Source organism: Ochlerotatus camptorhynchus, unplaced genomic scaffold, assembly GCF_037179485.1.
Source record: "Ochlerotatus camptorhynchus isolate MF236.1 unplaced genomic scaffold, CSIRO-AGI_Acam_v1.1 ptg000639l, whole genome shotgun sequence".
Lineage (NCBI taxonomy): Eukaryota > Metazoa > Arthropoda > Insecta > Diptera > Culicidae > Ochlerotatus > Ochlerotatus camptorhynchus.
Genome location: NW_027041118.1, coordinates 2,085,970 through 2,151,580, shown reverse-complemented (window position 1 = coordinate 2,151,580; position 65,611 = coordinate 2,085,970). Strand labels below are relative to the sequence as shown.

At 38.9% G+C, this 65,611-nt stretch overlaps 9 protein-coding genes across 9 annotated transcripts in view; 6 read left to right on the top strand and 3 right to left on the bottom strand.

Moving 5' to 3' along the window:
- Positions 1-2,075: 2,075 nt before the first annotated feature.
- On the top strand, positions 2,076-2,558 carry LOC135714296 (uncharacterized). Its single transcript, XM_065237632.1, has 2 exons — positions 2,076-2,106; positions 2,175-2,558. Exons 1-2 carry the CDS (start codon positions 2,095-2,097, stop codon positions 2,442-2,444), a joined length of 282 nt encoding a protein of 93 aa, XP_065093704.1. The 5' UTR covers positions 2,076-2,094; the 3' UTR covers positions 2,445-2,558.
- Positions 2,559-14,705: 12,147 nt separating this feature from the next.
- Positions 14,706-15,205, bottom strand: LOC135714299 (cuticle protein 38-like). Its single transcript, XM_065237637.1, has 2 exons — positions 15,191-15,205; positions 14,706-15,127 (listed from the first exon to the last, which is right to left on the bottom strand). Exons 1-2 carry the CDS (start codon positions 15,203-15,205, stop codon positions 14,714-14,716), a joined length of 429 nt encoding a protein of 142 aa, XP_065093709.1. The 3' UTR covers positions 14,706-14,713.
- A 797-nt stretch (positions 15,206-16,002) lies between these two features.
- Positions 16,003-16,453, top strand: LOC135714294 (cuticle protein 16.5-like). The gene is made up of 2 exons (XM_065237630.1): positions 16,003-16,055; positions 16,122-16,453. The coding sequence occupies exons 1-2, from the start codon at positions 16,041-16,043 to the stop codon at positions 16,443-16,445; spliced, it is 339 nt and encodes a 112-aa protein (XP_065093702.1). The 5' UTR covers positions 16,003-16,040; the 3' UTR covers positions 16,446-16,453.
- Positions 16,454-31,319: 14,866 nt separating this feature from the next.
- On the bottom strand, positions 31,320-31,771 carry LOC135714304 (cuticle protein 16.5-like). The gene is made up of 2 exons (XM_065237641.1): positions 31,757-31,771; positions 31,320-31,693 (listed from the first exon to the last, which is right to left on the bottom strand). Exons 1-2 carry the CDS (start codon positions 31,769-31,771, stop codon positions 31,328-31,330), a joined length of 381 nt encoding a protein of 126 aa, XP_065093713.1. The 3' UTR covers positions 31,320-31,327.
- Positions 31,772-32,807: 1,036 nt separating this feature from the next.
- LOC135714367 (cuticle protein 38-like) lies at positions 32,808-33,243 on the top strand. Its single transcript, XM_065237718.1, has 2 exons — positions 32,808-32,822; positions 32,888-33,243. The coding sequence occupies exons 1-2, from the start codon at positions 32,808-32,810 to the stop codon at positions 33,233-33,235; spliced, it is 363 nt and encodes a 120-aa protein (XP_065093790.1). The 3' UTR covers positions 33,236-33,243.
- Positions 33,244-42,931: 9,688 nt separating this feature from the next.
- Positions 42,932-43,386, top strand: LOC135714366 (cuticle protein 38-like). Its single transcript, XM_065237717.1, has 2 exons — positions 42,932-42,979; positions 43,045-43,386. The coding sequence occupies exons 1-2, from the start codon at positions 42,965-42,967 to the stop codon at positions 43,384-43,386; spliced, it is 357 nt and encodes a 118-aa protein (XP_065093789.1). The 5' UTR covers positions 42,932-42,964.
- Positions 43,387-49,088: 5,702 nt separating this feature from the next.
- On the bottom strand, positions 49,089-49,683 carry LOC135714364 (larval cuticle protein F1-like). Its single transcript, XM_065237715.1, has 2 exons — positions 49,660-49,683; positions 49,089-49,594 (listed from the first exon to the last, which is right to left on the bottom strand). The coding sequence occupies exons 1-2, from the start codon at positions 49,672-49,674 to the stop codon at positions 49,205-49,207; spliced, it is 405 nt and encodes a 134-aa protein (XP_065093787.1). The 5' UTR covers positions 49,675-49,683; the 3' UTR covers positions 49,089-49,204.
- A 4,411-nt stretch (positions 49,684-54,094) lies between these two features.
- Positions 54,095-54,848, top strand: LOC135714363 (cuticle protein 16.5-like). The gene is made up of 2 exons (XM_065237714.1): positions 54,095-54,189; positions 54,267-54,848. The coding sequence occupies exons 1-2, from the start codon at positions 54,175-54,177 to the stop codon at positions 54,681-54,683; spliced, it is 432 nt and encodes a 143-aa protein (XP_065093786.1). The 5' UTR covers positions 54,095-54,174; the 3' UTR covers positions 54,684-54,848.
- An 8,661-nt stretch (positions 54,849-63,509) lies between these two features.
- The window catches only part of LOC135714310 (cuticle protein 16.5-like), an 8,402-nt gene continuing 6,300 nt past the window's right edge, over positions 63,510-65,611 (top strand). Inside the window, exons 1-2 of the mRNA XM_065237646.1 lie at positions 63,510-63,598; positions 63,658-64,074. Coding sequence (XP_065093718.1) covers positions 63,584-63,598; positions 63,658-64,074 — 432 coding nt within the window. The 5' untranslated portion in view covers positions 63,510-63,583. The remainder of the gene's footprint in view (positions 63,599-63,657; positions 64,075-65,611) is intronic.

The following is a 65,611-nucleotide window of genomic DNA, read 5'->3' as shown; positions in this document are numbered from 1 at the left end:
CAAGGATTATCTGCAATCTGAGTTCCAAAAGCTTATTTCTGTTTTCTGGAGCATCAAATTGACTTGCAGCTTTCAACAAATTTGTTTATATTATATTTATATTTGTTAGTATATCATATTTTAACTTCATGCAAATCGGTTCATTAAGAAAAAAAAGTTAGAATGATTTTGGTGGGTCATCATTTTCTCCCATACTAATTTGACGAAAATCCCTAACAAAATTGAAATCGTTGGCGCGACCTCTTAACGTTGATCAATTTTGCTGATTCTTTGCATAGATGTTTGTTTTTGTATTATGAACTGAACTAAGGGGTGGCCTATCAAAAATATCACGTTAATTCTGTGTAAATCGTGCAGCGTAATATTGCACAACAAGCGGAATTACTAATCTACTGTTTGTGCGTAATATTCAAAAAAAAATTTCTGTTTTCGTCAGATTAGTATGTGGTACAGTAATGACCCGATGTTGCCGGCCCCTCCGCGCATCATACTTTTATCATTAAATAATTTCATAAAATCGTAATTCCGAATCATTCTCATGCATCTTCAATAAGACCACTGAAAAAGTGCATGGGTTTCGCAGAGCTTTAGAAAATATTTTCTACGGGCTGACAAAATCGGGTCATTACTGTATATGTCTCCAGTGGGATATCTCCTTATCATTTTCAAGAGCTAAAATTTACTAAATTAACCTGAAAAAAGAATTTGCGTCACTGATAAGTTCAAAATATAGTAGCTTGCTTAACGCTTCAGTGGCGCCACCATGACAAATGCGAGCACATTCCCAACTTAATCCATATATGCGAAAAATGACTGTTATGTCTGTTTGTCTGTTTAATTTTCAATTTTTGGTATTAAATTGGTTAATGTAAAACCAATTGGAAAAGTAACAAATAAGTTGTTAAAGTAGAAACCTGTAGGGCCCAGAAATCACAATGAATTCTTATGTTTAATCACAGACAAACAGAAATATCTTTTCCGTGTTTTTCATCTAACGCATTCAATGGTCAATTCAAATTTTTCTTAGTTGAAAGTGCTATCGGCTGTGTTGCGCATAGTTAATTCCCTTTCGTTTGTCATTTACAGACTACCGTTTGGTTTATTAGTAATATATTTTACGTGATATCCGGGATAATCCGAAAACTTCAACTAAAAATTTCGGGAAAAATTAACAACGATTTCAATTTCTTTTCAGTTGAATTAAATTTTTTAAATAAAATTGAAACCAATTATTAAAATTAATATTTAATCGCAAATTTTCGATTTTTTTCAATAAATAAAATAAAATAAAATAAAATAAAATAAATAAAATATATATGAATACACATTAAATTAATAAAAATTAAATAAATATATATTTTTTAAGATCAACCCGAATTTTTATGAAATTTTCTTCCGTTTACATAATCTTCAACTCTACCTTTGTTCATAAAATTCTGAGATCCTTCGGCAAATTTTGTCCAATAATCTCCAGGTGCAATGTTCCATTTTCCAATAGGATCGAAAGAAGCAGAAGCAGAAGATATAATTCCAAACGTTCAACTAGCTTCTCCGTCTACGACAACTACAGTTATTCAGGTAATAAATCCTAATCAGCTCTTAAAACAAAACATAATCACACGAAACGCTTAGCTTCCAGTTGAAAAATCAATTACGAATTTTACGTCCACCACCGATCGCTTTGTTTTACGGTCCGTGTCTTCATATCGATTTACATGTTCGTCGCAATCAATGTCATCATCGGTCGCATGTTTCGGTGCATTCGCAGTAAAACTATCTACGATGAATTCTTTATGAGCCACCACCGCCCAACACTGCCGGCGAATGTGTCCTTTGCGAAAAATCACGTTCCACTGGTCGTCGTTGTGTGAATGACATGATGCGTTTGAATATGTCCTCGAACATTCTACCTCCCTCGTCGGTTGGCGTTTTGGGAAGAAAATGTCAGCAAACAGAAGAAGTGTCAAGAATTTTGCTGGTTGGATCACAACTGGTATAAAAACGACCTAATACCAACCAGACGGCATCAGTTCCATTTGCTTGCATCTTCCAATCACTTCTGTGTAGAAAAAAAACCAAACAACCACTCCCAAAATGTTCAAGATTGTAAGTCTCGATTTCAAAAATCGTCTCAAACAAATTCTAATAAAATTCATTCCATTTTTGTGTTTCAGGTCTGCCTGTTCGCCGTCATTGCCGTCGCTTTGGTTTCGGCCGAACCCAAGCCCAATTTAGTTGCCTACAGCGCTCCCCTGGTAGCCGCGGCTCCAGCAGCCTTCGTTTCGCAAGGATCGGCCGTCTATGAGCGCACCTTCCACGGAAACACTGCTCCATTTGCCCCGGTTGCTGCCTACGCCTCTGCTCCCTATGTCGCTGCTCCTCTGGCTTATTCGGCCTATCCGGCTCCTTACTACACCGCCGGTGCTCCAGTCTTCGTCAAGTGAGCTGCTGATGGATTCCAAACGATGTGAAGCATGTTCCTGATTTTCTGAGCGAAACCCCTTGCTAGTCCGTTCTGATTGTTGTGTTCAAGATTCTAGTAAAACAAAATGAAAAAAAAAAAAAACAATACAAGAATTACTAAACTATATTGATTGAAGTTGTTAATATGTGCATCCGAAAATGGTTTATGTTTATTCTGACCACAGTTAGAAAATGGGTACAACCATTCATGAGGCCTCCCTTAGCTCAGTCGATAAAGGCGCAGCTACAAAGCAAGACCATGCTGGAGGTGGCTGGGTTCAATTCCCGGTCTGGTCTAGGAATTTTTCGGGTTGGAAAATTTCTCGACTTCCCTGAGCAATAATAGAGTATGATTGTACTTGCCACACAATTATACTAATGCAGAAATGGTACAGGCATCGAAAGCTCTCAATTAATAACTGTGGAAGTGCATCTAGAACACCAAGTTGAGAGCACCCAATAAGCTAATATGCGATATGCAATAAGCTTGAAATGCAAAGAAGAAGTAGAAGAAGACAACCATTCAACAAAGGTCCCTTAGCCGTAATGAGCAGGTCCAGGCCAATTGGAAAAAACAGAATTTTTGACTTGACCTTCTCCAATTTGCATGAAACTTTGCATAATTGTTAGTTATGGGTAATCATTCACATTTGTGCTGAAATTTCATTTGGTTTCTAGATCTTTTTTTTTACAAAATTGCGTTTTCGATATTTTTCAATAATTTCAATAATTTTTTTACAATTTAGTAATTTTATGAAAATAATCCTAAAAAATGTTAAACTAACCCAAAAAAATAAAAGTGTGTTCAATATTTTACATTACTTTTTAACGAAGGTTACACAAAATAAAACTTTTTGATAAATTGACCATCTTGGATACTTGAAAAAACAAAAACGTTGAACAACTTTTCGTAAAATTTTTTAACAATTTGTCAGAATGCTTTTTTGTACGATTTTTGTGCAAAAATTACAAAGAAAAATGTACGAAAATTTAACCAAAATGTGTTATTCTACGATTGTAATTTTTAAAGTGTCCAAGGTTTTAAATATGATAATTGTTTTCATTTATTGGAAGCATTTAAAAAAAAATCATATTTTTTTGTAATTTCAATTTTTTTCTTGTCTTAGACGTCATGTCGATTTGTAGTTATTTTTCCATGCTTTTTTTTTATTGAAAATGTCGAAAATACTGTTGAAAAAAAAATGCAATTTTCAAAATGTCAGAATTTTAGCATAAATGAGCACTTCTACCCCAAATGACGCATCCATCAGACTCGACCTTCTCCAATTTGCATAAAACTTTGCATAGTTGTTTGTTATGGCCAATGATTTGCATATCTATTAAAATTAGGCCATTTATGATTATTCAATAGTTTTTAATACACCGTAGCACAAAAACGTACATTCTAATCCAATTGACGTTTGAGACAAAGTTGTAGAAAAAAATATAGTCATCTAGGAAAAGTATATAAATATATAGGCTGATGCAAATTTTATTGTTCTATGTCACCACCCACAAAAATAACATAACATTAAAGGGCATAAAGTTAGCCTCATTCAAAATCGCCTTTCGATCTGCGCTTTATCCTGAAACAAGACAATTTTTTATGTTACTAATTTATTATGTTCTAGTTCAATGACTTGATACGTTAACTTTCTTCCCCTCACTCCATTGACCTTTTTGAGTGACGTGCATCATCGATCACCGATGACCGATAATCGTTCGATGGGATTTGCCCCCGCAACCGACGTTCGGGGACTCAGTCGATCTCTACCGCTCATCAGCTCCGGTGTCGTTTTGAACAATATATGCTTTGTATTAAACGTCGATAAATGTCAATAGTTTAAGTGCAAATATAGAAATTAAGCTCAATAAATTAGTGGAATTTAAGTTAACCCATAATAAAGTGCTCGTGTAGTGTTCATTCAATCAATTGGAGTGCTTGTTATTGAAAGAATTGAAGGGGAAAGAACCGGCAACCCATCGTCCATTCAACTCGGCTCCTTCCAACTGCAAGGCACAGGTAACCTTCGACCGACCTACACATTCACCCCATCACTTTGGTCCTTCGAACCGGATAGTTGAAGGTACCATCCCAAGGGACGGACGACACGGAGAGGTCACGAAAGGTCATCCCTCCATACTGTGTGGTGACAATTGCTATTGTCGCGAGGTCACAATTGCCATTGTCGAGAGGACACGCGACACAGAAGACATCGTGGTATTGTCTGGATTGGACAATAAAACCCAAGGCGATAAAGGAAACAGCCGCCATCTCAAATGCAATTCTTCGATTAGATTTCATGGCGCAATGCTGTAGTTCTCGGTGTAATTAAATTACAAGGCTCGAATTTATCGGGAATATGTGAGTATCATTCCATTTTCCCTAATCTGTGCGAACGGTGTGACCCTTTGGTGCTCTCCTTTTAATTTTCCGGTGAGAAAGCGCAATTCTTGTAAGGAGATCGACAGGACAGTTTCGAGATTATTCAAGGCCCGATTCAGTCGGGAGCAGCTGGACTTATTTGAGCCTAGAGACAGCTCTAGCCATCCCAATCATCCAACCCTCGGACCGCAGGTACCGGTCAGGCTGCACCATTCTTCCATTCCCAACGGAAGTGATTGGATCGACCAGGAGAGTCGGCCATTCGTTTGCACGCGATTCGGAGGAGTCGCTTGGTGGTTATTCGACCTTTTACATCCCATTGCTTGGAGGAGACGCACGGTAGTTTTCCTGTAGTCGCAGCTCTTACCAATAAATTCAAGGCAAGAATTTATTGGGAGCAGGTTAGTACCTCTCCAAAAAATATTCCTCGATCCCAAGGGTGCTCCTTGTGTGTTGTTTTCTGTTTCTCCCTGGTGTAGCCATCGAACGTCATCATTACTACAGCCAAGATGTCAAGGCTGCGCACAAAGCAGATTCGTCTAAAGAACCTGATGACGTCATTCGAGGGAATTTACGCATTCAAGGAGCAGTACGACGAGACTACTCGATCCAGCGAGCTAGCTTCGCGGTTGGAGAAGTTGGAGCCACTGTGGGATCAGATAAATGAGCTTATGACGGAGGCGGAGCTGGCGGATAGTGAGGAGGAATCTATTGGGGAGAGGTATGTTAAGATTCGAATGGAATTTCAGAATAAATTCTTTGCCATAAAGGGATTTCTACAGTCTAAGCTTCGGGACCATCCCGATCAAAACGCAGCCCTGCATAATACTATGGTAAATGAGTCCGCCGCTAACCCCCCTTCGCACCCCCACGTTAAGTTGCCGTTAATTAGTTTGCCGAAGTTTTCTGGTAATGTTGAAGAATGGTTGTCCTTTCGAGATCTTTATCTGTCGTTGATCCACTGTTCTGCTGAATTACCGGAGATTGAAAAGTTCCATTACCTACGGAGTCAATTGGAAGGAGAAGCTTTAGCTGTAATTTCGTCACTTTCACTCACTCAAGCAAACTATGTGGTGGCATGGGAATTGCTGATGAAGCGGTACTCCAACAGCAAGATTTTGAAGAAAAAACAAATTCAAAACTTGTTCAACCTTTCGTCAGTGAAAAGAGAGTCATACGCCGAATTACATAAATTGATGGAAGGATTCGAGAAGGCAACCAAGGTTCTGGATCAGATGGTGGAATCAGCGGAATTTAAGGATCTTCTCCTGATTCATTTGCTGAGTTCGCGGCTGGACGATAAAACACGACGCAGTTGGGAGGAACATTCTTCCACTCTTGAGGAGGAAAAATTCAGCGATATTTTGGAGTTTTTGAACAGGTGCATTCAAGTTCTGGAGGCACTTCCGAGTAAATTGGTATTAATTGGCTGTAAATTGGGAGTAAAAATCCACCCATCAACAAAAAGGTTTTCCCATCCAAGGTTGTTAATCATGGTTCACTTCCCGGCAATTCTTATCCAAATAGGTGTGAGTCTTGTTCTGAAAACCACCCACTTTTCACATGTCCTGCTTTCGGAAGGCTTCGAGTTGAAGACAGGGAGAAATTACTTCGTCAAAATAACTTGTGCAGAAATTGCTTCAGGAAAGGGCATCAAGCTCGGGACTGTTCTTCCAAATTTTCGTGCCGTCGTTGTCAGGAGCGCCATCATACACTGGTCTGCTACAAACCGGAAGAAAAGTTTCAATTAACGTCGCAGCCAAGCGTACGAACAGAGGAGTCTACTGAAGGAGAAGGTTCGGATTCTGAAACATCAACGGCTGTTGCGGTATCTGAAAGGCCTACAGTTAGCAGCAACATTGGGAGATTGGCGCGCAGAGTTCTTCTGGCGACAGCAGTGGTTTTGTTAGAAGATGATTGTGGAAATAAGGTCCCCGCAAGAGCTTTATTGGATTCTGGTTCCGAGTGCAACATTATGTCTACACGCCTCTCCCAGAAATTGCGTGTTTCGAGGAAACGAGCAGATGTAAACATTTCCGGTGTCGGTCAGGCTCCCACTCAATCGAAGGAGAAGGTTCAAGCTACAGTTCAGTCTAAGCTGACAAAATACTCGCAATTTATGGAATGTTACGTGCTACCAAAGGTTACTGAAGATCTACTCGGCTTTCGTTGCAAATCGTGTATCCTTCATCCAAAATCATACCCAGAACTGTCATTGGAATCATGTTCCAGGCGTAAAAAAACCCATCCGACCAATTGTCACGTGGATTGGACCCAGAACAAATCATGGAAAACCCCAGTTGGTGGCACGGTCTAGCATGGCTTACAGAGAAGGAGGAACATTGGATCAATCACATTACAATCAGAACGGAGTTCACGCTCAACGATGCAGAAGATGTTGAATTGGAGAGGAGAAGAACTGTGGCTGTTGCTTTACAATCCCCGCAAGAAGTATTCAATATTTGGTTTTTTGGTAACTTCACTAATTATTTCACTCTTCAGCGAGTTACTGCTTACTGCAGGCGATTCATTTACAACCTACGAACTCCTTCCATAGAACGAAAACGCTCGTTCCTTACAACCACGGAGCTACGTGATGCTGAAATCTGTCTCGTGAAACTGGTTCAGCAAGAAACTTTCCAACGGGAGATCCAAGCATTATCCAGAAATGAACACGTTCATCGGTCGTCCAAACTTCGTTGGTTCTACCCTAAACTCACCGAAGAAGGAATCATTCGTGTTGGAGGTCGACTGGAGAACTCGAACAGATCGGCAGAAGCAAAACATCCGATGATCATTCCAGGAAATCATCATTTCTCCAGGCTACTTGCAACGTCCTACCATCTTCGGTTATTACACGCAGGGGCACAATTAATGCTCAGCACAATCCGACTCCGATTTTGGCCATTGGGAGGTCGGAATCTATGTCGCCTTACAACGCATCGCTGTCTAACCTGCTTTCGAGCGAAACCACAACACCAGCAGCAATTCATGGCACAACTACCGGCTTCACGAATACCTGCAGCGCGTCCATTCACTACCACTGGCGTTGACTATTTTGGTCCAGTGTACATACGGCAGGGGTACCGAAGGGGGCCGGTGAAAGCGTATGTAGCTGTATTTGTCTGCTTTACAACGAAGGCTGTACACTTAGAGCTGGTGTCGGACCTATCCACTGCAAGGTTCATCCAGGCTTTACGACGATTTACAGCTCGGAGAGGCAAATGTTCTGATCTCTACTCAGACAATGGGACTAATTTTGTTGGCGCACGCAACGAATTGAAGGATCTTCTATGCAACTTGAAGAGTAGCAACTATCACAGTGAAATCCAACAAGAATGCAGCAAGGACGGCATGAATTGGCACTTTATACCCCCCGGTGCCCCTCACTTTGGCGGCTTATGGGAGGCAGCAGTACGATCCGCCAAAAAGCATCTAGTTCGAATGATAGGCAATTCCTCCGTCTCCCACGAAGATTTCCTAACGCTTTTGACTCAAGTCGAAGGTTGTTTAAATTCCCGTCCGCTCACTCCACTCTCCGATGATCCCACGGATCTCCAACCGCTCACTCCAGCTCACTTTCTCGTCGGATCGTCCCTCCAAGCGCTCCCAGATCGTGAATACAGCTCCGTCCCAAGCAATCGGCTATCTCATTGGCAAGCGGTCCAACAACAGCTCCAACAGTTCTGGCGTCGATGGCACACCGAATATTTGACGCAATTGCAAGCTCGTGTCAAAAACTGGCAGCCTCCGATAAAGATTGCACCAGGGAGACTTGTCATCATAGTAGATGAAAATCAACCATCGATGAAGTGGAAAATGGCCCGTATACACCAAATACACCCCGGCACCGATGGCGTAGTTCGAGTAGTTACTCTACGCACTGCTACCGGCTATATCAAGCGGCCTATTACCAAAATCCGCATTCTCCCAATCCAGTCAACGAACGGTGGCGAAGAAGACGGCGACCAAGAAGATTAGCTGAAATACGGTGATTTCAAGGGAGGTCGGGATGTTCATATGTACGACGACTTACCCTATAGTGGAGCACGTTATCGGCTGAGATGCTGGCAGTCCATCTCATCTCACATCTCACTACCATAGTAATCGTGATTCCTCCTTTTTTTAAATAAATCCCAAAAAGTGTTAAAACATTAAATAATAAAAAATATTCTTGATTCACGTTTATTTAATTTTTTTTTCAAAAAGGAAAATACAAATTGGAAATTATAGGAGTATTGAAAACCACTTAATATTTTTTTTCAAAAATCGATTAATAATTAGTTTTGGTCATATATTTTTTTAGTTCGCTACGATGTGACCATCTTAATCGATTTTTCTGCAAAAAATACAAAACTATTTCACAAAAAAAGGTTAAAACTCTTTTCCAAAATATTTGTCCTACAATTTTTGTCAATTTTTAAGTGTCTAATGTTTTAAGTATTCCAAAAGTTTACCTTTTTCCTTAGCCTTATTTAAAAAAAAAATCAAAAATATTGTATTGAGACATTTTGTGTTGTGTGTAATTTTCTAGAAAACTGTATTTTTCGCTACTACTAAGTCTCAGACGTCATTTCGATAAGAAATGACGTTTTCGTGCTACAATTTATCGAAAAATATCGAGAACATTTTTTTTAAATTCCAAAGTTAAAATGGCCGAGCTTTAGTGGAAATGTGAACGATTGTCTATAACTAACAATTATGTAAAGTTTCATGCAAACCGTAGAAAGTCGAGACTGATCAATTCGTCATTTGGCGTGAAACTGCTCAATAAGGAAATGAAAAATATGTGTGTCTAATCCAGTATTTTGGATAAATAGGGTCTTGGGGGAAGTTTTTTTTTTATTTCTATTCGCTAATATTTTGATGAGAATTAAATTGGGGTGGCACAAAAACTATTATATTTGTTTCAGGCTGTGGAGTTGGATTCGGATGCATTTATGAGCATGAGGAGTTGGAGTCGGAGCCGACTAAAACTTTAATGAAATTTAATGTTGAACTAGACTTATGCCAGGATGATTCTTGGCATCATAAAAAAAAATAATTATCTTTATTCCCTTAAAGGTAATTACATTTAACTTTTAACACTAAATCTGACCAACAACTCTTCTCAACTAGAACCTAACAAAAACTACACTCGCTCCTGCCTCTGCAACTGGTTTTGTTTGTTGTTCCTGCTGTCTCAGCAAAACTCCTCTGGGTGGTAACCGATCGTCAACTGCTATGTTGACAATTGCTGGTCATCGAATTCTTCGGTGTCCAAAGTGCATTGTCGAGTAAGCGTTGGCCTGTTTCCATCCATGTGGTGTGATATGCTGATTCTTGTCGCCAGGTGCCTCGTGCATGGAGTCGAATACGGGGATGTTGTTGAGTCAGCGTCTAGGCCACGGTCGGTTGGTTGGTAGACGTGGGTAGAGCATCGGTATGTCCATAACTCTAGATCGCTCAAAAGGTTGGTCCATGAGCAAATTTTTTGGCTCATAAGGCATTCCAAATCCTCTACAATATACAAGGAAAGGATGCTGGGTTATTTTTTAAATTAGATCAGTGAATTCATTTACGTGAGTGATGATCGATGATGTACACGAGTACTGCAGACTTCATCAGTGCCAAGTACTGTTTGAAGTGGTGTTGAGTACTTGGCACTAATGAAGTCTGCAAGTAGTAGACGAAATATGCGTATCTTTTGACATAAGCAATTATAACGGATTTTAAAGGAAATAAACCAACACACTCAAAGCTCTTCAAAAAAGGATTTTTATTGGTATTGCTTTTTACGGATCCCTTGATACTTGGGCTTCGGTAATGTGAATACGATGTGCGATCAGCATCCTTATTATTGGAGCTCAGGTGTCACGGTATCCAGAAAAAGAAGTAGCTGCAAAATCTCCATCCATAAATAAGCATTCGTGACTGCAGGTAGTACTTGTTCATGCAGATATGAATTTTCACAATAATAATGTCTGGTATGATACGAATGTGGAATGCAGGATCAAACTTTTTCCTTGATACAGCACAACTATCGCCCTATCCGTGATTTTGGAAGAAGAATGACCGTCATAACCGTTTATGCTCGAAATGAGATGACGGTCAATTTACATGTATGTTTATTTTTCCTCGGTGATATGATGGTACCACATGACAGATATCAGTGATATTGCGAATGAGTGAGACAAGCAAAATGACAATATCTCACGGTTGTTGTGTCAAACTGGTGAGAAGGGTTCTCAGTTGCTTTGATTGTTAACCGTAGGATTCTCTTTTATCAATCTAAAGGCTGTCAGTACCGTGATGCAACTCAGCACTGGATTTAGCTATCACTTTTCCGCAACGCGTCTGATCCGGATCTAATGTGCGTGGGTCTTTACTCGATAAAACTGCGGCTTGCGTTGCCGATGACGATCAAAGCTTTACTTACTGCTTTCATGTTCGTTGTCGCCGAGCTTAGGCATCATGTAATTTTACATCTACTTGGACATAACAATCTGTCAAGAATTTGCTTTTCGGTCACGTTTTTTGACATCTAATTTTAAAAGCATGTCATACTTTTCAGAAGTTGATGTGGTATTCAATTGTAAGACGCTATTTCACATCTAGATGTGTTTATAATTAAATTTCAACCATTATTGTTTTGAAGTGCTTCTATGTGCACATAAAATTAAGTCGTTTATCGAATTACATGACAAAAAAATTAGATTGATTGGCCGATATGTAGTTGACACGGATAGAATCCTCTGGAAAACACTGAAAGGGAGCATGCATCAATGCATCAACACCCCTCCCACTTTTCGTGACGTTTATTCCATATATAATGTATTGCTTGTTACACATTTGAATCCCACATTTGAGATTTGGATGTGTCACACCCCCAGCTTCAATCAAATATTATAATCAAACGGATCGCTTCAATTGGGATTATGTCCCTCTCTGGTATAACGTCTGGAGCTGCCTATAAGCATGGTAAAGTTTTTTGGCAAATTTTGACGTAAATTAGACCGATGGAAATTTTAAAAATAATCCAACTCTGCTAGCAAACTTATTTCTGACAGATGAGGAATCAATTTTGGCAATCACCTTCTCAAAAATCGGTTGATCAATTTAAAGTGAAAACTCGTCAAATGGAATACAGTCTAAACACATTTTGGTCACTTTTTTTTTACACTACCCTATCCAGTACCGTCTCCGAATTTGGCCAATTTGGTTCTTAGGCTGTGAGCCAAATGCCAAGGTAAATTTAACTCGTGGTTAATAGTGACAGGTGCAAAGTTAAAGATTTACAATGCTCTCCGAGCGTGCTTATTTCTGAGAAGTTAGATTTTGACAATCGTGGCTAAGTTCTGCTGAAAAACCGGTCGATCGATAATAGAGGGATTATCGAAAATAACTTTCGAACATTCAAAACAGTCGAAAATGGAAAATTACTTCCGTGTCACTTTTAATCACGAGTTAGAATTTACTCAGCAATTGGTTCCAGCGTGACCGGAAACTGATCAAAGAAATTTTTTTGGTGGCCTTTCTCAAGGCCATCCAGAAATGTGTCCAATTTTTGATAGATGTCGCACTACACTGGATTCCCCAACAAACGATTCAAAGTCACAAATAAGCAAACACATTGAATAAATGCTGTATAATAGTGTACAATGTTGAATAAAACAGGATGTCGAATTATGTGCTGAAAAAAGCTCATTGAGATCGATAGATCCGCCTTTATTCCACCGTTTGCTCTGACATAATTAATTTCCTTATTAAAAGCTTTATAAACGTTGACTGTCTTCCTGATTCAGAACCAGAAGTTTGGTCTAATAACAAACTGAATAAGTGCTATGTTCACATACATTGTCGCTTTAATTCGACTGTTTTCAATTGATTTAATAAAATGCTTTATTAAACGTCTTATAAATGTTTTCTACCTCCATTATTAGATTTCATTACATTGCTTTACAATATTGCTGTATAGAGGTGAATACAGTCAGCAAAATAGTTCTTATACCACCCAACAAACACTTCAGAGTCACAAATAAGCATATATATTGAATAAATGCTGTATATGTACAATGCTGAATAAAAAGAGTTATGTGCTGAAATAGCACATTGAGATCGATAGATGCACATTTATTCCACTGTTTCCTCTGATCTGATTAATTTACTTATTAAAAGCTGTAAAAGTGTCAAATGTCTTTCCAATTCAACGCCAGAAGTTTGATCTAATAACAAACTGAATAAGTGCAATTTGTACATACATTGACACTTTAATTCGACTGTTTTCAATTGATTTAACAAGATGCTTTCATTACATTACTTTACAATATTGCTGAATAAAGGTGAATACATTCAGCATAATAGCTCTTATACCACTATGCGTCCATGTTGTAATCACATGATTTGTAAATGCTTTATAAACGACGTATTAGATTCATTATTCGACAACACTGATTCAGTCTAACAACACGACGGAATCAGTAGAGTAGTGGTTACCGTTTCCGCTTTACAATTAGAAGGTCGTGAGTTCAATCCCAAGCTCAACCATTCACAAGTTCTACGTCTAATTGATTTAAATAGCAATCATCGACATGACTCACGACAATGAATGCATTGATTTAGTTTAAAATATGACCAAGCATAATTTCTTTCGACTAACATTGTAACATTGGTCTAATTTAAACAACGATGAATGAATTAATCATTCCCACAGGGCCTTGAAGGAGCTAGAGTTGCGATCGGGAGTGCTGGTAGGTATTTACTTTCAAGCGAGCTTTTATTGATTATTGAATTGCCCATATGATGAATTCTAGGATAGCTCAGATGACAAGGCAAGCGGTTGGTGATCGGAAGGTACATGGTTCGAATCCCATGCAACAACATGTATAAGTATTTAATAAATTTTCTTATATCTGTGTGGTGCGAGCCACGTCAGAAATAATGAAATACAATACACTTAAGAAACACACCCTTCCCCGTCTCTCTTATTTGGTTAATTTTCCCACAGTTGAATAATCGTTTAATAAATGTATAATAATGTCTAAATAAACGTTACTTCACATGAGAGTCAAGCGTTATACAGAGCATCACTGTTTTAAGGAAGTCTAATAAACGCTGTATAATCAAAAATTTTATCGTATAAACTCTGTTACAACTCATATGAGTCGAATAAAAGCTTATCGACATACCATATACAACACCAAGTAGTTCAATGTTGTGATTGAATAAATTCTCCAGATTTGTGTGAACAAAGCCTGAACAGTAGTTATTATTAAAAATAGTACAAGTACTATTAAGCTTTCAGTTGAATAAAATGACCAAGAAGTCGTTTCTTCAATAGACGATTGTTTGTTGGGTTTCCACCGGAATGGTTTGGAAGCTGTTTGGGGTCATCTGGAGAAGCCGACTATCAAGATTATTTTTTCTCCCCAAAAATACTTAACAAACCGTTGTCGTGTTAAAATTTCGGAAAAGATGGTGTGATTCCAAACAGGGGTTCCTTCTGCCTTTAATACATAAAAACGATATGGATCAATGGTGTGGTATTAAACATTTTGAACTAAAAACAGGTTATCGTACCATTTTTTCCGCAAAGAGTCATCCAAGATGAGTTTAGTATTATACAGTGACGTTGTAGACTCATATTGGGTTTATCAGCTTGACAAGCAAAATTGTATCTACAAATCCTAGGACGTCATAAAATCACAGGTTCCTGTTCTAAATGCATTCAAGTCGTTCTATGGAAGATTATGAGATTGAAATTCAAGTGTCTAATTTTGATCTGTATTTGACTACACAATTGTTACAAAATACTGCAACATCACAACACTCAAATTGTATACAACATGTTTTGCCAATCTATTTCTTAGTGAAGGATTCAACCATTTACAGCACGTACGGGCTGTAACGATAGGCAGCATATGGAGACGCGAATGGAGCGGCATAAGGAGCAGTGGAGTAGGCAGCATATGGAGATGCGAACGGAGCGGCATATGGAGCTGCGGAGTAGGCAGCCGCGTAGGGAGAAGCGATGGCACGAGCGAATGGAGTAACAGCAGCAGCACTGTAGGCCAGAGGAGTGGCAGCAGCCACGGCTGGGGCAGAGTATGCCAATGGAGCAGCAACGGTTGCGCCGTAGGCCAGAGGAGCAATTCCTGCGTAACTGCGGCCGACGACCTGGGCACTCTGGGTGGTCAGGACACCTTGAGCTGGAGCCGCCACCAGTGGGGCAGAGTAGGCAACGGGAGCATATCCTGGCGCAGCACAAACGCACGAAATGGCCAGGGTGGCAATGCAGATCTAAAATTGGAATAGGTCAAATTATTGAACTTGATGATGAAAGTAATTCTGAGTCAATTGTACCAATTTGGTGAACATCTTGAAAATTGGTTTGTGGATAGCTGTGTACTGTTTGAAGAGTGTATTTGAACTATGATCCTACTGCATCGGAGGTATGATTTTTATATTGTAACGGTTTTTCTAAATGACCACACTTGCTTTACCCCCTCTCAGTGGATTTTTTTTCGGATTCGTGCTCTAATTTGGGCGATTTTGCTTTCGGTCCTCTTATTTTTGCATTTGGACTGTTACAGTATGACGTTGTTGATATTTAAATTGATTCGACATGTGATTAATTCAAGTTTAATTTTCTGTTCCTCATGCCGTAGTATCGGATAAGAAAACAGCTTTGCAGTTAGCAAATGTGATATCAATGCAGAGCATGTACGAGTATGATAAACATTTGAGTTCAGTTATTCACAAGAAAAGTGATTATTGAGGTCAAGTTAGACTGAAATTTATTTGACTGCATGTATACCGCCTGATCCTTTCCAATCATCGGGTTTGCCACTTGTAACACTTTTTATCAATTTAGACACAAGAGAGCGCCACCACATAAATCTATCAACAGCACAACTAACCATAGTCCAATTTGATTATTCGTACTCAAAATAAGTTTAAATGTCCTCAGTGTCACACCTGCCACAATAAGCGCATTGAAACCGTGGACGGGGGTATATCATCAAAGCAAAACGAAAAGCGCAATATTTCAAGTTCAATTGCTGTACCACACAAACGCTGGGTGGGAAAGGGAGGAAGCGAGAACCATCGGAAAATCCATCACTATATAAAAATCGATTCACTATTGGAGTAGAATCATAGTTCAATTGCAATCTTCAAACAGTCCACAGAACGATCGCCAAACTCAATCAAAATGTTCATCAAATTGGTACGATTGGGTGAAATTAAGTTCTAAACAGCTCCCAGATCATTAATTTGTTCAATCCCATTCTAGATCTGCATCGCCGCCCTGGCCATCTCGTGCGTCTGTGCCAAACCGGGAGTCGTCGCTCCGGTTGCCTACTCTGCCGCGTTGTTTGCTGCACCGGCTCCTGCTTTCGCGACTGCCCAGAGCTCCCAGGTCATCACTCGTAACTACAACGGAGTTGCTCCTCTGGCTTACACCGCCGCCGTTGCTGCTCCATTAGCTTACTCTGCGCCAGCATTCACTGCTGCCGGTCCTCTTGCCTATACTGCTGCCCCTGCTTATGCTGCTGCTTATGCCGCTCCATATGCGACTCCATATGCTGCCTACCCGTATAGCCCATACGTGCTGTAAATATTGTTGATCGAACTCAAAAGGACTAGAACTAAACATGTGATAAAGTGAATGCGAGAATTGCTACACTCAATATTGGTGGCGATAGTTTGTTGCAGTAGTGAAATAAGTGTGAAGAAATACAAATCTTGATGAGAGAATTGAATTCCGAATTGTTGTTTGTTCATTTGGGCAAAATGTCTTTGTTTATTTTAAACTACAGCTTCATGTTTCAACTGTAATGTTACGCCTAACATTGTTGGAAATGGATATAAGCAGTTCCAGACATAATAACAAGAAAGAAAAAAAAAATGGACTCGACCTTCTCCGATTTGCATTAATTTTGTATTGTTGTATTGCTTGTTAAGAGCAATGAATCCAATGTGTGCTAAAATTTGGCCATTTTGAATTTTGCAATTATTAAAATATTGCTAGCTCGATAATTTCCAGTAATTCGAAGCATGAAAATGTCACTTAAAATCGAAATGACGTCTGAGATAAAGAAAGACTTTTTTTTTTGAAAAATATGAGCTGCATAATAAATAAAATTTGGAGATTATAAAACTATAAATATTTTTAATTTAATAACATGTCATCGTTAAATATGTAAGATTCTGATTTATTTGATTTTTTTCATCAAAATTCTTAAAATTTTCACCGTTTATATTCTTCCAAGACTTTATTTTCCCCCACAATATTGTCTCAGACATCATTTCGATCAGAATCACTTCACTTAAAAATGTTGAATTCACCATTTTGGAGAACAAATCTGAGCTTCAAAATGGCCGCCTTGAGTCTGATCGATTATGCTTGTATCTCCTCGAGTATCTTTTGATTTTCTTTCAATGAACGGTGGGTAGTAATACACACTTGGAAAGAATCATGAAAATTTAGGTGCTCTGAGACTGACATAAAATTGAGTCCTAACAGACGTGAAATTCAACTCAATCAAACGTACTTCTCGTCGAGTAACGAACTTTTCAGTCTCGGAGCACTTAATATAACATGAAATATTTGTATACGTCTGATCCTTTATGTCAAAGATGGAAATCATGTGTGAAATTATTTATTTCTAAGTGTTTACCATTGGGTATGAATACCTTTGAAAAACCGATTTTCAATCCGAGGCTCAAATGGACGAAAGTCATATACGAATTCCAATAATGATGAGTTCAAAACATGTCGATGTTTTTATTTCACATACATGTATATGGTAAAAATTTACAACCAAACAATGTTTGAGAAATATAACAGAAATCCAACACTCATTCACTACTCAATTAACTCTTCCGAAACCAGATCGTCGTCGTCATGGCCCAGGAAGTTTCGGACGATGGCTCTGGTGCTGAGTATCACCAATTTTTGGATTATTCTCTCGAGCCTCAGAACCTGTAGGCAGCGTTACCAGACCTACCGATTAATCGGCATTTCAACCGATTTTTAAGCTCCATCTTGATAAATATTTGAGGGCAAAAATAATACAGATTTTCTGTTTTTCATACCGATAAATACCGAATTACTGAGTTAGAAGCTTTTCTCACATTTGGCGATTCAAATATGACATCCATGGCAAGAGTGGACGCCATATTTTAATCACCCCCGATCGTTCTTTCGAAGTGGTTATTCAAGGTCTGGTGAAAAAATTGAACAAATTGTTCCAGGAAAAAACATCTGAGTTTTCAAGTCTTAATACTGAAGTTTCCAGATTGTACATATCTATTCTATACAATTTCATCAAAATCGATTACATGCTACAACCACAGACAAACAGACATAACACATTGAATATTTCTCGCTGTAAAACATAGTCGCTAAAACATTACCGCCATCTGTTGAGTACACTGTGGTGGATACTACGCTGAACAGATGGCGGTAGTATGTAAACGTCAAACGCAAGGGAATTGAATATGCGCGCCACAGGTGGCAGTACTACCAACTGAGATACTTTTAAATTGACCGTTAAATGCTTGTTCGATGAACAACTTATGAATGTTATAAATATTTGTCTGTGCTACAACTATCACTAAACAATCAAATTGGAATAGAATACCGCTCTGATTCATATTTTGAACACTTATCGGCTGGTTATTTAGATTCATTTGTTCGATACATTTCTGAAGTATGCTTAAGTTGAACTATCTGAGATGATATTTTAAAGTAAATATCAAAACTATTCAAACAAAAGTGTTATTTAACAAAAAAATTAATGCGTTAATATTTTCGCCCGCAATGTTATCATTCAGGGGCGATACCTATAAAATATGGTTGTAAAAGCGCGTGCTGACTACAGGAATAAGCGTGTATAATTGTTAATATTTTTATCATATAGGTGTATAGGTATTTCAAGATATGATTATAAAGTGTCTGAAATATGCAGATTTTTGAAATATGAATCGGAACGTTAGCTAAATAATTATAATAGATCCCCAAATACTAACAATTCAGAATTATAATTGACTTCAACACCTTTGTTCTAAATGTCCTAATGTACATGATTTAGTCAAGTCACGAATCCAACGAACGTTTGCATATAGTTTTTCTCAATTTTGATATCGTACGTTCGAATTGATAGTGTTACTACTCAGCTCTAAGAAATTTCTGTGGTCTTGCAGAATATATAAAAACAGCAATCTATTCAAGGGATATATTCACCAGGAGCTGCCCCTAAATTCACATTGAATTCTAATAAGAACTTTCTTTAAATTCTTCCCCGATTTCACTATAATGCTATGATGGTTGATGATGATGATGATGATGATGATGATGATGATGATGATGATGATGATGATGATGATGATGATGATGATGATGATGATGATGATGATGATGATGATGATGATGATGATGATGATGATGATGAAGATGATTGATTAATATATTAATATATTAGTTGATGCATTGCATAAATTGCCTGTGTTATATATATGCAGAATGCATATACAGGGCGGCCTCGATTATCCGGAGTCTTGAAAAAAAATTCACTCCGGATAATCGAGCCCTCCGGATAATCGAGCCCTCCGGATAATCGAGCCATAAAAAAAATATTTTTTTTGGTCTTATATGGTCTCATTTAATGTTTTTAGTTGTCCCATTGAATGTTACTGAAGGATTATGGAATCGGACCACTGGTTTCGTAGATATGGCCGGAACAAGTTTCGGTGTTTATGGGCCATGAGGCTAAATTTGACTTGAAAGGAACAAAACCCATTAAGCGACACATCAAATTAAATCAAAATTTGATATCAAGATCAATGGTGGCAAAAATTAAGTACCTTGGACCATATTGGCCACTTCCGGGCAAGTTCCGGGTGCCTCCGGAAAAGTGGCCAGAACCAGACTTGAATAATAACCTATCATGCGACACATCAGATTATATCAAAATTCGAGAACCAGATCAATGGTGGAAAAAATTAAGTACCTTGGACCATATTGGCCACTTCCGGACAAGTTCCAGGTGCCCCGGGAAAGTGACCAGAATCGGACTTGGATAACAACCTATCATGAGGCACAATAAAATACATCAAAATACGATAAGAAGATCAATGGAATTGAACCCATGGACCATCGGCTTGAGAAGCGAACGTGTAGCCAACCACGCCATGGGACCCCTCAACTTGAGAAAAATCGTAGTCTTGCGACTCTCACGAGTGTGTAGAGACAAAATTGAGCTTGGCTAAAAATCACGGCCACCGTGAAGGCACCGTATTTGACGCGGTTCCTAACTTGACGCACTCGATCAATTTCGACAATTTTCCATTAATGTTTTTGAAACGTTAACATTGCATATATTAGTTTAGAGCACCAGGGATGATAGTGTAACAATTCAACTGATGGTTGCTGATAAAGCGGCTGCAGGCGAAAATGAAGACGAGAATGCGGAATTCGATGTCATGCCTGATGCTGGCATAGTCAATGCTGTTCTTAACCATGATTCACATTTTTATGAAGGAAAAAGCGTGACTAAAACCACTCTGGATGAAACTGCAAACATTTCTACAGCAGATGACAACCAAGATGAGGAGTACGAACCAGTTCCAGATCAATCAGCGCTGAACAGTATTGACACTATCATCACATGGGCTGAGGAAAACCAATTGCCGTTGGAACGGCAGTTTTTACTTCGTGAAATCAGGGGACATATTCTTGATAAAATAGTCAATAATGATTGATTTATGATCAAATTTGCAATTCTCTTTGTTTTTACTGAATCACTTTAGTGATGAACTACTGTTTTTACTGAAGTGATGAATAAATGAATTGAACTACAAAATAAGATAAGAAAATTGATATAAATTGTCAGGTATTAAGCAACCAAAAGACTAATTTTCACGAAACCGCCCTCTCCGTTACTCACGCCAACTTTTATAACACGAGTACTCGCGCGTTGTACTTTGTACAACAGTGTGAGTTTTCCATTGCCATTTTGCAGCCGAGCTACCAATCGATATGAAACCAACGGGTATTCCTTAAAAAACTTGTTTTTAACTAAACAAGCTAAAATTTTATCACAGTTAACCCACAGAAATGAGGATAATAGAGAAAATGTGAATGGAAACCGCACTTCACTTCACTCACTTCGCGGCACTAGTATACATGTAAAATTCTCGCATATATAAAATATTTCTAGATCCTTACCATATAAAAAGTTACTGTCGCCGGCAAAGTTTTTCAGGAAGTCCAGATCTTTTCGTTGGTGCAGTAGTTCAGAAAATTCTAACTACGTGGCGCTGCAATTTTCGCATATACAATAGCTCGAGATCCTGAGCAGATAGAAGTTACTGTCTTAGGCAAAGCTGTTCAGGAGATCATAGCTTTTTTGCTGATTAACAGTAGTTCAAAATCTTCTCACTAGGTAGTGCTCGTATACATGTTAAGTTCTCGCATGTGATACATCACTAGATCCTGACGAGATAAAGAATAAATGTCTTTGGCAAAGTTTTTCAGGAAGTCAAGATCTTTTCGTTTGGGGGACAGTTGTTCAGAATTTTCTCCCTACTCGGTGCTAGTATACACATGCAATTCTCGCATATACAATAGCTCGAGATCCTGAGCAGATAGAAAGTTTTTGTTTTCGGCAAACTTGTTCAGGGGGTCAAGACTTTTTGGCTGGTGGACAGTAGCCTAGAAATTTTTCACCACATGGCGCTAGTAAACGTGTACAATTCTCGCGTATGCTAAGCTCGAGATTCTGAACAGGTAGAAAATTACTGTCCTCAAAAAAGTTGTTCATGAGGTCAATGCCTTTTTTTTGGTGCACAATAGTTCAGAGTTTTCACACTACGTGGCGCTAGTATACACGCGAAATTCTCGCATGTAAAATATCTCAAGATTCTGATCAGATTGATTTCTCTAGTGGACAGTATTTCAAAATTTTCTCACTACGCAGCGCTAGAATACACGTGAAATTCTCGCATGTGGTTTGTTTCGAGATCCTGACCAGATAGAAAGTTACTGTCTTCGACAAAGTTGTTCAGGAGGTCAAAGCATTTTTGGTTGGTAAACAGTAGTTAAGAATTTTCTCACCACGTGGCATAGATGTACACTTCTCGCATATGCTATATCTCGAGATCCTAATCAGATAGAAAGTTACTGTCTACAACAAAGTTATTCAGGAGGTCAAAGTCTTTTGGCTGGTGAACAATAGTTTAGAATTTTCTCATAAACTCTAGGCTTTAAACTCCTGAACAACTTTGTTCAAGACAGTAACTTTCTATCTGGTCAAGAACGTAAGATATTTTATATGCGAGAATTTCACATGTATACTAGCATCATGAAGTGAGAAAATTCTGAACTACTGTCCACCAGCCAAAAGACCTTGACCTCCTGAACAACTTTCTATCTGATCAGGATCTCGAGATATAGCATATACGAGAAGTGTACATGTATACTAACGCCACGTGGTGAGAAAATTATTCACTACTGTTTACCAGCCAAAAAGTCTTGACCCCGTAAACAACTTTGCCGAAGACAGCAACTTGGTTGAAAGGAACCACCGCCTAGTGAGAAAATTCTAAACTATTGTCACCCAACAAAAAGATCTTGACTTCCTGAAAAACTTTGCCGAATATATTTACTTTCTATCTGGTCAGGATCTAGAGATATTTTATATGCAAGAGTTTCACATCTATAGTAGCGCCGCAAAGTGAGAAAACTCTGAACTACTGTCCACCTGTGAAAAAGCCTTGACATCCTGAACAACTATGCCGAAGACAGTACCTTTCTATCTGGTTGGGAACTCGAGATATTTTATATGAGAATTTCACTTGTATACTAGCGTCGCGTAGTGAGCGAATTCTGAACTATTGAGCACCAAGCAATAGGCTTTGATCTCCTGAAAAACTTTGTGAAAGACAGTAACTTTTTATCTGGTCAGGATCTCGAGATATATCACATGCGAGAATTTCACATGTATACTAGCGCTACGTAGTGAGAAAATTCTGAACTACTGTCCGCCAGCGACAAGGCTATGATCTCCTGAACAACCTTGTCAGAGGCAGTAAGTTTCTATCTTGTCAGAATCTTGATATATGATTTCATGTTGTAATCAATTAAGTCAAATCCCACGTAGTATGGTCACAGTTTTCGCGGTTTCCATTTACATATTCCATATTTTAGGTGTTAACTGTAATCAAAGTTTAGCTTATTTAGATCAAAACAAGTTTTTTGAGGCATACTCGTTGGTTTCAGATCGATTGATAACTCAGCAACAAAATGGCTATGGAAAACTCATGTGTGTTGTACAAAGTACAACACCGCGAGTAACGGAGGGTTAAAGGCCATTTGGTACATTTTTTTTACGGTTCTTCAAAAATTTTGTTCGGTTGCCATCCCCTCCTCCCCCCGAAACGTGACGTAATTAGTGAACGGACCATCATGCGATTCAGTTTTTGTATGTTGTTGTGGCGCATGATATATTTGATTCCTTTCAGTTAAGTTAATCCAAAACCCCTTAACGCTGGATTTTGTAACAAATGCACACAAACACTTAAATATAGACATTTCCCGATCTTGTCAGACTGAGTCGAACGATGTATGTTACTCGTCCTCGGATCGAAAGTCGGTTTTCCAAGCGGTTTATGAAAAATAATTTGCAAGATTGGTAAAAAAAAATATGACTCCGGATAATTGACCCATTATCTCCGGATAATCGAGCCATTTTCTCCGGATAATCGAGCCCCGGATAATCGAGCCTCCGGTTAATCGAGCCTCCGGTCTGTCCGGCCTGTATATCATATACATATATTAATATATTAATTAATATCTCCCTAATACTAACTTCAATCTTGATGCTGTCTTAAGGAAAGTTGTTCCTTATAGTTTAAGCTAAGTGTGCTGCAATTCTGAGCTTAATAGAATTTGCTGAACCAGTTCTATGCACGAAAGAGCAAAGGATTGTTATTTCTCCATACATTTCAACCAATATTCCCATATAAATTTTAAATCAAAAGCACCAGCTCGTGTTACATCTGCATGAGCTGAAATTTTCAAAGAGTTATTTTCTCACCTAAAGGCACAAGTCTAGGGGTTAACCCGTTGAAAAAATATATAAAAAATTGCCGCCATATAAATGTTGGCCAGTCTATTACCACATGACTTGATAAAGATTTGTTTTCTGGTTGTACTCATCATACTACTGTTTGAAGGGCCAAACACGGTGGGCGGACCCGTAAGCAGAGACACTTACGCGAAATCCACAAGAGTAATATAGAATCTCCTTCCAAACGTAAGTTCATACATCGTGAACCCAAATCAAGCCACCGGGTAGAAGAATATCTCAATGGGCAGGGAGAAGAGCCCACCCTCAATCCAAGAAATCTTAGCAACAGGGAGTTGGCAATCCCACTCTCCCCATGCAAATCGCTTCAATCGGGTGCCCTGATAGTGTCTCTCGGTTCCCGATAGTTGAAAAATTTAGTTGAGCAAGAAGCACCTAGCTGTAGTTATGGCATTTGCAAAATTATTTATAATCTGAAATCTTGCAAAAGTTTTTTTTTAAATTAAGAAGCTTTTTAGTCAATGAACATTATAAAAAAACGTCGAAATGATTTAAATATTGTTAAAAAGAAAGTAAAAGAACTATTTTAAATAATGCTTACAGCTGAGTACTCCTTTTTTTTATAATGCGTTTATTTTTCCAGGCTCATTTGCTATAGCTTTGCGGAGCCAATATTCATTGATTAGATTACAAAATTACTTAAAACTAACGCTAGTAAAGCGGGGCCGATTACTCGCGGCTATCTCGAGGTTAGGGATGACAAATTGTAACAAATGGATGGCAGGATAGGGATTGTGAACACAAGGTTTGGAGAGCAATGTGCTCTTGATCTCGAACTAAGCGACACTCTGATGAAAAAGACAAACATGGGGGTACACCGATGGGCAGCTAACAACTTGAGAGAACACAAGATGACACTAACTACTAAATCCTCAGATCTATCCGTTTTAAAAACACATAAATTAAATTCAAATAGTCGAGATCTCGGCTCGCCAAGACATCTCAAACGGGTATCGCGGGTTGTTTTCCTCGGGCCCTGAGGGATGTGGTTAAATCAGATCTGGCAACACGGTGTAGGGTACACGACCAAACAACATGCTCGATATCGTGATAACCACTGCCACACGGACATAAATTGCTGTCTGAGAGCCCAATTCGATAGAAGTGCGAGTCTAACGAGCAGTGATTGGACATAAGCCTTGATATAACGCGTATAAAGTCGCGGCTCATGTCCAACCCTTTGAACCATGGTTTGTTCGACACCTGTGGGAGAATAGAATGTAACCATCTTCCCAATTCACCATCATTCCATTTGTGTTGCCAACTGATGAGGACTTGCTGACGAGCAATGGAGAAAAATTCGTTGAAGGCGATTTGTCGCTCAAAAATATCGCCTTCCATAGCGCCCACCTTAGCCAACGAGTCCGCTTTCTCATTACCCGGAATTGAGCAATGAGATGGGACCCAAGCTAAGGTGATAGTATAGGAGCAGTTAGATAAAACACTCAGTTTAGATCGTATTTCAGGCAGGAAATACGAGGAGTGCTTCATCGGCCTCATTGAACGAATAGCCTCCAATGAGCTAAGACTATCCGTAAAAATGAAATAATGGTCAGAAGGTAGTGAGGCAAATCGCTCTACTGCGTAAAATATAGCTGCGAGTTCCGCAACGTATACTGAGCATGGTTTCTGCAGTTTAAAAGAGGCGCTATGAATACACCAAATCCAGTGGAAGCATTTATGGTTGACCCATCTGTGAAAAATCTTTTATCGTTACTTACATGGTGGTACTTGATTGCAAAAATTGAGGGAACAACCATCGACCGATGGTGATCTGATATTCCATGGATTTCTTGCATCATGGTCAGATCAAAATTTACAGAGGAACTATAGAAGGCTTGAAAGCAATCACGATTGGAGATTAATGAAGAAGGGCCAACCTCCAGCGTCATGTACTCATAGTACAAACTCATGAATCTTGTTTGAGGATTTCGGTCGAGCAGCTTCTCAAAGTTTTCTATTATCAATGGGTTCATTACTTCACAACGGATAAGAAACCGGAAGGACAGTTCCGCGAAACGATCTGTCAGTGGGAGAACATCCGCGAGTACTTCGAGGCTCATTGTATGCGACGAGTGCATACAGCCAAGCGCGATTCGGAGGCAACGGTATTGAACCCGTTGTAGCTTCAGGATGTGTGTTTTTGCAGCGGATTGAAAGCAGAAGCTACCGTACTCTAGGACCGACAAGATGGTTGTTCGATACAACCTGATCAGATCTTCCGGGTGTGCTCCCCACCAAGTTCCAGTAATTGTACGAAGAAAATTGATTCTTTGTTGGCATTTTTGTTTCACATACGCAATATGTTTTCCCCACGTGCTTTTGGAATCGAACCAGACACCTAAATACTTGAAAGATATACTTTGAGTGATTGTTCTACCCTTTAGTTGAAGCTGTAACTGTGCAGGATGATGCTTCCTAGAAAAAACAACCAACTCAGTTTTCTCCGGAGAGAATTCGATACCCAGCTTCATAGCCCAAGTAGACAAATTGTCTAAGGTATCTTGCAATGGTCCTTGCAGGTCCGGTGCACTTGGCCCTATAACGGACACAACGCCGTCATCTGCAAGCTGCCTTAGCGAGCAATTTTCTTCAAGACAACCATCAATGTCTTTTACATAAAAATTGTAAAGAAGGGGGCTTAAACATGAGCCCTGGGGGAGACCCATGTAACTAATTCGTGAAGTTGTCGAGTTTCCATGAGAGAAGCTCATATATTTCTCAGACAACAAGTTGCTCAAATAGTTGTTCATAATTGGTGAAAGCCCACTATCGTGGAGTTTATCCGAGAGGACATCGATACAAACAGAATCAAAAGCCCCCTTAATGTCCAAGAAAACTGAACCCATTTGCTGTTTTTGCGCATAGGCCAGTTGAATTTCAGTTGAAAGCAACGCAAGACAGTCGCTCGTTCCTTTGCCTCTTCGAAATCCAAATTGCGTATCTGAAAGTAAACCATTCGACTCGAAGCATTGGTCTAGACGAAAATGAATCATTTTCTCCAACAATTTCCGTATACAGGACAGCATCGCGATGGGACGGTACGAGTTATAATCCGACGCGGGTTTACCGGGTTTTCGAATGGCGATTACTCTTACTTGCCTCCAGTCATCCGGAACAATGTTGTGCTACAGAAATTGATTGAATAAGTTCAACAAGCGTCTCTTCGCGACGTCTGGGAGATTTTTAAGCAAGTTGAACTTGATTCTATCCATTCCTGGAGCTGAGTTGTTACATGAGAGGAGAGCAAGTGAGAATTCCACCATCGAAAACGGGGAATCTATTTCGTTACTACCCGACGGACGATCATGAACGTTGGTTTGAACCGACACCGAATCCGGGCAAACTTTCCGCGTGAAGCTGAATATCCGACTGTCTGAGTACTCCTTGTCTTCGTTGACCGGAGATGACGCGTTTCGCATTCTCCTGCTGACATTCCAGAGCGTTCTCATGGAAGTCTCGCGCGACAAACCATCGACGAACCGACGCCAGTAACCGCGTTTTTTGGCTTTAATCAAGCCCTTAAAAGTGTTCTCGAGGTCGGTGTACCGCTCGAAATCCTCGACCTTACCGTGTTTGCGGAAGCGTTTAAACGCGGCGGACTTCTCGCTGTTCGCGTCGGTGCAATCCACGGAGTGAGAGGTCGTTTGCGAACGAAAACACCCGGAACGCGTTTCGTCTGTGCTTGAAGAGCACAGTCAACGATAAGTCGCGATAAAAAGGAGTACTCATCCAGCGGAGGGAGTATCTCAACCGAATCAGTACCACCGAGAACCGCGGACGTAAATTTTTGCCAGTCGATGTTTTTCGTGAGGTCATACGCGATGTCAACCGAGCGAGTGGAAGATGAACCATTGGTAATAGAAATTTTGATTGGCAAAGCTGAGTACTGCTTGTATTTAGCCAATTTACTGCTTGTATTTAGCCAATTTAGAAACAACCTTACCTTACCAACCACTTACCTATGTTGTCATTGACATTATTCCATGGACGGGTACCTACTTCGTTGAAGTAAGTCAATTATCTTTGTGTGATGATCATAGGCAGTGCCCATTTCCGGGTATTTTATGAATGAACATCACTCTATTGTCGTATCGCATGTGCGCGGTTTTTCTGCTCTCCTTTCACTTTTACTTTGTTAACTCCATGGTACCGGAAAAGTTATAGATATATACATTTTTAGCAATACTGTGATATAGCCACAACGGAGTGGCCGTTCAGAATACTTCAACGGATGTGAAACGAGAGAATACTTAAATTTAACACAATTTAAAGTATTTCAATGCAACACTTAATGAATTTTAAATCAACCAACCCACACATTAGAAGATATTGATTACTTGATCAACTTTCCCCAAAACTGAAACTTTCTAAATAGTAATGATCTCAAGAAATATTTTGAACAGGAAATTGACTTGCACATTAGCGCCGCATAGAAAGCTAATTCAGTATTAATATTCACTAACCAATCAGCCTTACCCTTCAGTGCAACTTTGTCGAAGACAGTAACCTTTTATATGGCGAGGATCATGGGGTATTTCATTTTACCGCCTTACCCCTAGGGGTGGCCAACCATGCTTCGCATGATTTTTTTTCCAAAAATCAATGTACTTTAAAGATCAATATTCACTAAATTCATTGCGGAAATTTTATACAGTTTTGGCTAAATTTTTCATCAAGCTTAAGGTACCCGTCAAACCCCGTCGTCCTCTACAGATTATCTGTGACAGAGTGATCATGGTCTGTTGACAAATTCTTGCAATTTTTTATCTGCGAATGTTCTGTAGAACACAGATATTTTGACATTCGGCAGATTGTTTGCGTTTTATTTCCAGTGTTCGATTTCATGGTAACATTTTTTTCAATATTGAGAACAAAGTAAACATTTTAGAAAACTGGGACAATCCATTAAATGATAACTACTTACTAAATATGTGTCAGTCAAGTATTTGTTTACTGCTTGATTGAAAGTTTAAGTACATTATCAATGGTTAATATTTGCATCGATAATGTATTGGAGCGGGGCTTATCATGTGTGAAAATAGCTTCGGAATGCTTGCGATCTTGAAATGGGCTATTTTAGCTGCGGTAGAGTTGTCACCTTCCAACTCCCGGGTTCAAGCTTCTTTGTAATCATAAGAAATGATTGCAGGCAGATTTTATCCATAATACCACTGCCAGACAGTGGGAGTTAGCCCAAGGGCGAATCTTCATTCTCATCTACGATTCCACATACTATTAATAACCTTTTACACATCAGAATGAATTGTGCATGTGTTTAGGTTCAACAAACATTTTCAGGCGCAAAGGAGCAACAGGATCTAGCTGATAACGTTTCTTAATTCCAAAATCTGTTTTGAATAATATGTTTAGGTAATGGGCAGCCACAACGGACTGATAAACTACTTACAGCATCTATTTATTAAATGCTTGATTTAACGATTGCCAGCAACGCCGGCTGGGCGTATCCTATGGCTTACCCTCCCTACACCCAACCGGTGGATGTAAGATTCGCTTACAATTATGTGGGATTCATCATCAGAGGATGTAAGTGGAGACCGCATGAACCGAGGATGCGATATACCTAGCTGCGGTCCGATGTAAGAAAATTGGAGACCGAAAAATGTGGAGTTGTATTAGTGACTGAAATTAATTATGTCGAAAAAAATAGAAAAAAGGTTGCCGACTGGACTCGAACCACGGACGTTGCGACTATCAGACCTGTACTTTCTCCACTACTCTCTCCATGCTTCTGAATATGGTCAGCCTAAAAGCAAACATGAAACGCTCATTTTCTCGCATGCTCGACTTCGTATGCTTTTTCTGCTGGAGAGATTCGAGATAAGTGTGTGCGTCGTTCTACAATGTTCTACAATGTGCGTCGTTCTACAAGCTTACTGGTATAGTCGAAAGTGTAGAAAGAACACGAAATGAAAAAGACAAAAAACCATTACATCGCCTGTAAGGTCAACTTCTAACATTCGCTGCGATGTTCATGAACAGAGGATGATAGGAAACGGAACTAACATTCATTGTAATAGATTTTTGGTTTGCGTGTACTAACAAAAATCCACCCTTCCCGTGACACTTATGAAGGGTCGTAGAGTTCTCTGCATCTCTCTTAAGTAAGTGTCAGACTAACATTCCTCCCCTTTCCCCATCAGATGCAAGGACATGGCCAGGACAGCTCTGGTCTGTAGGAGGGAGACACATCCTTTATCTAAGTGATAGTAATTAATCATAAATTACTATCTAACAGCAACGGATGAAGGTGGGTCTCCTTATTAACAACAGTTTGGAGCTCGTACCACCTACGACATTGTGCAACCTGGTTTATGCTATGCTATGCTATGCTATTATTGGGTATATTGCGATTACCGTGTTGGCTGGTTTGGATCAGAAAGCATTTGGTTGTGTAATCACAAGTGACGTGAAAATGGACAGTTGCAGTGAACATTTAAGCAGTGAGCCAAAAACTGGCAAGCATAAAGATCGAACATTGACCCATTAGTGGTTGAATGAGGAAACCTATGTCACATTCAAAGAAAATAACTGCAAAAATATTGTCTGTTGACAGTCACTTAAATTGTAGTATACTATAGAGTTATCACGTTTCCAGACAAATTTTCAACAGTCGAATATTGACAAGTTTGTAGCAGACAAACTGCGACCGAGAAACTTTAGAAAGCTTTAGCGTTCTAGATGCACTTCCATAGTTATTAATTAAGAGCTTTTGATGCCTGTACCATTTTTGCATTAGTATAATTGTGTGGCAAGCAAGTCCAGTCATATTGTATGCCCAGGGAAATCGAGAGATTTTCCAACTAAAAAATTCCTTGACCGGACCGGGAATTGAATCCAGTCACCTCCAGCATGGTCTTGCTTTGTAGCTGCGTTTTTACCGACTGAGCTAAGGGAGGCCCTTTAACTCCTTAAGTGGTCTATGAACAGTCCCTTATCGATTCGGACAGCAATGGGGACGCATGGTTCAATTTTTTTTTTGACTAAACCCGAAGCTAGTGTTTCAGACCGTTCACAACCCCGTTGTATTTTGTAAGGTCTATTGTTTTGTCTTTTAAAACGGACTATGCCAATCAGACCATGTGCTATCATCATCAACATGCCTTGCAGAACTATCTTTGTTTAAAATTGAGATGAAAAAATATCCTGTATTCCTGTTTTAAATGTCATCATAGTTATTTTTTGGAAGATTAAAAGAATGAAATTCAATTGCCAATGTATTATCTATATTTGATAACATTTTTTTTATAAATACTGCAGCAACAAATCACAATTATTTCTACAACATATATGGCTCATCTATTTCTTAAATTAAGCAATCAACTATTTACAGCACGTACGGGCTGTAACGATAGGCAGCATATGGAGATGCGAACGGAGCGGCATAAGGAGCTGCGGAGTAGGCAGCAGCGTAGGGAGAAGCGATGGCACGAGCGAATGGAGTAACAGCAGCAGCACTGTAGGCCAGAGGAGCGACAGCAGCCACGGCTGGGGCAGAGTATGCCAATGAAGCAGCAACGGGTGCACCGTAGGCCAGAGGAGCAATTCCTGCGTAACTGCGGCCGACGACCTGGGCACTCTGGGTGGTCAGGACACCTTGAGCTGGAGCCGCCACCAGTGGGGCAGAGTAGGCAACGGGAGCATATCCTGGCGCAGCACAAACGCACGAAATGGCCAGGGTGGCAATGCAGATCTAAAATTGGAAGAGGTCAAATTATTGAACTTGATGATGAAAGTAATTCTGAGTCAATTGTACCAATTTGGTGAACATCTTGAAAATTGGTTGTGGACAGCTGTGTACTGTTTGAAGAGTGTATTTGAACTATGATCCTACCACTACGGAGGCGTGATTTATATGTTGGATTGGTTTTTCAAAATGAACAATTTCTTGCTTGCTTCTTCCCTCTCTCACTTGGGTTTGAGTTGGGATTTTGATGATGTTATGTTAGGAAACCTAGTTTTCGTAATTGATAAGTGACATTGGGATGCACGGGTATCTGCATATTGGTTTTTACATTTATTTAAAATGTGATTAATTCAAGTTGTTTGCTGACCATGATTATTTCACCGAAGTATCGGATGAGAAACAGCTTTTGGATATAGTTATTTTGGATTTATAAACGTTCGAAAGCTCATTTATTCACAAGACAAGCGAGGTCATGTCAGACTGTACCTTGTGTTATGCGTGTTATGCAAACATAATATTTTCTAATCATATTATCTGATCCTTTGCAATAACCAGATATGCTATTTGTCACTCACACACATACATACATCATTGTACAGCTACTACTAGCAATATAGGTATACCTAGATATAAAGTAACTGTCACTTTTCACTTCCATCACCGATGTCTCGCAAACGACCATTCAATCATCGAACCAAAGGGGCCTATCTTCCATTTATCGGTAATGATAGATCCATCGGACAGAGGGGCCTATCTTCCATCGATGGGTAATCATGATTTGTGTAATTGGGTTAATATTTGCGAGAAATAGACGATGGAAGTGACAAGTGGCAGTTACGTTATATCGATATCATCCTCAAAATAAATTTAAATTTCCCCAATGCCACACCTGCCACTCTATATGTTTCGAAGCCGGCGCCGGGGAGATAGCAACAAAGCAAAACGAAAATCGCGTCACAATCAAGCTCAATTTCAATGCTGGACAATTGCTGCGTGGGAAAGGGAAGAAGCGAACAAGAATATCGGAAAATATAAATATCAATCTTTAATTGAAATAGAACCACAGTTCAATTGCAATCTTCACGCAGTACACAACACAACCAATCCCAAATCATTCAAAATGTTCGCCAAATTGGTACGATTTGGTAAGATTAGGTTCAGGCCAGCCTAAGATTAATAATTTGTTCAATCCCATTCTAGATCTGCATCGCTGCCCTTGCCATCTCGTGCGTATGTGCCAAACCGGGAGTCGTCGCTCCGGTTGCCTACTCTGCCCCGTTGTTCGCTGCACCGGCTCCAGCTTTCGCGACTGCCCAGAGCTCCCAGGTCATCGCTCGTAACTACAACGGAGTTGCTCCTCTGGCTTACACCGCCGGCGTGGCTGCTCCGTTGGCTTACTCTGCCCCAGCATTAGCTGCTGCTGGTCCTCTGGCCTACACTGCTGCCCCTGCTTATGCTGCTGCTTATGCCGCTCCATATGCCGCCCCATATGCCGCTCCATTTGCGTCTCCATATGCCACCTACCCTTATAGCTCATACGTGCTGTAAATATTGTTGATCGAACTCATAAGGACGATTACCGAATATGTGATACTGTGATTGCTAGAATCGCTGCAGCCGATGCTTGTGGTGAAATTCTTGCAGAAGTGATTTCAGTGTGATGAAATATAAATCTTGATGAGACAATTAAGCATGGTCGTTTTCTTCTTCTTATTGTCAAGTTTCTCAAATTCGCTCCCGACGCAGGCTGGCTGAATCGATGCCCGAAGATAAGCGGGTCAATTGGTCATTGATAGGGAGTATTGGCAGCTTTCGTTCACAAAAGAGAGGGTTCTAGGATAAAAGAAATGTGAACTGGTTGGATTTGACCCAATCTGATCTAAAATAATCGAACACCAACACACTCAGCTCTTGAAAACATCTTGGAAAATGATGGATATACCTCCAGCATGTTTTCTTATCTATTCGATATATGTTGCACATGAAAGATGCGCCACCTGCGCAACACAAATCAAAACGGCCAGGCCTACCAACATTCAATACGAAACTATCGATTTTAAATTGGCTTACTACTTGACTAGCCGATTGGTCCCAAGCAAATCGATTAACGTACCCCATTCTAGTTGAAATTCTAGTACTACACAATGTTAGTTTTGATTCGCTATGAAAGTTTGACAGATGAAATGAGGGGTTAGTGGATTTTCCTATGTTTCGAGGGGTGAATCGATTAGCTTGGGACCGAAGATAGTACCAGAGCTGAGCCAAAAAGTTGAGCACGTTTCTTCGGGACCTACTAGTCTTAGAGTTATCTCAATGGGCCTACTGTGCGGTATTTAAGGGGCAAGGTGATTCAGAAAACATCGGGCTTGTTTAGAATCCAATATATGGCTTAAACGTAGACATATCGATCCGTAAGTTTCGTTGCTTTGTAATTTAAAGGGTTGTTCGTTATTTAAAAAATGGTTGATCGTTGGAAGCATGCTTCATTTTCCTCTGGCGGTCGGAACATGAGCACTAACTCTAGTATGCAGCTTATGGTTATAGCGCCATTAATCGCTTTCTGACAAGAGAAGAACGAAAGAAAACGAAGTAGGAAAAGGGATTAGAAACCCTAGTCCAAACATCGTCTGAATGAATACTGGGAAAACCGAGTCTCATATCAAAGAACACAAAGAGACTAGAACCAGAGATTGACCACCATAATGCCCCTTGTGACCTATCCTCGTTTCAGTTACGGGCTAGATGATTGATATTCCCTACATAGAGTTGATGTTCCTAATGTTGGCCTTATGATAGAAAGTCTGTTATTGTAAATCCATCTTCACAAAGATTGGCTTCGACGGCGGTGGACTTCCGGCTTTCACTTCGTAAAAATAGGTTTTTGAAAATATTGGCAAATACCCCACAATATGCGTATTTTTGGAATCAGGGTGACGTATAGGGACCGGAAATCGATGTGTGATGCCATTTTGAAATCCAAAATGAAGGCTTCCGGTTACAGGAAAACATGGAAATTCTGTCAAATACCACCCACAATATGGGTATTTTTGGAATCGTAGTGACACGTGTAGGGACCGGAAATCGATGTCTGACACCATTTTGAAATCCAAGATGGCGGCTTCCGGTAACAAGAACACTTCGAAATTCTGTCAAATACCCCACAATATGGGTATTTTTGGAATCTGAGTGTCGTGTAGGGACTGGAAATCGATGTATTGCACCATTTTGGAAACCAAGATGGTGGCTTCCGGTTACATAAAAACTTGGAAATTCTGTCATATACACCACAATATGGGTCCAAGTTTTTCTGTAACCGGAAGTTGCCATCTTGGATTTAAAAATGGCGTCAGACATTGAATTCCGGTCCCTACACGTCACTCCGATTCCAAAAATACCCATATTGTGGGGTGGTATTTACAGAATTTCCATTTTTTTTTTAACTCTTTATTTGTTCCAAATTCAAAATAAATTACATTTCATTTTTAACCTAGGTGCTCCAGTTACTACAGTAACTTACCATCCTTAATTGTTATGATATATATCTAAGTGTTTTTACATTGTTCCTGTCTTGGCAATTCAGTATTTTAAACAGGTTTTTTAAACCTGCATGTCAGTATAGCAATTGATAGCTTAAAACTAAATAACTAAAACTAAATCTTATCTAAGTATAAAGGGAATTAATCGTTGCAATTGAGGATTGTAACGATTTTTGCCGGAAATTATTAATTATTTTGTTGGACATTTGTGCTAAAGTCTCAACATTCGAAATTCTATGTACTTCGGTAGTACTGTACCAGGGAGGCAACTTCAAAATCATCTTCAGAATTTTGTTCTGAATCCTTTGAAGTGCTTTTTTCCTGGTAGTGCAACAACTAGACCATATTGCCACAGCGTAAAGCATGGCCGGTCTAAAAACTTGTTTAAATATTAGAAGTTTATTCGTCAGGCAAAGTTTGGATTTCCTGTTTATAAGACGATACAAACATTTTATATATTTGTTACATTTGGCTTGAATGCCCTCAATGTGATCTTTAAAAGTTAATTTATGGTCAAGTATTAATCCAAGATATTTCACTTGGTTTGACCAGGAAATTGGAACTCCGTTCATAGTGACTATGTGACTACTACTAGGTTTCAAAAAGGAAGCCCTGGGCTTATGTGGAAATATTATAAGTTGAGTTTTGGAAGCGTTGGGAGAAATCTTCCATTTTTGTAAATAAGAAGAGAAAATATCTAAACTTTTCTGAAGTCTGCTGCAAATAACACGAAGACTTCTTCCTTTAGCGGAAATGCCTGTGTCATCAGCGAACAAAGATTTGTGGCAACCCTGAGGCAAATCAGGGAGGTCCGAAGTGAAAATGTTATACAATATAGGCCCAAGAATGCTACCCTGAGGAACTCCTGCCCTAACAGGTAGTCGATTAGATTTGGAATTTTGATAATTTACCTGCAGAGTTCTGTCAGTTAAATAATTCTGAACTAATTTCATAATGTAAAGTGGAAAATTAAACTTTTTCAATTTAACAATCAAACCTTCATGCCAAACACTGTCGAATGCTTTTTCTATGTCTAGAAGAGCAACTCCAGTTGAGTGGCCTTCAGATTTGTTTGAACGAATTAAATTGGTAACTCTTAAGAGTTGATGAGTAGTTGAATGCCCATGGCGAAATCCAAACTGCTCATCTGCAAAAATTGAGTTCGTATTGATGTGAAGCATCATTCTATTCAAAATTATTTTTTCAAAAAGGTTACTTATTGAAGAAAGCAAACTTATTGGACGGTAGCTAGAAGCTTCAGCTGGATTTTTATCCGGCTTCAAAATTGGAACAACTTTTGCATTTTTCCATTTATCAGGAAAGTATGCCAAATGGAAACATCTGTTAAATAATTTTACCAGGAAAGACAAGGTACTCTCTGGGAGTTTTTTGATGAGGATATAGAAAATTCCATCATCACCTGGAGCTTTCATATTTTGAAATTTTTTAGTTATAGACCTTACTTCGTCCAAATCGTCCCAGGAATCATCAAAAATATTTTCCCGAGAGAAAATATTCAGAAAATCCCGAGCAACCTGATTCTCAATAGGACTAGTAAGACCCAAACTGAAATTATGGGAACTCTCGAATTGCTTAGCAAGTTTCTGAGCTTTTTCCAAATTTGTGATCAAAATTTTACCACCTTCTTTAAGCGCTGGAATAGGCTTTTGAGGTTTTTTCAAAATTTTTGTGAGTTTCCAAAAGGGTTTGGAACTCGGGTCTAATGTAGAAACATTATTTTCAAAAGTTTTGTTCCTCAGGGCAGAGAATCGCTTTTTAATTTGTTTTTGCAAATCCCGCCACATAACTTTCATGGCAGGATCGCGTGTTCTTTGAAATTGTCTCCTACGGACATTTTTAAGACGGATCAAGAGCTGTAGATCATCGTCTATTATAATTGAATCGAATTTAACCTCGCATTTTGGTACTGAGGCAGCTCTTGCTTCAAGTATAGAAGTAGTCAGAGATTCAAGAGCATAATTAATTTCATCTTTGGTTTGCAAAGGAATGTTTGGATCGAAGTTATATTCCATAAATGTTCGATATTGCTCCCAATCAGCCCTATGGTAATTGAAAGTAAAGCTGTTGGGATTAAAAATTATTTCTTGGGATATTTCAAAAGTTACTGGAAGGTAATCAGAACCGAAGTCAGCATGGGTAACCAATTGGCTACAAAGATGACATGAATCAGTTAAGACCAAATCAATAGTTGAGGGATTTCTTGCAGAAGAAAAGCATGTTGGGCTGTTTGGATATTGAATAGTGTAATAACCTGCAGAACAATCATCAAACAGAATATTACCATTGGAATTGCTTTGAGCATTATTCCATGAGCGGTGTTTTGCATTAAAATCACCAATAATGAAGAATTTAGACCTATGACGGGTAAGTTTCTGAAGGTCACCCTTGAGAAATTTTTTTTGCTGGCCTACGCATTGGAATGGCAAATAGGCAGCTATAAACGTAAGTTGTCCAAATTTTGTTTCAACAGAAACTCCCAAAGTTTCAAAAACTTTGGTTTCAAATGAAGAAAGTATTTTGTGTTTGATTCGTCTATGAATAATGATGGCAACGCCACCACAGGGTCCATCAAGACGATCATTTCTATAAATCAAGTAATTTGAGTCCTTCTTAACCTTATGGCCAGGTTTAAGGAACCTCCCTTAGCTCAGTCAGTAAAGGCGCAGCTACAAAGCAAGACCATGCTGGAGGTGGCTGGGTTCGATTCCCGGTCCGGTCTAGGAATTTTTCGAGTTGGAAAATTTCTCGACTTCCCTGGGCATAGAGTATGATTGTACTTGCCACACAATTATACTAATGCAAAAATGGTACAGGCATCGAAAGCTCTCAATTAATAACTGTGGAAGTGCATCTAGAACACTAAGTTGAGAGCACGCAATAAGCTAAAATGCGATAAGCAATAAGCTTGAAATGCGAAGAAGAAGAAGAAGAAGAAGAAGGTTTAAGGAACGTTTCAGTTATAACGGCAATATGCACGTTATGAACTCTCAAAAAATTAAATAGCTCGTCTTCATTATCTTTAATAGATCGAGCATTCCAATTTACAATATTTAATGCTTTAAAATCCATAACTGAATTTTAAAGTCATGACAATGCTATTTGCAAATTTTACTCCAGTTTGAATAGCATCAAACATGGAGTTAGATTTAAGCATATCAGAAATCATGTCAATTAATGAATTCTGTAAAAATTCCATTTTAGGAGCAGTAATGCTTCCTAAGTCAAAATTGTCAAAATTTCCGTTAGAACGTTGGTTAGTATTTTGATTTCTACCCGCTGCAATAGCAGCATAGGTAGCTCCATTAACTCGCTGAACATTGTTAGCAGCGAGGGGAGTAGGTACAGATGAAACATTTGAAGCAGGGGTGATATTTGTATCTACGGGTACGAATGTAGAATGTGTTCCTCGCTGACCGTTGTTAACAGCAGAGGAATTTGTACCTGTTCGGAAACGTGGAGCGTTTCCTACCTGACGGTTAGAACGAGATTGTAGGATCGCTTTGCGAGTCTTACATTCCCAAAAATTGGATTTGTGGTTTTCACCACAATTTGAACATTTAAATTTCTTAGGATCTTCCTTCACAGGACAGTCGTCCTTTGCGTGAGAGGAATCACCACAATTCATGCATTTAGCTGGCATGTAGCAATTTTTAGTTCCGTGACCCCCATCCCTGGCACTTACGGCACTGAGTGAGGTTTTGGAAATTTCCTCCAGTCTTCCTGAAGTGTTCCCACTTCACTCGGACATGGAGCATAAGGCTAGCTTTTTCTAAGGCCTTAAGGTTGTTTAGTTCACTAGACTTGAAGTGAACTAAATAAAAATCATTAGAAATCCCGTTGCGGGAATCGCCAGGACGGGATTTCATTTTCATTTTGATTACTTGGAGTGGCACAACTCCAAGTAATTTTGCCAGTTCATCTTTGATCTGATCCAGGGATTCACCACTGGGCAGTCCTTTCATGACAACCTTGAACACACGTTCAGTTTTGGTGTCGTAAGTAAAAAAATTGTGCTTCTTCTCAGTAAGATATTTGAGAAGACATTTAAATCCGTCCAAGGTTTCAGCCAATACACGGCATTCACCCCGACGTCCAATTTGTAGTGAAAACTTAACTTTCACGAAATTCAAAAGTTCCATGCGAAAAGCATGGAAATCGGTAGTGGTTATCACAATAGGGGGAATCTTTTCCTTCTTGGCATTAAGCCGGGAAAGTTTACTAGAATTTTTCTTGGAAGATGGATCATTCTCATCATCCGTGAGCAAATCAAATTGATTACTCAAATTAATTTCTTCAGAAGGGGGGTCAAGAGTTTGCCCCTTTCTTTTGCGTTTAGGCGTCATGGCGGCAGTAAATTTTTTATCCAAATTGACTTCCAAGCAGATTACTATAAGAATCTGAAGGATCGAAGAGGAATTTTCCAAATCGATATCCAAGAAGGATTACCTCGGGTAGGGTCCAAACAAGGATCGAAGAGGAATAAGAGTTGAACAAGGTAGAAAATTTTTACAGGTTGAGCACTGAAAAGTGCTGTTTAAATTTGTTGTAGCTTTAAGTAGTAGTAACACTTCCTTAAGCAAATAGCAAATAGATCCGCACGGCAAGAGAGCACGATGCGGACTGCCAGAATTTCCATTTTTTTCTTGTAACCGGTAGCCACCATCTTGGATTTCAAAATAGCGTCACACATCGATTTCCGGTCCCTACAAGTCACTCCGATTTCAAAAATACCCATATTGTAGGGTATTTGACACAATTTACAAGTTTTTATGTAACCGGAAGCCACCATCTTGGATTTCAAAATGGCATCAGATATCGATTTATGGTCCCTGCAAATCAAACTGATTCCAAAAATAACCAAATTATGTGGTATTTGGCAAAATGTCCCAGTTTTTCTGTATCCGGAAGCCGCCATCTTGGATTTCAAATTGGTGACAGACATTGATTTCCGGTCCCTAAACATTACTCCGATTCCAAAAATACCCATTTCTGGGGTATTCGGCAGAATTTCCAAGTTTTTATGTAACCCGAAGTCGCCATTTTGGATTTAAAAATGGCGTCAGACATAGATTTCACAGTATAGGGTAGAGCGCTACTTCGTCGTTATCGCCCATTTCCGTTCTATCAATAAGAAAAGATCAATAATATCAATGATTTCACCGTGCAGAAATCAATGATAGGTTTGTTCCGATGCGTTAGTTTAATAGCTACAACATAAACCCTGTTAGAGCGCATTGTATGCATATTTACGCTCATTGTTCTCAAAACAAAAGAAGCGCTCCTAGCGAATCCCCTTTTTCTACGTTTATCCGTAGGACGAAGAAAATCTAATGCATTTCAATGCATTAGGACGGAATTGAAACTCGTAGAACGAATTTAGAATCAAGAAGCAGTGTTAGATTTTAAACAATATCTCAACAATTTGTGACTCTTTATCAAATCCAACGGTACGTATGGAAAGGTGAATAAATTTAGAAGTCATCTTTGACATAAATATTCCATTTTTTGTTTAAACTCGTTCAGAAAAGAGAGGTAAAGCTCGGGTTGTGCTTAGTAGGACGGAAATTAGATCAAAAACCCTATCCCAGTTTCCCAAAATTACAAAAAAACTCGTTATTTGGAATTTACTTCGTAAACAGAGGGGCGTAAATTGAATATTGCGTAAAAAAGACTTCGTAAACGGAGGTTTCAGTGTACTGAATAGACTTCAGAACACAACTGGTTTATTAATCAATTTCGTTGGCCTTAAATAGGTGGCCCTATGTTGCGCTACATTGTGCATTTGGACGGGTTCTAATGGGGAGACTTCTGAAGCGACTAATGCTGAGGTCAGCGTGACAAAATAATCAATATTTCGCGTATAGAATATTGTACTCAGCGATTGATTGAACTGAAGTGCACTTGCCGTGGCGTGGTACCTCGATACAGCATAGCGGTCACGTAAGCATAGAATTATATGCGCACCGTATTTAATTTGACAAAAAATGGGAACGCCTTTTATTTCGTGCACCACAGCCTTAATGTCCCTAATATTGGGCCCATACATTAATGCCGCAGAAAATCAGTTTTTGACAATGTTTTACCAGCAATCTCAAATATTTGCATGTTCCAGATGATATATTGTTCTACGGAAAATTGAAGAACAGGAGATTTTTATCGATTGGCCCAATCTTTAGTTCCATAGGCCAACATTCGTGCCATTTCCCCTTCCGAATAAAACTTGTTAAAAAAGAACTGCATCTTACACTCCCACACAGGTAGGAAAAAGGCAAGAAATATGTCCAGTATCTGCTTGAGAAAAGGAAGGGAATCTTGATTCAGGATGTGGACAGTTGTGTTATAAAAAAAGTGTTTATGAAACACTGCAGCAATTAATTATAAACTGATTCATGATACGATCTCACCCAAATAGCCAAGTGTACCTTCTTGTTATTATCAATGAAAAAGAAGATTAATCACTTTGTATGAAGTCCTTCTTAACTAAAAAGATCCATTTTTTGAAATTAGCAACTACCAACTGGAGCAGCTTTTTTAATATAAAATTACACGTTTAATGATCTGGCATTTAATGAATTAAAGCAGAAATTTACACGTTCTTGTTAAATTAAATCATTTTTAATTTAACTTTTGACTTCCATGTAAAAACACGCATGCATGTAAAATCCAATGCAAAAGAATGTATTATTAACCGTAACGTGGGTAGATCACCTTTTCGTGGTACGTTACGGGATTTAAGATCTACCACCGATTCCTAGTCCTGAATAAAACTAGGGGAATAGGATTTTTCAGTAATCAAAGGAACACATCTCAGTCCTAGTTACTTTTTATGCCTTGTTGATAGTGACAAGACTCGGCTTTGTCCACCGAGGATGATTTTAAAACAAGGAAAAAATGAGATAGTTAGTCTTCATCTATGTGATTCCTAATATTCTATTCGTTGTTCCCTAGTTTGAAGTGGTTAAGACTAGGGTTATGATGCATGATCATTATCGGTGTCATTGCTTAATTTTGTTGCTAAGGAATCCAATTTGACTGACAAAGGGGCGCGCCTTTGGAGGGTGTTTCAACACTCAAAAAATCGAATACTTCATCATTTCTCAAAAGTGATGGAGTAATACGACATGCACTAAACTAAGGACACGGGATATATGTACTACAATAGATCAAATTACTGGTTGCAGTAGTGTTAGGTCCCGAGCAGAAAAAAATGTATTATTAAATAGTTTCATGGAGAATTAAATATTTATTGCTGTATCACCAAGGCCAGAAAATATGTCAATGTGCCACATATAAATTTACAAAGTTTTTGCTGTGCATAACATGTGAGGTTTGCATCCCCTTATATAATTAATTCAGTTTGCAGTGCATGATGCATGATAGTAGCACCGACTAAGTTCGACAGCGGTGTAATGAATTCAGTTTGCAGTGCAACTTAAACTTATTTGAATCAGCTGCATCATGCATTCGATTCGATTGGCCATATGCAAAACGAATTTAAATGACAACAATCCTATGTTTTCGCACCGCACGGTGTGCTCCGCATACAACGAAAAAAGAAAATCGCGATCTTTCAAGTTCACCAGCACACTGCCGAGAGGGGGCAGCAAGAACTTACTCAGGCCAATTTTAATATAAAAATCCATGTACAATGAAAGCAGAATCATATTTCAACCGCAATCCGCAATCTGTACACAGTACGATCAACCCAAAAGCAATCAAAATGTTCACCAAACTGGTACGATTTGTTATGATTAAATTCTTAACAGTCCCAAAACATAACCCGTTTCCATTCCATTCTAGATCTGCATTGCCGCCCTGGCCATCTCGTGCGTCTGTGCCAAACCGGGAGTCGTCGCTCCGGTTGCCTACTCTGCTCCTTTGGTCGCTGCTCCGGCTCCAGCTTTCGTGACAGCTCAGAGCTCGCAGGTCATCGCTCGTAACTACAACGGAGTTGCTCCCCTGGCTTATACGGCCGCCGTGGCTGCTCCATTGGCTTACGCCGCTCCAGTTGCCAAGGTCGCTGCTCCTTTGGCTTACTCGGCTCCTCTGGCCTACACTGCTGCCGCTGCTTATGCTGCTCCGTTTGCCGCTCCATTCGCGTCTCCATATGCTGCCTATCGTTACAGCCCATACGTGCTGTAAGCAAACATGTGCGAGGAGTTTCAAAATGGCTTGCCTGGAATCATATTGATTGAGGTGCAATTGTTTGACTACATTGTTAAGGACGATGAAATATAATGCATAACATAATATATGAAGTTATTATTTAATGTTTTATTGAACCCAATAGAACCAAAAATGGAAAAATGCCACATATTAGTGGCCACAGATTAGTGGAATTAGGTTCCAGGATGGAATTTAGACCTTTGTTAGAATTTTGGTCGCTAAATTAGATTGAAGTATGTCAATCACATAATCTCGTTGACTTAACATCATTTCAAGGCAGTGAAACATTTCCCGGTTGGGCGTACACATAATGGGAAAAAGGGATTCAGTACAATCAACCAACCAATTGCTCAATGCTTTATGCTAATTGTGCGGATCATTGAATTGCATGTTTTAAGCTACACCGGGTACCAAGATAATATTCTATTACATTATGCAGAATTTTCAATGTTTCGCGACATGAACAGATTCTGTAATGTGATCAGCGAAAGGATTTTAAAATAATTTTGGAATTTGTATGTTAACTTATTAATCGAACAAAGTTTGCTTCCCCAAATGCATTGCGTCTAGAAAATCATCTCGTTTAGATAGTTGAAGATGCTAATTTCAAATGACAGACTAAAAAGGTAATTTTTTTAAGATAGATGAGGAGATGAAAGTATAGAGTTGATAGTTCCGGTAGAGTACGGCTGTGAGAAAATTGTATATAGAGATTAAAAAGCGAGCAAGGACAACTTTTATGAAGGTACAAATCGGTTTGATCATCTCACTTTACCAAACTCCCCCGTTGGAGAGCGATGTATCGTAGTGCCATGAGCGAGTTTTGGAAACGCTCATATGAATCCGATCGTGAAGCAAGACATGCTACTCCGATTTGATCGCAGATAGTATAGCCAATGTTTTAAAGATGAAACGATGATATGAAATTTTTTGAAGTCATAGTATTAGTAGGGATCCCCGCGTTGCGTAACTCTTTGCTATGAAGACCACCTTCAATTACCATTCTTTCTCGTTTTGATCGGTATAGTGGTTGAACGTAGTCTAAAAAAAAACTTAGTGGAAAAGTTATTAATTGTGAGGATTCTTAGCAAATCGAAAAAGTTATAGTGAGTTTTATAGAGATACCAACCATAGGAAAATATGTAAAAAAAAATCTTGTATTTCAGTAATCGGGAAAATTGAAAAAAAAAAAAATCAAAAGTGGTTGAGAACGTTATTATTGGCCCACGCGTGCCGAGTGAGTTTCTCGGTTAATGTTGTTGAATGTAGCCTTACCTAAAAATTTGTTCTTAGCATGTAAATAGGCTAACGTGTTTCTAAAAGAGAAAAGGTAAAACACACCAAAGACTCTGCTCGAGGTCCAGTTAAATATTCAATGATGGAATTTAAAATTTAGAAAACAAAATTGTAGTTGGTGCGTTCTTTTCACATGAAGGACCAAATATCCTTCAATCGAAGGTGTTTCGTCAAGGTAGGTGTGGGGATTCACGTATGCCACGCGATCTCTGGGAAGGTCAGAAAACTCGTCAGCTTGTAGCTGGTCTCGTTGGCCGGTTAGCGATATTCCCCAGCGCACTTACGGGCCACCGGAAGTCACCACTACTTCCGGGGTTGTATATCGGACGCCAATTGCCGGATCATCCCACGTTGGCCTCGAAGCAGCACTCGCGCGAGTAGAAAAGCGGGCCTCGGCTATAGTGATTTTCGAGGAGAAAATCAGCGAGAGGTAGTTTATGACGGCAGTCCCGAGGACAACAGGTTTGATCAGTCCATTTATCCGATAAATAGAAATAAGAATGCATCAATACACACACACCCAGAAGATAAGCAGAACACACGCGGAATAGCTCTAGAAAAATTCTAGATCATAATAAAGGGGACAACCAAGACGAATTCAGTAGATATTTGATTTGTTAAGCCGATGGCGAGTAGCTAACCCCTTTCAAACCCAAATATAGAGTGTATGAAAATATAAGTCCCCGTTGATTACATTATCTAGGGGTCGTATTGTGAAGCGTTAGTTGTGGTACGATCGGAAATCGGGGTAGTAATTTGAAGGACTCGCCTTGAGGAGTCTTGCCGGGCACGTGCAAACCTAGCCTCTTCACATGCAAGTGACTCCTTTGCTTGCTTGGCGCTAAAGTGGAGAGGTTGATACACCCAAAGACGAACCTTTTTGGCCAGCAACCCGTTACAACGTGGCTGGCAGTGAGGCGATCGAACGTTCAATAAAAATAAACTCTTAAACAACAATAATTTATGGTGATCCTGAAAAGGACCGTTTTGTCGGGATGCAATCCGATCAGCGGATGAGAGCAGCCTTGATAGCTAGCTGCTTGCGGGGAGCCTTTTGTTGGGTACTGGTGAAAACCATCACTCACCACACGCGGTGATTGAATGACCAGCGTTTTGTGAGACCGGATGAAATTTCACAGGCAATCGGTGGCAATTTTTATTATCAGAGCATCAGTTGAACATTCGTGCAATTTTCCTAATCAATTATTAATTAAAATCCATCATCTCTGAATCAAAATCAGACCACTTTCATGCCGTGACCGACTTTGGTTTTTGAAATTGCACCTCCAATTTTGCCTTTAAAATACGTGGTATGTTAGATTTATAAATATGAGAACTAACATCCGATTGATGACCATGACTAATATTCAAAAAATACTCTTTTTCAAATTGATGGTGGTCCTGAAAAGGACCGTTTTGTTGTGATGATTGAGCAATGCTGAGCTATTAGGGTGTTCAACACAGATGAGGCTGTATGTTGTTTGGAACGAGGGTGACGTACTTGGCACAGATGGCCTTCACGAAGAGCTGCTGATTCCGATCAGTAGCGGTGTGGCTTCTTCCTCCTTGAATGTGTGAATGGAAGCTCATGTGGGCTGCAGCTCGCTGCTTGTGGGCAGCCTTTCGTTGTGTACAATGTTCAACGCCACGCGCTGCAAGTACTGCTGCTGCTGCTGCTACTGCTGCTGCTGCTACTGCTGCTGCTGCTACTGCTGCTGCTGACCACGACCGACTGGACACCGTCACACATAGTGATTGAATAAGCACCGTTCAGTGAGACCAGATGGAACTCGATTTTGAAATCTGTGTTAGGTGTCTGTTTGCAGGAAATCGGTGATAGTTTTTAACACTATTGCAAGTTGCAACAGTTGGATTTTTTGTAATTTTCAGTAGTGACCTATTGAAAAATGATAAAGTGTTCAATTTAACAGATTTGTAGCAAAATTTCTAATCGATTGGCTTGTTTAGATTTAAAATCCATCCACTATTGACAGATTTATAAGCGGTCAAAACCTGACCACTTTTCGTAATGCGGACAATTTTGTTTTTTTTTTTTTTAATTGCACCCCCAATATGTTGCCAAAAGACGTAATCCTACGTAAAAAAACTGTAATAAGTCGATAGCGCTGAGAAGTACGGATTGAAGGAAAACCGACAAAGTATCGGCTAAATCAAGCCAGAAATTCCCTGGTTTCAACCGAAGAAAACTTAAAAGAAACCATTTTCAAGCGGCATTTTTGCATTTTCCTTTAGGAACACTTAAACATGAAAGAAATGAAGATGGAATTTCAAAATGGCGCTGATAATAAAATTCTTAGAATGTTATTTAGTTGCGAATTGTTCGGATTTATTTCAAATTGACATAAACGATGTATATAATTTGAAATGTTTCACCATGTGAACAGATCATGTAAAATGGTCGTCAGAAGGTTTTTTTAAATAGTTCCCTAAATTTAATATAACTATTTTATCCATACAAAGTACTATATATCATCTTGTGATGGTTTTATACGAAAATTTTCATTCCGACAAAACTTGCTTGTACCCTACAGCAGTACGTTGTAAGAACTGCAATTACATTTATTTTGCAAGAAATACGAACAGAGGATTTCATAAATCCACCCTCACATGGAATCCTTTATTTTAGAAACCTCATAACTCCACTTGATACAAATGCTGGAAAACAGCAACAATAAACTGAGGTCACATGCGGTTGCTCTACAAATTCATATTTCTTATATTTGTAGGAGAGGTGTAATTTAAGCGGATACAAAATCTGCTTAACGGTCTTTTTGATAAAAATGTGACTTATACGCTTTCTCAAATTCATGATAATTTTTTGCATGTATGATTACATAAATATTTCAATTTATAAATACAATAAACATTGAAATATAAAAAGTGGCAAAATTCAGAACTCCCCCAGGCAAAAGTCCGAAATGAGAAAAATGACTCATGATTTCATGAACATAGCGTATTTTCATGTTATCAAAATACACCATGAATAATATTCACGATATCATGAGATATGTTTGCGCAACGCACCCAAGATTCCCGAAATCATGAATCTTCCGAGTTAAAATCATGAACTAAATTCACGAGTTTAACTTTTAGTTTTTAAGCAAAACATATTTAAATAAAAATAAAGCAACAGACTGAATTTGAACCAAGAACCTTACGATCATTCAACCCATACTTTAACCACTAGACTATCAGTACTTGTATAAGTTGGAAGGCAAAAGCCGTATAAGAGATACCTATGTAGTGCGGTGAACACGGTGTTCCAGGTAACGCTTGAAGCGGTCATGATTCCGCGGCATTATGAAATCATGAATTTCCATAACGAAATCATGAATCATTGTTATGATTTCATGGGATGGCAAGTTTTTTGTTTTCATTGTATTTATTCATGAAAATGGAATCGGATTTTTTCCCGTGTTTGCTCCATCACCGCTCATATTTTATAGATCGTCATAGTTTTGCATGATGAATCAGAAAGTAATTTTTCCGTTTGAAAACTCAAAGGTCAAGGGTCACTGCCCTTTCTTTGTGAAAGAGCTCTCAATGAACAACTTTGGATGTGCTAAAAATAACACTGAGTTGAGAGCAAGCTAAACGTTCAATTTACTACACTCAAAAAAGTCCACACGTCATCATCATGTGTCTCACACTTAATTTTGCGCTTACTGTGAAACACATCCATTTCATGTGTGAATCTTATGCTTTGAATCATGTCTGAACACTATGGATTTGAATTGTGACACACTAGGATTCTATGTGCCTCATTTGGTGACATCAATAGCTTTGCACATCATAGTTCAATATTCTACTTTATCGACTTCTACTTTACCGACTCTAAAAATGAATCGACAATTATATAAACAAAACTGCCAGAGTCCAGAGCTTTCACATATCTTTTCAATGGGTCTGATTTGGGATTCGATCATGAACTGTTGGGGTATGCAGCTGCCGAATTCTTCGTTCGATCTCACTGTGCCACGGTTGTTCTCATATATGAGGCGGGTTGATAGGATAAAGTCACAAGTCTTGTTTTCGATGTTTACTTTTATGAGCAAGCAATTCACATCGCATTGAAATGCAAAACATTTTAAATTTATATCTTTTGAACAGTAGTGTGATTCAATGTACAATACACTAGAATTGATAGTGAAAGATTTTCAAAATTTCAAAGTTTGAAACACTATAAATTAACGTGTATAACACATAGAACCAAGGAGAAATACACTTTAAGTAAATGTGATTGTGCATTTAAAAAAAAAATCAAGTGTTTAAACACTTCGATCAAACGTGTGGAATTTTTTTGAGTGTAGGGAGTAGAAAGATTTTAAATATTCAGAAATAAACACGCATTTGTTTGTAGATTCGTTTGTCTCACAATGATTTGTATTTCCTGGATCGGAACATTCTTTTGCAACGGTAACAAAAAAAGTGTCGATTGTATCACATAAATATAATATCCTTATAGTAGCCGAATCATTTACAGAACATACTGGCTATAGGGGTAGGCAGCATATGGGGATGCAAATGGAGCGGCATAAGGAGCAGCGTAGGGAGCGGCATAAGCGGCGGCGTAGGGGGCAGCGTAGGGGGCGGTGTAGGGAGCAGCAAAGCCACGGGCAAATGGAGCAGCAGCGGCAGCAGTGTAGGCCAGAGGAGCGGCAGCAGCAGTATAAGCCACTGGGGAAGCCACGGCGGCGGTGTAAGCCAGAGGAGCGACTCCGTTGTAGTTACGAGCGATGACCTGAGAGCTCTGAGCAGTTGCGAAAGCGGGAGCTGGTGCAGCGAACAACGGGGCAGAGTAGGCAACCGGAGCGACGACTCCCGGTTTGGCGCAAACGCACGAGATGGCCAGGGCGGCGATGCAGATCTAGAATGGGATTGAACAAATTAATGATCCAGGTCTATTAAGAACTCGTTCTAAACAAATCTTACCAATTTAGTGAACATTTTGATTATTTTGGGGTGATGGTACTGTGTACTGGTTGAAATTCGCAATCGAACTATAATTATACTCCCACTGGTGTTTGGTTTTTATATTGTTATGATTTTTTTCGGAATTGACAAGTTCTTCCTTGCTTCTTCCCACTCCCCGACGCTGCTGAAAACGAACTTGAATTATCGCGGATTTTACTTTTACTTATTCGGCTACGACCGGCAGACGTGTGCAGCACATGGCATGGTTGACATTTCAATTGAATGTGATTAATCAATCTGGACTATTCTTAGCACGGCTTCACATTAACGATTTGGGTGGTGACGTTTAGGTTGGATTTTTTTTTAATATATTATGTGGACGACCAAAATCAGAAACTAACAGGTTTCTTTGCATTTTTACCAGCACGAATGAATGTTAGATATGTCGGAGTGTCATCTAAATGTAACTTTATTGTATCACCATAAAGTTGATTGCTCTTAAGGACTTTATAGAATCCATAAATGACCGCTATCATGATTGATTTTACCGGGAAAATCAAGCAGGGCAACAGCCATTTGTGGGTTCTGTCAACTTTGTCTTTAATGTTGTCATGATTTGTCTTCAACTCTTCATCTATGTCAAAGAAGAAAATAAAAACACTTTCGTTGCCTTCGGTGGTTAATTAAAAAAAAAACGTTTTCAAGTTCTCAGAATTTTGTAAAAATTGGTAGTTTTTTTTTCTAATCGCAAAATATGTGACCAGTATTATTTTTTGTCATAAGGGTAACCATTTCCATGTTTGGGCGGTCCACACATTTTTTTTAAATTTCTTTTTTAGATTCATAACTTTTGAACCAATGGGCCGATGTCAAAGATCAAAATATCAAATGAAAGGTAATTAAACATATTTTTAGAAAAAAATATAAACGATTTATAGCTACTGTAACATGGTCACGACGCATGGTAGTCTAGTCGCATAGTAGTATTGAGCTAAAACCCAAAAATTGATAACTTCAAAAAAAATTCAACACAAAAAAGAAAAAAAAAACACATTGCTGATTCTGTGATATAATGTGTAAAAAAGTCTACACACTTAGATTATTTTACAGGAGTCAGTATTTTTAAATGGGTTTTTGAATTGCTGAAAAAGTCGGTAAAAATTCAAATGACCGTAAGGAATGAATTAAATTGATAAATTTTATTTTCAACCATTAAATGGGGTTAACAGAACTAAGTCTGCACAAACTCGGAATAAATTTTCTCATTTTTGGATTTTCCACAGATTTTTTAAGTTTTACCGAACAGTTCCGCAATTCAAAAATCCAGTAAAACCTTACTCTACATTGGATTAGTGTGTACAAACCATAAAAACAAATCAATATCAATGTTTTTCACAACTTAATCTGTAATTTGCTTAATATATTTTCTTTTATTTATTACTAAAAGAATTTTTAATAACCTTCCATTTAATATTTTGATATTTGAAATCAGCCCAATCGTTTAAAAAAGTCATTTTTGAAAAATACATGATCTTTTGGGCCACCCAACATAAAAATGGTCACCTTAATAACAAAACAAACATTGACGTTACTAATGAGGGTGCCTAGGATGCCTAGTCTCCTCCAGAATGACCCAGGCCCCCTTCAGATTGTATTGGTGATTCTGACAATATAAATTATATAAATCTTCCAAAAAATCTGGAGGGTGCCTAGATCATTCTGGCTAGGGACTGGCACCCTAGGTACCCTCATTAGCTACGCCAATGAAAATAAAATAATACAGGTCTTGTTTTTTGTGATATGAAACAAAACTACCAATTTTTACGAAATTCTGAGAACAACTATATCGTTTTGCTATGGAATGGCTGTATACGCCTTTTTTCATAAATTTCCCGCAAGCGCTTCTAATAATTTGATATAACGAACATGCAAAATTCAGCATATGTGTACCTCTGTGTCAAAATTTCAGCTAAATTGTTCATAACAAAACATAGTTGCAACTTGCCAAAGTTGGCTAGTTTGTGTGAAAATCTGCCTATTGTGCGGCTATGAAAAATGCAAAAATTCTCCAAACACCCCATAGCATATCGATTTAGGCATGTTTATGGTTAAGAATGCATTTTAAGATTTGCCTTCCAAACACCCCTAAAATGTTGATTTTGGCCATATTTGAGGAGAAAAATGCATTTGAACTCCCAAATACCTCTAAATTTTTGATTTAAGCCAAGTGTACCTACTCTATTAGGCATAAATACGTTAGGCATACGGACGATAGGCATACGGACGTTAGGCATAATGGACGTTAGACATAAAGTCATTAGACATAATGGACGTTAGGCATAAAATACCTTGCTTCTGTGCAACTCTAGAAGCCTGTTCCGAGCATGGTTAACAATGCTTAAATTAGGCTAAGCGTTGAATAAAAAATTTTATAAGTTAAACAAACATAGTTTATTTAATAAGCACAGTTTGGAATCCATTATTCATCATATCATAAGTGACGTAGCTACATATTTACTTAGATCCAAGATTAGTAGCGATAGCAGTTAGGTAATCTGGCAATGAAAATTCAGCATCGTTTTGAACTATATCTTGAAATCAATCAGCTAAGGTTGAATAAAATATGATGCCAAAGAACAGCTCATGAAATGAAGAATGGTGAATTCAGTTGTTTTTCATTCAATAACAAAAAAAAAATACCTGCTGCTTCCAGGATTTCCTGCCATACTTTTCGATACAACGATTCTGTTTTTAATGTCATCAGAATGAAAACTAGCGGAACCGTCTGCTGATGTGAGGGAGCGATACTTCCACGAACAGTGACGAGTTGCCGAAACAAACAAGGAACTGTGGCAAATGTACCATCTGTAACCCAATACTTTGCCTGTCTAAGACGTCGCAAGTTTTCATGAGTTCCAAAAATTAAGGCTCTTCAATTATTGTCACCGAGGTCAGCAATCAATAGACGGTCCCCATTATCATCCTTCTGGAATTCATCAGGTAGATTATGCCTAACGTCCATTATGCCTAACGTCCATTATGCCTAACGTCCATTATGCCTAACGTCCATTATGCCTAACGTCCATTATGCCTAACGTCCATTATGCCTAACGTCCATTATACCTAACGTCCATTATGCCTAACGTCCATTATGCCTAACGTTCATTATGCCTAACGTCCATTATGCCTAACGTCCATTATGCCTAACGTCCTGTATGCCCAACGTCCATTACGGCTATTGTACATTATGCCTAACGTCCGTATGCCTAACGACCGTATGCCTAACGTCGTGTACCCATTTAAGCCATGTCTATGTATGTATGTAAGAAGTCACCATCCTAGCTTGGGTCTTGCCCTGCATGTGGCTCGACTCAACAGCAAAATCAATTTTCGTAATCATTATGAATTCAACATACTGCTGTATGAAGGGCCAAAAAGGGTTGGACACTTACGCGAAACCCGCGGGAAAAAGAGAATCTCCTTCCAACAATATGATCCAACAAAATGAACTACGAAATTTGCAATACATGTTAAGCTTTCCACGGGATGGATTGTTTGAGAAGAGCGCGTCTAATTCATTGTCAATTTAAGCCATATCTCAAACACCCCTAAAATGTCGATTTAGGCCATATTTATGGAGAAAAATGCGTTTCAAGATTTTTTTTTTTCCTTTGGTTTGTTTTTTCTGTCGATCTTGTTTTCCGTGCTGAGCACCAATGCTACCGACGTGCCAGAAAGGCAGCTCTCACACCTGGACCCTACCTATCGACCCATCAACTCATGAACCGGGGACCAACGGCTTTACTTCCCATCCGAAGGAAGGCGTGATCAGAGATGTTATGCCTCAGAACATCCCGGCGGCGCCGACTGGTATTGACCCCAGGCATGCTGGGGTGAGAGGTAATCACGCTTACCACTACACCACCGGCGCCGTGTTTCAAGATTTTAACTCCTATAAATTATAAAAAAGGTTAACTGACTCGCTGCTAAGAATCGCCTCTTGAAAAACGCTCAGAAACTCGTAATGAATTCCTCTATTGAACACACCTGTTTGCCACGCCAAAAAATCTGCATAGCAGTGCGTCCAAAGCGGATGCATCGGAATGTCCAAAACCAACCTTTGCATAGCATCTCATCCGCCGTTCGTCCTTCGCACACATTCGTTAGAATTCGCCACGTGCCAACGGGCACAAGGAACAGATTCAAGTCACTCCGGTTCGGTTGAACTTTTAAATTCGTCCACCTTCACTTTCGGTTGCCGTGCTTGAATAACGGTCTCTAATTTGAATACACAATCCAACTACCGATCCGATCGCGTCATTCTACCGGTGTTAGCAAACCACCGATCATGCAATGCGACCGTAATTTACGACAATCACGTACTCTCCTCGTAGCCAAGCAGAGTGCAGAAAAAAAAGGATGTACGAAACCCAAATACTTGATTTGGTATAAAAACAATGCGAAACCAATCAGAAAGCATCAGTTACCAGCTTATCAGTCAAGCAAACAGCAACCAAACCAAACTCAATCAAAATGTTCGCTAAAGTGGTATGTTTTTTTTTTTCATGTGTCTTATTCTCATTATTTCCAGTTGTTCTAAAGCAAATTTCTTTCATCCGTTTCAGTTCTTCGTTGCCGCTCTGGCCATCGCTAGCGTCGCCGCCAAGCCAGGATACCTGGGAGCCCCACTGGCCTACTCCGCCCCGCTGGTGGCCGCTGGCCCAGCCGTTGCCTACACTGCCGGATACGCTAACGTAGGAGATTCCGCCGTTGTCACCTCGCACAACTCGCAGGTTATCAACCCAGCCTATGCTGCCTACACTGCTGCCGCTCCACTGGCCTACACTGCTGCTGCTACTCAAGCCTTCGCCGCTGCTCCCTATGCTGCCCAGTATGCTGCTCCCTATGCTGCCCAATATGCTGCTCCCTATGCTGCCCAGTATGCTGCTCCATATGCTGCCCAATATGCTGCCCCATATGCTGCCCAATATGCTGCTCCTCTGGCCTATGCCGCTCCACTGGCGGCCAAGTATGTGCTGTAAGCGACCGGGAATCGTGACAGGATGAGTTGATCTCAGTTTTGTGTACATACGATGTGGTTTTTAAGTATTTTATGAGTTCTTTGTTTTCTTTTTTCTTTTGGTGTAACGAAGCAAAATTACGAAGTTTGTTAAAGATTGAAGCAATACATAATTTATGAAGTACAATCATTGGTGGTTTCATTTCTACTGTGCTATTGGAATCCTTCTTTGTTATACTGCGGTGTCCTATTTTGTTGCGTTCCAATGATAAATATCTAAAGCTCTAATGGATTTTGAGGGCAAGTCAGGACATCAGAGTAAATCCAAAATTGTGTGGAATATTCTAAGCATTTTCTTTGGACAAGCACAGAGCATTTTAAGGTGATTTCCTGAAGTGTCCACAAATGGCTGACATGGCCTATTACTTAAAGTTTTCCAGAGCACAAATCTCTGACATTGTTGCAACAACGTTCATGAAATGTGGAATTCCAGTTTGTTATACAGTGTATCTAAAAATTGATCGTACACCTGTACTTAAATTTTAAAAAAAACGGCTCTAAAGCACAAGTTAAAAAAAAATATGTCGCTTAATTTTTGGCAGCTGACTTAGCATAAATTTATTAATTATTGGCTCAGTATTGGGCATATTTGGATGAGTTTGCAAAAAGGTAAAGCAATTTAAGGAAAACACCTTTTTCTTAAAAAACCTTTTTTTCATGAAATGAAATGAACAAAACTTCTTGAAATTTTGTTCATTTTAAGTCGTAATAAGGATCATTCATATGCCACTAATTTTACTAAAATCGTCCACTTGTTAAGAAGTTGAAAACCAAGCGTTTTACTAAAATTAATCTAACTTCATACAAGTTTTTTTTTCAATAAAGACCAAACCTAAATAAAATTGCAAGTTTTATAGAGGTTTTAAAGCATTCTACAAATCTAAATTACGGTCTTCAGAACCATTATACAATCAAAAAAATTTACTTGCGGAACTACAGCAATAAATTAATAAACATCTTTTCTACCATCAGTCACGATTTAAAAAAATATATCTATTCACCATGGTTCAAAAAATTTCATCTAGAGTGTACAATCAATTTTGAGAGACACTGTATGTTTTGTGAGAGTTGATATTAGTGCTCTTGACATTTCGAGGTGATAATGCGATAATGAACGAGGAATTCACCTTAATATCAAATCTATCAGATAATTCCTGTTGATGAGTGCTTTGAATGGAACTACGAAGATACTTGATCAAGAGATCTAGAGTCTGATATAACTTGAGACCGGTCTTAGGTATTTAGAGAACAGGTCTAGCGAACAATGAGGGTGAAACCTGAGGACTTTAAGGACAGGAAAAGATTACATCGTGTCAAAGTGCAGGTTATTATGATAAATAATGGGGTGGGTTCAATAATCTAAAGCAAAATTTGAATCCACAAAGTTCTGTAACTCGCCTTGAGTGAACTATTTTTCTTGAACCTACTGATGTAATGGAGGTATCGTCTTCAATAAATTATTTAAATGTTAAAAAAGCTGTGAACCTGATAATCTTCCAGCAAGCATAAGCTGAATGCATTTTCAAATATCTTTACAGAACTTTTCAATAGCATACTGAAGCAAGAGAGATACCCTGGCTGTATCAAAGTGGCAAAAGTGGTGCCTGTTTTTAAAGCTAATGATGCTTCTGAGTCTTGCAAATATCGTCCCATTTCCACGCTGTCTATTTTCATTATTTTTTTTTGAAAAATTGATAGTTAATAGAGTTGTACAATTCTTTAACAAATTTAACATTTTGTATGAATTCCAATACGAGTTTAGGAAAGGAAGTAGTACTTCTTCGGCAATAGTTGAGCTTGTCGATTTTGCAAAAATTAGATTGCTATGGCATACGTGGACGGGCAAATGTAATTATGCGTAGTTATTAAAGTTGTTTCATTATTTATTTGATAAGCCTCAATCGAATTAACTTTACAGAGCCGAGGATTCGTGATCACTATACAATACATCTTAAAACCACAGACAAACAGACATAGCTCTTAGAAGAAAATTCTTCAAAAAATATCGTCAAGCGTGCACACTAGCATCCTCTATCTTGCACATTCCGAAGCATTGATTTGTAACCGAAGCATCCCTCGTTTATGCACTTTTTCACTAGTTGCTTTTCCCTCGGTCAGTCAGTGATGCCGGTTCTACGAAATATTAAGTATTGATTAAATTTATCAGAAATACGGATCCGTATAACAGAAGCTCAGTCTATTTTTAGGGATTTGTTTTGTTTTTTTTTGCTTGATTTTTATTTTGCTGGAAACAAGCTATTATTTATGTTTCACCTTTCTAGCACCGCCATATCACTTTGATATGTAGACAGCAAAAATAATAGCATGTATCAATTAATGTTATTCATGATGATGTATTGAACTCAGTGATTGTAAAATTGGATACAATATTACACTAGTTAAAATGATTTGTTGTCAAAATCTGTGTACCTCGTATACCGTAGTATTACATTACAAGCGGAACGATCAATACGAAGCATTTAGAATGCATTCCTGACGTTGCTGAAAATTACGATAGCATCAGATTGTGGGATTGCTAGTGTATTATAATGCTTTGTTGATTATTCATTAACTCTTGATTGCTGGGAACGAGATTGGGAATGCTTGTGAATATTTGAGGTGGAAAAAAGAGTGAACAAAGAGGTGAACGCCGAAGCTTTTTCACATTTAAATCGCTGTGAAGCAACTGAAAAGTGTTGAGGGAATTTATATCTGTAAATGTAACCAGTTCGTTTTTGTTTGCTAATCTGGTTGAATGTTATACTCAATTATCTTAAAGATAAATCGTCCAGCTCAAATCTTTGTAGGAGTAAGCGGTGGGGCCATCATCATCACCATCAATAGCTTTTATTTCTGTATGCTTCAGATTAGTATGTGGGATGTTTTCCCAAGAAACAATGAAAGGTGATTTGTTGCGTTGCCTCCTTATTTCAAGAGCTGACATCTACTAAATTGACCTGAAAACGTACTGGCACCACTGATAATTTTAAAATGTGCTGACTTGCTTAACGATTCAGTGGCGCCACCATGACAAATGCGAGCACGTTCCGAACAGAAACCTTATTTGCGAAGAATGTGATTGTGAGTTTTATGTCTGTTTGTCTGTGTTAAAAATATAATCAAAAGGTACAACACAATAAACACATTATTTTCCGCTATCCAATAAGCCTCCTTCATCAGAACTAGTGCCGCTTCCATTGGTTTCATTGTATGGTAGGATAGCCAACAAGGGGCAGAGCGCTCCCATTGCAGCAATGGACGCAAAACGTGGTCAACACTCACACACTCATCACGAAACGGCTGCTTTCCAAAGTCGATGACGCATCGAACGAAAGAACTGCTGATGAATAACAATGAGAAGGACCACACAATGGTTACTGCCGAGTAAACAGACGATCGCGTGACACACATCGAGAGTGGCCTGCTTCTGTCGACAGCCAAGTGAACACTGCACACTTAGAAATAACTACTTTTACACGAGACGTTATCCATATTGGACGTAAATCATAGAACGTGAACAAACATTTCATGTAAAATTAAGTGTTCTCAAACCGAAACATCAGCTAGTCGACGAAGAGAACGTTTGATTGTATTGATTTTCACGTTTCTTTCAACTGATTCTTATGTCAAAAGGCCCGCTTACATCTGTCGGTCTTAGGGAACCGAAATTTACATGATTTTTTAGTAGTGTGTGTAGTTATTTAAGTGATAGGCAACAGCTTGTGATACTGAAAGATGCATGGAGCTCACACCTGCCAATAAACGTAGGAGTTCTTCAAGGAAGTGATATTGGGCCCCTCTTATTTCTGATCTACATCAACGATATTGGAAATTTACCTATTAAAGGAATAGCCCCATTATTTGCGGACGATACAGCACTTTTTACCCTAATCATGATTCTTTATCTTTTGTTTCATGCATAAACGATGATTGGCAAGTTCTCATGAGATACTTTGATACAAATTTACATATATTAAAGTTACATATCTAAGACTAAATATATGGTGTTCCACTCACCAAGGAAACAAATTCTTCCGCACAATAGTCCGTCAATTGGGTCTAAAGTAATAGAAAAAGTATTTAGTTTTAAATACTTTGGTTTGGTGTTAGATCCTACACACAAAGAACAAAAATTGTTGCTATAAAAATATTGCATGATCAAATTAAAAGTTTGCCAAATTTCGTAGTTTTAACTATGAAAATTTTCAAAATAAAACATATATTTTTGGTTTAAAAGTGTTGCTTTCACTTTCGGCTTGTAATTTTAAAATTGTATTTTTTAGAATAAAAGTCGAAAAACTGTCAAAAACCTCTTCATTGCAAAGTTTTTGACAGTACTGGACCACCGTTTCCCGCCAAATTAGACATGTGAAAAAGAAAATAAACCAGCAGCTAACATGCATGAGCAGCAGCAGTTTCCCACATTTTCATCCGCCGGCGCGCTTGTTTCTCTTCTGACGCTATCAAGTGGAAGGATCGGAAGGATATTCCAGTTACGGGATTTGGAGGTAGGTTGATGAAATTTTCGAAAACTTTCGATCATGCTTCCGATTTTACTAATTTATGTGTTTTGAGCAGCCTCGTCAGTCTTGCCGGAAAGAAAGGCTACTCCCACCATCACCATCACCAACGGTATCATTTTTGCGTAAATGCTTCTCATGGAAGATTCCACAATGCAGTGCCCTTTCAGTCATCATCAAAAATATAAATAAACGAATATATATTAAATAAAATATTTCTATTGTTATTTTCTTCAAAGCATATAGCAGTCGAATTAAAAAATAATTCATATTTGAAATGAAAACATACATCGTTGCGTTAAAAATGCCCATCTTTTAAATTAAATGCTTTCGTGAGTCTATTTAAAAACATGGGTTTTTATATTGACAGTTCTACAATTTGATTTGAAAGTTTCTACTTTTAAAAGTAAAAATTGAGTTGTTTTTGAATTGACAGTTGGCTGACTTTTGTTTTGAATGCTAGACTTTCTACCAAAAAGAACCAACGCAAACTTTTAATTCTACCAATGGTTTTTTCAATTTAATTAACGATAATTTTTGTGTGTACACTCTATTGGGGTAATCATCTAGAACACGTCCAATGGAAAAATTTCGTCTCTTTGTAGCTTAATGTATCGTGTTAGCAAATTGGTGCCTAGGAGTGCTCTTCTAACGTTTTATCATGGTTGTATACACTCTCATTTGCAATACCTAATCATTGTTTGGGGACATGCTTGATGAAAAAGCTTCAAGTATTGCAAAATCAATGTTTAAAAATTGTTTTTCGCCTACCAAAATTATATTCTACTTTCCAACTTCACACCAACATATTGCACAGTATTCTCCCATTACGTGGCTTGTGTAAATTGCAGTCTTGCTTGTTTATAATCGATACGCTAAAAACCCGAACATGCATCGTAACGTAATGAGCACAACACTCGGTATGCAAATAATTTAATTCGTTCGAGGGCATTTACATGCCTTGGTCCAATACGAATCTCATTTTAAGGTCAATCTGTATACAACGTACTTCTAGAACGCTTGAAGATTTGAACAATCGATTGTTATTTAAAACAACATTACAAATCAAAAATCAATGAACTCTTATGAAATTCGTATTTCACTCATTATTATCATTGTATTACACTCACTATTAAGCTGTATATATTAATATTTTGAATCATTTATATTTATAGGTAAGGGGTCCCTTTAAAGGAACTTAGTTCCACGGGGAACATCCCATCATTATCAACTTTGTTTGTTCTACACATAGCTCACACACACACCTCCAAATTATCAGCATATGTTACTATTCCTTCTAATTCTTGTATTTATTTTTAAATTAAAATCGAGGAGTCCATTACCAGGGGGCTCTTGATGAGAGCTCTTTGGTGGTATGGGGGTGAGTTTTTCCTTTGGTTTGTTTTTTTTCCGTCGATCTTGTTTTCCGTGCTGAGCACCAATGCTACCGACGTGCCAGGAAGGCAGCTCCCACACCTGGACTCTACCTATCGACCCTTCAACTCATGAGCCGGGGACCAACGGCTTTACTTCCCTTCCGAAGGAAGGCGTGATCAGAGATGTTATGCCTCAGAACATCCCAGCGGCGCCAACTGGGATTGATCCCTGGCCTGCTGGGGTGAGAGGTAATCATGCTTACCACTACACCACCGGTGTCGCTGTGATAGATTTTCTGATACATTTTTAAAACCTCAGAAATTTTAATAGATCTTCATTGAAATTTGCAGAACTTCAGGGAAGTTCGGCGATTTTTTTAAAAAATACTTTTACAATTTCAGGGAAACTTGTAAATATTTAGAGAAACATTCAACAAGACCTTCAGAGAAATTTTCAGATCTTCAGGGCAGCCCGAGATCCAACAAAGGAATTTACAAAACTTCAGAGAAGTTTTCAGATCTACTGAGAAATTCATTGAGCCTCAAGGTAATTCGTAGAACTTGAAAATAGAACTACGGAGCTTCAGACAACTCTAAAGAACTTTAAAGGTATTTGCAGAACTTCAGAAGAGTAGATATCAAATGAAATTTGAAGACCTGCAAGGAATTTCGCAGATCTTCAGAGACATTCAGTGGTTCAAAAAGCTTCATACTTCGATTCCAAAAACAAATCCAAGCCATGTACGAAATTCCACGATTTTGCAGAACTTCGTGGAAGTTGGAAATAGATAGATCTGGAAAACTTCAGGGAAGTCCGTAGACCTTAAGAGAAGTCTGTAGAACTTGAGGAAGTTCGTACATTTTTAGAAAAAATTGCATAACTTCAGCAAAACTCACAGAGCTTCGGGAAAGTATGGCGATATTTAGAAGTTTTTACACAACTTCAGAGGAATTTATAAAACTTCAGTGAAGTTCAAATATTTTCATATAATCTGTAGAGCTTTGGGAAATTTCAAATAATTTCACATCTGCAGAACTTTATGTAAGTTCAAGAATCCACAAATAAATTTACAGAACTTTAGAGAAGTTCGACGCTCTTCTAAGAAATTTATTGACCTTTAGGACAGTTCGTAGATCTTCAGAGCAGAAATTCAGTACTCCAGAAAACCTAACAGAATATTAATGAAATTTTAGAAACTTCAGAAAAGTTCAGAGGGTAGATCGTAAATCTACTGAAAAATCTGTATATATTCAGAATTTGGCTTAGGTTTTCGGATTTTAAGAGAAATGTACAGAACTTCTAGGAAGTTTGCTGATCTTTAACGATATTTGCACAACTTCAGAAAAATAAGCAGATCTTCAGAGAATTTCCTTAAACTTTCGGGAAGCTCAAATATTCATAGATATTTTTTTTATACTTTAAGGAATTATGTAGCTGTTCAGAGTTATTTGCAGATATTCATTGATTTATGAAAATCAACACAGAAAATTACAGACCTTTAGAGAACATCAGAGATAATTGTTGATACTTAAGGATCTTAAATCTGCATAGATTTAGGAACTTTGTAGATTTGTAAAGACATTTGCAGAACTTCTGAAGAACACACAGAGCTTAAAAAAATCTGCATAACTGCCAAGAAATTTTCTTGAGGGAAGTTTGTTGACCTCCGAAGGTCTCCAGAGAAATATGCAGAATTGAGTTATTAACAGGAATGTTCAGAACTCAAGTAATCACGTAGATCTATCAAGCACTTTTCCCACCAGCTTGTCGAAAGTTGGTATCGACATCCTGGTGAAGTTTTGAAATCCTTTTTCGTCTTCATATCGCAGTTCTAGGAAGACAAGATGAGCCAGATCCCTGCCGGTGTTCCTCCAGAAAAACCATTTCCTACTCCACAAAGTTTACCTTATCTTTAGCATTTTATTTAAAATAATAAAAGCAAATACGCCTGCCGAAGCTAGAGCAATTTTCCGATAGTTCATTACAGTGATGCAGTTTTGTTTTGAAATCTAAATTGACAGTTATTTTGACATGTGCAAGCAGTGTGAACACCAGCAAACGGGAGGGTTTGACATAGTGTGTCAAAAGTAAAATCGAGCAGATTTTTCATTATGGCGGCGGTCAAAATCAGACCAAGAAATCAGATAGTCTAAACGGACCTTAAGTAAAGAACAGTTTCAAACTCGTGGTAGAATGTGAAAGCCATGAAGAAGATCATAATGTGCTGCTGTCACCTTGTAAAAGAATTCGTGGTTCGAAACAAAACAAAGGTCGTCCCCTTTATCAATGCCATGCAATATACGCCAAATTGTCCCCTTGCCCATCGTAACCTTGAACTTCTCGCTGCAAACACAAACAACAACTCACTTTCAATAGGTCGTTAAAATTTCCCAAAATCCAAAAATCTGTTCGTCACGCTTCCCACTCCCACAAACATATCGCGGTAGCATTTTTCTGTTGCCTACCAACATATTACTCCTTGCTGCAGCGATCCACGTCATTCAATTGGCCAAGGCCAATGAACGCCGCCGTGGCACTGTGACAATAACTGGACCATGCGGCTTACGGGTACAGCACAGGTGTAATCGCATACGACTTACTTATCACGGTGCGAGTGGAATGCTAATCAGTCCCAACCGCGATCATGCAGCACAAGACTCTTGGCATATCGGTGCGGTGATGGATGAGACACCTTCTGAACCGATGAATGAATGAAATTTCGCTGTCGTCAAATTGCTGTTTTATTGGGCGTAAGTATTTAGTTCTTGCAGTTGAGTTTGTCGACGGCAGCTTCTGTGCGACCGAGAGTGATATCGGTGTCTTCTGCTGAGAAGGGGGTGAGCATACAAGCTAAAGGATTCCGAAATTTATAATCGTATAAAAGTATGACCGGTCGGCAATAGAATTATAGTTCAATCGCTAGCTTCAATCAGTAAACAGTGAAACCAACCCGAACCAAATCAAGATGTTCACCAAATTGGTACGATTTGATCAGGACTTGATCCGCCAGTTCGATTCTAACGATAATCTGTATTACAGATCTGCATCGCCGCCCTGGCCATCACGTGCGTCTGCGCTACTCCTGGATTCGGTCCCGTTGCCTACTCTTCACCATTGGTGGCCGCTCATGCTCCAGCGGTTGTAACCGCTCAGAGTTCCCAGGTCATCGCCCGCAACTACAACGGAATTGCTCCTCTGGCTTACACCGCTGCCGTAGCAGCTCCATTGGCTTACACCACCCCAGTTGCCAGGGTTGCCGCTCCTTTGGCCTACGCTGCTCCAGTCGCCAAGGTTGCTGCTCCAGTGGCCTATGCCGCTCCTTATGCTGCTCCTTACGCCGCACCTTATGCCGCTGCTTATGCCACACCTTATGCTGCTCCTTACGCCGCTCCCTACGCCGCTGCTTATGCTGCTCCTTACGCGTCTCCTTATGCTGCTTACCGTTACAGCCCATACGCTCTGTAAATTATTGGCTAGCTTTTAATGACTGAATATGTGATATGCCAAATGTGTGAGGGTCGTAACAGCCCCCTGTGATGTTATTGTTGCAGTAGTGTGTTAAGGTCTGTGAAATACAAATCAATATGAATCAAACTAATCTCTGTTTGTATTATATCTGTTATTACAAAATCTGAAACGTCAGTAATTGCTACAGATGATGGTGACAACTGTTTTAATTATTGCTTAATTAAAAGTGGTCAACGATTGTAATGGTTAGCGTCAATGCCTCTTACGTTAAAGATCCTGAGTTAAAATTCATTCCCGGACAAGTGAAGAATGACCTAGCAATTGTTAAAGTAACTATAACAAAACAAAGCATAGAAAAACACACCGTGATTTTTGTGACTCTCTATTAAAGTTCACGGAGCTGCTAGTTTTCAGTTTGTGCCTCAAAATGCTTGAAATGTTTGCCGCTGTTTACCTTAGTATTCAAGATGTGGAAAAGTTTTTGGGATGATTGCCATAGTCTGTATGAAGTTGAAGCAATTGTTATTTCTTGAAGTTAAACTGAAGTGCAACTAAGTTTCTTTGGGTTTTCAGTTTTGTAACCTACAGTCTCCTCGTTGCAGTCCAAAAACATTCAAATCGAAATGTATTTGATGCTTTTTTGAAAACAACAAGTCATGATATTGTATTCCAAAGTTATTCGATGATCATTAAATATTGTATATGGTTAATGCATTCAAAAAGTTGTAGCTTTTTCGTCGTTAACGAATTTCACCAAATTTACTCAAACTTCATACAGACTCAGCCAATAGCGACCTTTTGCAAATTGATAAATGCTTCACTGATAGGTAGAGCAGTCATTCGACCAACTTATGGTAATCAGCATTACAATTCATCATCGGCTTATCGTTGGAAACCTTGAAATACCCCGGATCCATTGGATACCTTAAACCTTATGCGTTCTCCAATCAAAATCGAGTCGCTGCGCTCTTAATGAAAGCGCTTTGAGAAATAACGAAGAATCCATCGGAAATTTCTTGAAAACTTTTGCCGAAGAAACTTCTAATCTCCACCAACCTAGTGAATTCAGCCGTTCCTGCAATGCTTTTTTGACGTCAACCTTACTTTTTCCTCCTGAAGAGATTTTTCACAATTTCCTATCAATATTTAAAAAAAATAGAAGGGTCTGTGCCTAGGGGCACGAACGGGAGCTTGACGTAGGACCGCTAGGGCACGGAACAATGAAAGAAAATGAGAAGAATGTGAATCAGTCCGCATTGTGCTCTCTTGCCGTGCGGATCTATTTGCTTTTTGCTGAAGGCAGTGTTACTACTACCTACCTTACTACTACCTAAAGCTCAACCTGTAAAATTTCTACCTTGTTCAACTTTATTCCTCTTCGATCCTTGTTCGGACCCAACCCGAGGTAATCCTTCTTGGATGTCGATTTGGAAAATTCCTCTTCGATCCTTCAGATTCTTATAGTAATCTGCTTGGAACTCGATTTGGATAAAAATTTACTACCGCCATGGCGCCTAAACGCAAA